Here is a 71,072-nt window from a genome sequence, read left to right as displayed (position 1 = left end):
AGAGGTGAACAAATGGTTATGGGCCTGAGACCAATCCTTAGCCTGTCCCAAAAAGGACTGGTTACTCCTGAATATCATTGTGTCTTGAGTATTTTACTAAAGACTACACCTGTAAACAAACCGAATGTTTAGTGAACAGTTCATGAACCGTTTGACGGAAAGTTCGTTAATAACATGAACAATAATTGTTAATTTAGTTAAATGTACGAACATGAACACATGTCTTGTTCGCTCATTAATGTACGTGAACGTTTGTTTACTTCGTTCATGTACGTTTGTTAGTATATTAATCTAAAGTTTTTTGGCCATTACAAGTTAGTCTAGTTTTAATAACTTTTTAAGCCCAACACGTTATTCACATTACTTTAACTGGTTTTAGCTCAATTATGTTTGTTCATCTATGTTCAGTTATACAGTTAACGAATGAGCACAAACATGCTCATTTTCTTAACGAACACAAACATAGGTATTTTGAGTTAATTTGCATCTTTACTTTTCATTTTCAGTGCTCCGATAGACCGATGCCATTTGTCAACATCTGATTGCATGCCTAATTGTATAGTTAAGATGAAAAGAATACCAAAATTTCCATCTCTCATTGTTGGTCACAGTGCATTTGGCGATTTTTGCTTGTGGTAAGCATCTTCTAAACTTGTTATTTCATATTATCGTTAACTTATACAGAGGGGCATTTTTGTCATTTCTGAACTTTGTAATATTGTACAGGGATTTAACAAGAAGAACACTTGTATCCAAATTTTCAGCTCCAACAACTTCATTTCTTCCTTTTGTTCCAATCAGTTTATATAGGCATCCTAGTCAACCTTTATCCGCCTCAGATGCTTGTAGGAAGAAACAAGTGGAAGACATCATGGAAGAAACACAAAGGTGGTGTTTAGAACACGACAACCATGATTCTGTTCCAGTAAACGAAGGACGCCTGTCACTTGTTCTTCTTGTCTCATCTGCCTCAAATCATGATCCTTTTGATAAATATTCACATAAAGATTTGGAAGTCGGTTCAACTGGATCGTGGAGGCTAGCATTGTTGGCAGAAAATAAACTGTTTGCCGAATTACCTTTGGATCCACGGTAGATGTTTATCAATGATTTCTTATTAGCTAGAAATTAATCCTATAATTTCATATATGTCCTTAAAAAGTTGAAAATTTATTATATACATATACGCCCTTACAAAGTGATTAAAGTATCAAATATACCCAATGCATTAGAAACATTGTAATAATTGACCATTTTACCCTTTTCTTCTAAAACTTCAAAGTTACATATACTATTTCTAACTTCAAATTCTTTTATTTATACATTTTTATCTTAAATTTCTTATATCCGATTTTAATTTTTATTCATAAACAATAGTTTTCTCAAATAATTAGATTGCTTATCGTTCTGTTATCATGCTATTATACCTAGTTTGGTTATCTGATTAGAACACACATATTCCATTGTTCGACTATCTATTGTCGAGAGAACAAAAGACGAGAGACGGCAGTTTGGTTCGCTTGCTTAGTTTCGATGTCGATCAAAATCCAAATAAAAATTAGAATTTAAAAAAATATAATGGAAAGGGGTTGAATGGCCAATAAGTAAAAATTCATTAAAGGTTCGATATATATGATATTTTTAGTTTTGATCGGGTATATTTGAAAATTTTCAGTTTTGTAAGGTTATATATGAAATTAATCCCGTTAAGTAAATCCTTCTTGAATACAGATGCTTCTTTTTGTGTATTACTATTAACCGAGATATAATTCTGTTCTATGCAGTGCCACGGTAGTTGGTGCATCATCAGGTTATGGAATCATAGGTACATGTGACGGTTCTCTTTACGTTTGGGAATTATCTACTGGTACCAAGCTCGGTTATCTCACCCATTGCACAGGTATGCTTATAAGTGCCAGTATTACAGAAACTATGAAATATATTCTTAATAAAAATGGATTTTTTTTCTAATTCCTTTTTTTGGTGTTATGTTTGTGAAACCAGGAGCCATGGTGTCATGTTTAGCAGCTGACGACTCAGACTCCGGTGCGTTTGCAGTGGCTGTTGATGGTAACCAGCTGCAGTTATATGCTTCTAAAAAATTGGCAAATAGAAAAACATAAGTAGACTAGGTATTAACCGTATTATGTTACCTTAGAATCATATTCTGTATAGTTTCTATTTGAAATACTAATATTTTGTCTGTACCTTTTCTCTCACGGTAAACTGCTAACAATCACACACGAGAGAAAAATATCAACATTGTTTACCTGATATGTCTTAGAGTGGTTAAATGAACGGGTTGTGTTAACGGGAACGAGTAATTTTATTATAGGGTACACGTCGGGTCAGGTTGACTTGCCAACATTTTCTGTGTCCATTATTCTGATTTTCATAAATAATTAGTTTAGTAATACAATTATATAATATTATAATTACATCTAGGTAGTTAAAGCGCAGCTCGCAAGCGCAAAATAAATAAACTCACTTGCAAAAAGTAAACTGCAATAATAAAAAAGTGTTTGGCTAGTTGGATATAGTATATGACATGGACCAACTAAGTGACCGGTCGATCTATTTGACCACTTTTTATATTTTTTTCTTAAAATTTTATTTGTTTGACCGGTTGGATATAATATATGGCCAACCGTTTATGAATAAACGGTTGAAGTTGTCATGTCTAGATATTAACAAGCACTAAAGTGTATATTATGCGCGTATAAATTGTAACTATATTATGTATAAAAGATTTTTAAGTACACTATATTAGAAGTATTTTATAAATTATATAAATTTGTTAACTAAGAAACCCTTGTGAGCTTTGAAGCAGCTTCAACATCTAAAAACCACACCAACTTTCCTACACAAGGTTGAATCATCCTAGCTGGCAAAACCGGGCATTCGGGGCCCACGTCATCGATTGCCATGTGCACAGCCTCTGCTTTTACGTCACCAGTTGCTACCACCACCACGTTGGCTGCAGAGTTGATTACCGGCAGTGTGAATGTGATTCTTTCAGGTGGCGGTTTTGTGGAGTTAGTGATAAACGTCACCCATTCGTTTTTTTCTTCAAGGGCCGGGTGGTTAGGGAACAGAGACGCCACATGGCCGTCTGGGCCCACCTCGAGAAGGATCAGGTCAAACTTTGGGCAGTCGTTGATGTCAGAAACGTTGACCACTCGTGTTTTGACTAGCTGGCGAATGACAAACTCGTACTTGTGGGCAGCTTCTTCTGCGGTCAGAGAATCGTTGATGGAATGCACATGGCTTGGAACAATAGGTAGCTGCAAATGCCAGTTAGTTACATAATATTCTTCAAACCATGAACTTCAAACCCAAACTAGGGATGTCAATCGACTCGTTTTACATGTTGGCGGGTCAAATCCAACACGAATACCAAAACCATTGCGGGTCAAATCTTGGACACCTCTATTTAGAACCAAAACTTGTACAAATATATTACCTTTGACAAAAGATTATCCTTGGCAAGCTTATAGTTGCTATCGACATGATTCTTGGCCACAACACGTTCATCCGCCCAAAATACATACCATTTTGACCAATCCACCGTCTTGTTATAGGGAGCTTCGGTGAGTTTCCTGTTTTCATTCAATACAACATCATAATACTCGTAAGTGTTTGAAGTAGGAGTGTTTATAGTCCGATTCAGTATGTGTTATGGCAACTTTAGCTGAACCGCTAACCAAGGCTTTAGTAAACAAGCAAAACCGGCAGAGTTGGATTAGTTATTTATTCGCTCGACAATTTAACGGTTGAATTGATTTTTTTATGTTCTTCTAAATCATTAACTTATATTAAAGATTTTAAAAATGATTAAAAAGGGTGCATGATCAACTGAAATGAAATATATAAATAAAATAGGTCAAGCGTCCGGTCCTGTATACGGTCCAAGATTCAAAGCAGACCAAACTCATAACTAATGGTGGCTTGGCTCAACGTTTTTGGAGGTCTAAAATGAATTCTAATATAAAACTAGTATCAGATTTTAACTTGTATGTTTTTATATGTGCTCAAATTAGGTTTATGGTTATATTCTTATATATTATATTCATCTTTTTTTTTAAAATGAAACTAGATTATGTTGTTCTATATATATGTATGAATCTCAAACTGACCAACTTGCTTCGGTTTAACAATTTGATGGTTTTCAACAATCTTTAACATGAAAGGCATACCTCATCAAGCTAATAATCGATCCACCCGATAGAGCAGCGGCAAAAACGCCATGATCTTTGATCGATTCCTCGTATATTTGTTCTATATAATCAGCCAAATCCATGCTAAGTTCTTCCAAACTTTCATGAATCCTCACCTCCATCCTCTCTTTGATTAATACTTCAGGAGTCATATTTCAAGAAAACAAAAATGTGTGTGTAGAGAAGCTTACAAAGTAAACAAAAATGGCTAATGAAGATGATGATAGATGTAAAAATAGACCAAACAAAAAAATGCTCCAAGTTTTGGATGTTTATAATTCCATTGTCCAAAACAATTTGTTGTATTTTTCTGTCTGTGGGTTTATATCTGCTAACAAAGGGATAAGATGTCAAAGTCTTCCCTATTTAATATTTGGTATCAATATTTGTTTTATATAAAACAATACCTATAAGGCTATAAGTATATTAATAATGGGCTAAGTTATCCTAAACAGTCTCCTACATCTAAAAAGATACAAAGACTGAAAGCATAATGGATCGTTAAATATAACAAAATTCTAAACAAAACATAACACAATACACAATAATAAATAAAAAAAACACAATGATTCAAACAAAAGTTCTAAAATCTACAAGCTAGAAATTGAAAATCTAATATCGTGGAGTTCGACGAGGCGGTTCCAATGTGTTAGTTTTAGTTCAATCTGAATCCGTTTGATAGCTTTACTATGACTTTCTAGTTTTAGACGACTATATATTTGAACTCAACCCTATTAACAATAACTATGAATGTATATAAATAAAACAACTAAGTAATTACTAATTATAAACAAGTTGTGCTCAAGCTTGAAAAACTATTTTTGAGCTGAGTTTGAACTTTTAAATAATCGAGCTAAGCTCAAACTCGACTAGCTTAACTTGTAAGTTTAATAGTTTCCAATGTTGTGATTAAACATTTGAAACTTTTAAAAAAATTATAAATTTATAAATTTCATACTACAGCCTCTTCGTCCTGAGGGGACATGTCCTCAACAAATATATATTATTAAGTTGGTTGCTATTATAAATTTATACATGATATTATATTAATTATATTATTATTGTTATATCTATTACATAAAATAATAATAATTTTTATTACTTTTAAATAAATAATAAGCTCTTTAATCTCTAGATTTTATTTGAGATAGCTAGCTCGGCGTGTGAAGCTCATGCTCAAACATGTTTATAAAATGAGCTCTATTTTTAAGTTAGAGTCCAGACTCATTTCAAGCTTATCGTGTCTATTATTTACATATTACATCCATGCTTAAAAGTTATGGTAAACTTGAATAACACAAATGAAATACGCCCCTAGTTTTAAAAAACCAAGTGAAGGAAGCTAAAAGTTTTAAATAAAATAAACCCCACTTTAAGATATTGTTTGTTTTTAGAATGTATTCATAGTTCTATATCAAAAACGTGTTACATGACTTGGTAAATATACTAGATATATCATTATCATCATAAAACACTATAATAGTTAAAATCAAATCCTACAACATGACAAATCTAGACTTCTCCATTTTAGGAATGTGTCAATGTCACAAAAAGAAGATAAACATTAACCAATTGTGTAGACTTTAATGGTTTTGTTACTTTTGGGACGAACATCAATCACTCAACCATTGATTTGTCCATTATTATTATTATTATTATTATTATTATTATTATTATTATTTAAAAATAAAAACTAGACAAATTGTCAAATTCTAATGTTAGGTTCATAAGATATGCTCTAAAAACAATCTATTGATCTATTTAATTGAGACGAGATCGATCAAGTTTGTAACTTTTGCGATTTAAACCAGACCTCATCAAGTTTGAAATTTTTTGAGATTTTAGAAGTGATCATAAGGGCATTCTAAAGATAATAATAAAGATTTGTCCATTATTATTATTATTATTATTATTATTTAAAAATAAAAACTAGACAAATTGTCAAATTCTAATGTTAGGTTCATAAGATATGCTCTAAAAACAATCTATTGATCTATTTAATTGAGACGAGATCGATCAAGTTTGTAACTTTTGCGATTTAAACCAGACCTCATCAAGTTTGAAATTTTTTGAGATTTTAGAAGTGATCATAAGGGCATTCTAAAGATATGATGTTTGATTAAGGTTAATGAGATCAAAGTTGGAATGGGATAATAGAAGCCTTAATGATTCGAAAACAAGGTCAGTCGGTTATTCAATCAAGGGTAGATACAAAGTGTTCGTGAAAAAATCCTTCAGAAAATAAGAGAACCGTAACTCCTCAAAGGAAAACGAGTGAACATATCAGCTTATCAAAGGCATAGCTTTACCTTAGTAACTCAAAAAGCCAATGGCCTCGAGCAGTAGTCACGCAAGCCTAAACTGTTAAGAGACTGGAACTTTTTCTTGATGTTCGATCGTTTAAGTTGGGTAGCTCACTGTACATATGTTGGATGCATTGATTAATTTCAACATACCTGGACAAATAAATTATCATTATTTGACTAGTGTTCACATGTTCGTTTTTGTCCACTGGCGAAAAGTCAAGCATCCGTCACTACGTCTTAAATTACATCAATATCAATATGTTTTGAACGCATTGACTATGAACAAGATGAGAAGTATATAGTTACATGTCACGTTTATATGGAAGTCACTTACAATTTTGATATTTTAATAATTTCTACCTAAGCACACGCAAAAAAAAATGTAAATATCTAAAACTCATAATAAAACAATGCATACAATATTAAATGATGGGGCATGTTCAAGAGGGAATTATAAAAAAAATGGGAAACTAGAGAACTCTTCATTTTACATGTAAAAAAAATACTAAAAAAAATCATTTTTCATGTAAAAAACACATTTTTACATAATCTTTTACATATAAACACATGCAGAATCCGTTTAAAAAAAAATATTTTCAGTTAAAAAAACATAATTTTTTTATTGGAACGTCTTTTACATATATCTATAAACAAAAGTCCAAAAATTGTTATGCCAAAACTAATTTTTTTATATGTGAAATCGAGTTTTATATTATTTTTTATATATATAAAATAAAGAATTTTTTAGTTCCTCACTTTTTTTAGTTTTTCTTATTAAGTGATAAAATAAAACCAAAAATATGTAAAATGTAATATTATATACTTTTTTTTGTGTGTGTGTGTATATATATACATATATATATATTGGATTAGGATCATGAGAGAACCTTTTTGAAATTGAGAACTATGAGAACCATTTTAGACCACAAAAAACCTAAAAATAAAAAAAATAATAAAATAAAAAAAAAACACAAAAATTAAAAAAGTAAAAAAACCAAAATTCTTATTTTATAATCCCTGTTTCATAAAAAAACTCGGTTTAGCTAAATTATATACACATATGTATAATATATACATATATGTACATTTATATGTTTTTTTGTACACATGTGTATAATTTAAGATAAATGATACTGTACATATATGTATATTACGTAACCAAAGATTATATAAAATTATACATATGCGTATAATACGACGTTTTTTTATTTTTTATTTTTTTAATGAAACCGGAATGAAATATAAGAATTTTGGTTTTTTACTTTTTTAAAATTTTTATTATTTTTTGTTTTATGATTTTTTTTAAATGTGTTTTTTGTGGTCCAAAATGGTTCTCAAAGTTCTCAATTTGTAAAGGGTTCTCTTAGGATATATATATATATATATATATATATATATATATATATATAACTCTTTTCGTTTGGAATATTATATATCCACTCCAACATAGACGAATGGTTGCCATGATATCTTTACAATTTATTGATACTAAAACTCAATAATTTAGTTTAGTGTATATTTTGGTTTGTATCTTATCCCAACACGTAACATAACATCTTTATTAAGAGAATTAGATGCATGTTCTCCATGCATTAATCTAATTTGGAATCTTACTAAAATTAAAAAGAAAAAATCAATATTCCCAAATGTTAAATGTTGATAAATAGGAATCAACAGAAAAACTAATTAAAAAAAAATCCAATTATATTAACTGAAGAAACACTAACCAGACCCCGGGCAGATTACGAGTAACCTGGGGGTTAGATAGATGTTTCCCACGAGGGGTTAGACCCAGAGAAGATGGTTCTTCTGATAACCTGCAAAACAGACACCGTGAGCTTGTTACTGAGAAGGGGGGGGGGGGTTCCTCCTTGTGACCACCCTCCGGCGTGAGAATCAGACTAGATTGCTCTTTAAATATAAAAGTATATTAAGAGATTGCTAGAGCAGATATCAGGTATAATATGATGATAATATGATAAGATCTGATGGTCATACCATTTGTGGTATTTATAGCCGAAGGTAGGTTTCCAAGGAGGTGTGGCCGGCTGAATAGTATTCCTGTTCAACCAACAGTGGCCTACGCACGTGCCCTGCTGGTAGTTGGTGGGTAGGCAGCGGCTGATAGTGACCAGGCCTGCTGTGTACCATTCCTTTTTCACCAACTGCCGGCTATGCACGTGGTATGGCAGTAGTTGGTGAGTAGGCAGCGGCTAATAGTGACATACAGTACAAGAGCATGCTGCTCACCATACTGTTGTCAATAAGCTGTCGTATCTTTAGTCAGATCTTTTGCCCATACCTCGTCAGGTACAGTACAGAAGATCTTCCCGTATCGTACGGACTGGCTTATTTGGGCGGGAGTATTGTGACATCTGCCCCGATCCGACCCGACCCAGGTACCCGTTTCTCTGACCCGATCTCTTTCTTTTATGATTTAGTATTTATTTATACTTATATTTTTATTTTTAATAATAATATATATTTTCCTTCCCGCCTCTTTCTCTCTCTTTCTTTCCGCCGTCCCGTCCCTCTCCTTCTCTCTTTCCGCCTTCTTTTCCCTCTTGTCGCCGTCCCGCCCTTAAGCCTTGTTTCCCTCTTTTTTCTTCTAACTCTTTGCTTGTCCTTTGTTCCTTCCCGCCTAAGGTTGTCTGCGCAGCTCCACGCGCCAGACTCCCTTACAAGGAATCCTGCGTGAAGACCACCTGTTTCAGCGATACGCGAGACGAACTCTTCTCGCAGCGCGCTAAGAATTGTAATTCTTCTCGCAGCGCGCTAAGAACGATAGTTCTTCCCGCGACGCGCTAAGGATTTGTAGTTCTTCTCGCAGCACGCTAAGAATCGTAGTTCATCCCTCGACGCGCGAAGAATTATAGCTCTTCCCGCGGCGCGCTAGGAATTCTAGTTCCTCCCGCGGCGCGCTAAGAAATGTGATTCTTCCCGCGACGCGCTTAGAAATGTAGTTCTTTCCGCGACGCGTTAAGGTTGTTTCTGTCTGCCTTCGCGCTCGCGCTCTCTTGACCTTCTGTGTCTGCCTTCGCGCCTTAGCCTTCTCGCGCTAAACCCTTTTAGTTTTCTTCTGTTGAATCTAACCGTTTGCTTTTGTGTTGTCTTATCTTTTGAGCTGTTGACCTAATCTGCTTTATGTCTGAAAAGTTACTTTCGGCGCAGCATGCGCGCCAACCCCATTGGTTGGCAGATAAAGTGACTGACATAATCTTTTTGAGATCTGCTTTTGCCATGCTTGACCAGTACCTTTATCTGACCCGCCCATGCTTTTTACTGTTCCCTGACAGCTTTTCCTTTGCCCCCTGCAGCTGCCATATCTTTCTATATCTTTTGCTTTTGTTTTCTTATGCTTTTGATATCTTTTGCTTGATCCTGTTAAAGATCTTTTCCCCTTTTTCTGGATTTATGTCTCCTAGGGTTCCTCTATAAATAATAATAATATTTTCATAACACTACACACACAAAACACTTAATCTCTCCTGTTCTCTTGCTCCTTGCTCTCTCTGCCGCCTCCCTCTCTGCCTCCGTCTTCCTCCCTGTTCTGTCCTGCTTTTCCGGTAATATATATTATATATAATAATTTACTTATTAATTATGCTAACTTATAATCAAGACTTAAAACAGATCGTTAAAACAATAATCTTTAATTATAGGTTAACTTGTGCTTGTTTAAAGTTGGTTCTTGCTTTATCTTACACCGCATCGTTTATCAAGTGAGTAATCTCGTACCTAATCCCTTTTTATTTTTAATGTTTTGGGATGTTCATGTGTTCATACAAACTTAGAGTCTTAAACTTGTTTATGAACTTTAGTCGCGCAGTATCCCATGTGTTGAGGACGTTTACTTGGCTGTTTATTTGTATGTGTGTATCATTAACCGCTTTGTTCGGCCTATTCCGAAGTTTTCATGGATCCATTAGATGAACACGGGAGACCTATCGTTTACGGTTTTCTTTGTTTACACTTGCACAGATGTTTTCTCGTTTTTGTGCTCAATTGGGAGCACGGATTGAACTATGAACTATGAGCTATGATCTATTTAGGCTTGATCACAATCTGATTGCACCCTTGTTAAACACCAGACATACACGTGTTGCGCGCAGATTTATTGTTATCTATGTATTGTATTAAACTTGATTTCTCACCAACACGCAAGTGTTTGACGTTTATTTTAACACATGTTCAGGTTTGCAGTAGCTGTTTTGGAGCTTGTGGACACGTAGGAAGTTTTCTTTATTTTGGACCTAGATTAAAATGTATCAAGACAAGTTTTTGCTGTTCGAATATTATGATTTATAATATATTGATTTATGTTGATTTATGTTATCTTATGTTTACCTTGCGCGTGCGCGAATGAATGTATTTATTAAATATTGACACCCAATAGTGTCACGAGTAATGAAACAATATGTGGCGCCCCGATGTATAATCCGCCTTTGGTCGGGGTGTTACAGATTGGTATCAGAGCTCGTTGACTTTAGGATAGGTGGTTAGACGTAACGGCCTAGAATACCTAAGAGTCCCTTCTCGCGCATGAGAGAATTCTCATGTTTGCGCGCTTATTGTTAATTACTCGTTATTTATGAATATGCTCGCGCTTGCGCAGTATATGATTTTATGTTTTATTTCGCGATATTTCGATTTTTGTTGAATTTCGATTTTTATTGATTTTACTTACATATTCGTTTGTTGGATTTGAAAATCCGAAAAGTCATGGTGATACATGAATAGTTGATTTTCAATTTCCATTTACGATTATGTTCTGAGGTTGGAGACTTGAAAAGTCATGGTGATACATGAATTGTCGACCTCCAATACTCATTTTCTTGTATGTTTTATATTGAAGATTGAAAAGTCATGGTGATACATGAATCGTCAATCTCCAATACTCGTTTGCTCGTATATTTTAAATTGGGAATTCGGAAATCGATTCTTGATTCGAATTTGTTACCTTTATTAAGTCTGCATTTAGGGTCATTTATTTTACTTTAACTTTTGATAGTATCTAACTCCGTGAAACCAAGCTTTTCGAGGTTATACCTTGTGCTAAAACCAAGATATTAACTAAAATTAAAACTTTTATAGAATGCCTCCGCTATCTCGCCGATTTCAGAGAAGAGAAGCCTCGCGCATGCGTAGACAGCAACGTTCCCAGGAAATGGCCGCCGCGATAGCCCAAGCCTTGAGCCAAAACAATACCTCCAGTTATAACATTAAATCCTTCAACGCGGGTAACCCTCCAAAGTTCACAGGTCTTGAAGGAGCCACCGTGATGCTCCAATGGCTCGAAAAGATTGAAAACACTTTCCTCCATACCCAATGCCCCTCAGACAGACGAACCCTGTATGCTTCCAGTGTCCTGGAATCTAGAGCGCTTACATGGTGGAATGGGGTAGCTCATGCGCGTGGTGCAGAGGCTGCTTCTAGCATGACATGGGAGGAATTCAAGGAAATTCTGACGCGAGAATTCTGCCCTCCCAACGAAATTAAGCGCCTAGAGGAGGAATTCTGGAACTTGAAGCAATACAGCGGTGAAGCGCGCGAATACGCGACGCGCTTCCACGAACTAAGCTTACTGGTCCCTCACCTTGTTACCCCTTCCCGCCGAGCCATAGAGAAATTCCTTGGGGGTCTCCCCATGGAAATTCAAGATTCTGTATGGGCCAGAAACCCAGTTACCCTCTCTGACGCCATCGAGTTGGCCGCTGTGCTCAGCGACAACCATGTCAGAGCAGGAACCCTGTTCCTGCGGGGAACTGAGAAGACCAAACCCACCAAGACTGTTCCTGAACCAACAGAAACCAAACCAGAACCCTCAAACCGTAACAACCTCAAGCGCAGGCGCAAAGCCTATGCGCTTACCAACCCGCCCATTGCCCAGCAACCCATTTATCAACCTCCAGTTTACGCGCCTAACCCTCTGTCAGCCTACCCAACACCTGTAGTCCACAACTATGCCTTAACCAATCCCGCACTCCCTGCCCCGCCACCTAAGAAACCTTACACAGGAAATCAACCCTTTTGCCCAACCTGTAGACTTCACCACCCAACCCAAACCCCGTGTCGACAATGTAACCGATGTGGCCGCGTTGGTCACTCTGCCGAATACTGTAGAGTCCCTCCCGCCAACCCAATTGCGCAAACACCACCAGTCTACCCGCAGAACCCACAACCAACCTACCAAAACCCACGACCCAGATCGTGCTTTAACTGCGGTGATCCCAATCATTTCCGGAACGCATGCCCGAGACTACAAGTGCAAATCACACAAGCGAATCCGGTGAACCAGATTTCGAACCAAGTGACACGCGGACGAGCTTTTAACATAACCGCGCACCAAGCGCAAGCGAATAATGACGTAGTTAATGGTACATTTTTGCTTAACGGATTTTATGCTTCTGTACTTTTTGATACTGGCGCCGATCGAAGTTTTATTTCTTGCGCGTTTGAGCAGAAGCTTGCGCGACCGCGCGATAACTTAAAAGAAGATTTTTCAGTTGAATTGGCTAACGGTGAAACTGTTTTAATTAACTCGGTGATTAAAGACTGTACGCTTAACCTTAACGAAAACGATTTCCTGATCGACCTCATCCCCATGCCTCTTGGGAGCTTTGATGTTATTATTGGTATGGACTGGCTCTCGAATAATCGCGCCGAAGTTATTTGCGCCAAGAAGTTGATTCGCATTCCTCGAGAAAATGGTGATCTTCACATCTACGGCGAAAAACCCTCCAGTGGTCTTAAGCTTATGTCTTGCGCCGAAGCCCAAAGACTCATGCGGAAGAAGTGTGTTGCATTCTTAGCCCATGTGGTTAAACCTGCTGAAGAAAAGAAGAAGCTTCGCGATATCCCCGTTGTGCGTGATTTCCCTGAAGTTTTTCCTGATGATCTTCCTGGTATCCCTCCCGCTCGTGAAGTCGAGTTCCGTATTGATCTTGTTCCTGGTGCTTCCCCCGTAGCTAAATCTCCTTACCGTCTTGCGCCCGCTGAGATGCAAGAATTGGCAAGCCAACTTCAAGAGTTGACTGCTAAAGGATTCATTCGCCCTAGCTCTTCGCCCTGGGGTGCTCCGGTGTTGTTCGTTAAAAAGAAAGATGGATCGTTTCGCATGTGTATAGATTACCGCGAGTTGAACAAACTCACCATTAAAAACCGGTATCCCTTACCGCGTATTGACGACCTCTTTGATCAACTCCAAGGTGCCTCTTGTTTTTCCAAGATTGATCTTCGCTCTGGCTATCACCAGTTGCGCATCCGCGATGAAGATGTTCCGAAGACTGCTTTTCGAACTCGTTATGGCCATTTTGAATTCTTGGTCATGTCCTTCGGTTTAACCAACGCACCCGCCGTTTTCATGGATCTAATGAATCGGGTGTGTAGGCCTTTCTTGGATAAATTCGTGATTGTGTTTATCGATGATGTTCTGGTGTATTCTAAGACCAAGGCCGAGCATGAGCAACATCTTCGGTTGGTGTTGCAAAAGCTTAGAGCTGAGCAACTCTATGCTAAGCTTTCCAAGTGTGAATTTTGGTCGGATGAAGTACAGTTTCTTGGCCATGTTGTGAACAAGATGGGTATTCATGTCGACCCATCCAAGATTGAAGCAATCAAGAACTGGATTACGCCATCCACTCCTTCTGAGATCCGTTCCTTTCTGGGCTTAGCTGGTTATTACCGGCGCTTCATTTCGAACTTCTCGAAGATCGCTTTGCCTTTAACAGCTCTAACGCACAAAGGTAAACCGTATATTTGGGGCTCGAAGCAAGAAGAAGCCTTTCTAACGCTCAAGCGTTTGTTGTGTGAAGCTCCTGTTCTTACGCTACCTGAGGGTAATGAAGATTTTGTCGTGTATTGCGATGCATCCAACCAAGGTCTCGGTTGTGTTCTTATGCAACGAGGCAAGGTTATCGCTTACGCATCAAGGCAACTCAAGGTTCATGAAAAGAATTATACAACTCACGACCTCGAACTTGGTGCAGTTGTTTTTGCCTTGAAGATCTGGAGACACTACCTTTATGGTACTAAGTGTATCCTCTACACTGACCATAAAAGCCTTCAGCATATCTTTGATCAGAAGGAACTCAACATGAGGCAACGCCGATGGAACGAACTCATCAGCGATTACGATTGTGAGATCCGGTATCATCCTGGTAAGGCTAATGTGGTAGCCGATGCGCTCAGCCGAAAACCCTGCCAGCTTAACTGTATTTTGCCGCGCACGCAGCTTCACTTCGCGCCGATCCAAAGCAACCTTGAATCGCGCATTCGTGACGCGCAGCGCGCATCCATCAGTAATGGTAACCTTCGCGCCGAGTTAGCGTGTGGCGCGGAAGCGCACTTTGTCCCTAATCTGAGTGGAATTCTCTGCTATCTTAATCGCATCTGGATTCCCTTTAATGAGAATCTTCGCTCTGTCATCCTGTGTGAAGCACACAAATCTCGGTATTCTATTCATCCCGGCGCTGATAAGATGTACAAGGATTTGCGCCTTTCTTATTGGTGGCCTGGTATGAAAAAGGATATTGCTGTGTTCGTAGCTAAATGCCTGACTTGTTCTAAAGTAAAAGCTGAACACCAACGCCCATCTGGTTTGCTCGAACAACCAGAAATTCCCACGTGGAAATGGGAATGTGTAGCGATGGACTTTATTACCAAGTTACCTTTGACAGCAAGCAAACATGATAGCATTTGGGTAATAGTGGATCGTTTGACTAAGTCTGCTCACTTTCTGCCCATTCGTGAAAACTACCGTGTTGAGCAACTCGCGCAGCTTTATGTCAAGGAAATTGTCTGCCGCCATGGTACTCCTTTGAGCATCATATCCGATCGCGATGGCTGTTTTATATCTCGCTTTTGGAAATCTCTCCAATCTGCGCTAGGAACTCGCTTGGACATGAGTACGGCATATCATCCTCAGACTGACGGTCAGTCTGAGCGAACTATTCAAACTCTTGAGGATATGCTCCGATCTTGTGTTCTTGATTTTGGAGGTAATTGGGATTCACACCTGCCTTTGATCGAGTTCTCTTATAATAACAGCTATCATTCCAGTATTGGTATGGCCCCATTTGAAGCACTTTACGGTCGTAAGTGCCGCTCCCCGATTTGTTGGAGCGAAGTGGGAGAAGCTCAAATCACAGGACCCGAACTTGTTCAAGAGACAACCGATAAGATCGCCAAGATCCGTGATCATCTGCTGACTGCCCGAAGCCGACAGAAGAGTTACGCAGATCGCAGGCGAAAGCCTCTCGAATTTCAAGTTGATGATCTTGTTCTCCTCAAAGTGTCGCCTTGGAAAGGTGTCGTCCGCTTTGGGAAGAAAGGTAAGCTTGCTCCTCGATATGTTGGACCATTTAAGATTCTCGCGCGTGTAGGAAAAGTTGCCTACAGACTTGACCTGCCACCCGCGCTCAGTAATGTGCATCCAACGTTCCATGTATCCAATCTCAAGAAGTGTTTAGCTGACGAGAACCTTCACATTCCACTTGATGAAGTTCAAGTTGATGAAACTATGCATTTCGTTGAGAAGCCTGTTGAGATTATGGATCGCGAGGTTAAGCAAACCAAGCGCAGTCGTATCCCTATCGTGAAAGTTCGCTGGGAGTCCAAGCGCGGAGCCGAGTTTACATGGGAAAGGGAAGATCAAATGAAGATCAAGTACCCGCACCTGTTCTCTGCGCAACCTACTTCGAGATAAATTTCGGGACGAAATTTCTTAAAGTAGGGGAGACTGTGACATCTGCCCCGATCCGACCCGACCCAGGTACCCGTTTCTCTGACCCGATCTCTTTCTTTTATGATTTAGTATTTATTTATACTTATATTTTTATTTTTAATAATAATATATATTTTCCTTCCCGCCTCTTTCTCTCTCTTTCTTTCCGCCGTCCCGTCCCTCTCCTTCTCTCTTTCCGCCTTCTTTTCCCTCTTGTCGCCGTCCCGCCCTTAAGCCTTGTTTCCCTCTTTTTTCTTCTAACTCTTTGCTTGTCCTTTGTTCCTTCCCGCCTAAGGTTGTCTGCGCAGCTCCACGCGCCAGACTCCCTTACAAGGAATCCTGCGTGAAGACCACCTGTTTCAGCGATACGCGAGACGAACTCTTCTCGCAGCGCGCTAAGAATTGTAATTCTTCTCGCAGCGCGCTAAGAACGATAGTTCTTCCCGCGACGCGCTAAGGATTTGTAGTTCTTCTCGCAGCACGCTAAGAATCGTAGTTCATCCCTCGACGCGCGAAGAATTATAGCTCTTCCCGCGGCGCGCTAGGAATTCTAGTTCCTCCCGCGGCGCGCTAAGAAATGTGATTCTTCCCGCGACGCGCTTAGAAATGTAGTTCTTTCCGCGACGCGTTAAGGTTGTTTCTGTCTGCCTTCGCGCTCGCGCTCTCTTGACCTTCTGTGTCTGCCTTCGCGCCTTAGCCTTCTCGCGCTAAACCCTTTTAGTTTTCTTCTGTTGAATCTAGCCGTTTGCTTTTGTGTTGTCTTATCTTTTGAGCTGTTGACCTAATCTGCTTTATGTCTGAAAAGTTACTTTCGGCGCAGCATGCGCGCCAACCCCATTGGTTGGCAGATAAAGTGACTGACATAATCTTTTTGAGATCTGCTTTTGCCATGCTTGACCAGTACCTTTATCTGACCCGCCCATGCTTTTTACTGTTCCCTGACAGCTTTTCCTTTGCCCCCTGCAGCTGCCATATCTTTCTATATCTTTTGCTTTTGTTTTCTTATGCTTTTGATATCTTTTGCTTGATCCTGTTAAAGATCTTTTCCCCTTTTTCTGGATTTATGTCTCCTAGGGTTCCTCTATAAATAATAATAATATTTTCATAACACTACACACACAAAACACTTAATCTCTCCTGTTCTCTTGCTCCTTGCTCTCTCTGCCGCCTCCCTCTCTGCCTCCGTCTTCCTCCCTGTTCTGTCCTGCTTTTCCGGTAATATATATTATATATAATAATTTACTTATTAATTATGCTAACTTATAATCAAGACTTAAAACAGATCGTTAAAACAATAATCTTTAATTATAGGTTAACTTGTGCTTGTTTAAAGTTGGTTCTTGCTTTATCTTACACCGCATCGTTTATCAAGTGAGTAATCTCGTACCTAATCCCTTTTTATTTTTAATGTTTTGGGATGTTCATGTGTTCATACAAACTTAGAGTCTTAAACTTGTTTATGAACTTTAGTCGCGCAGTATCCCATGTGTTGAGGACGTTTACTTGGCTGTTTATTTGTATGTGTGTATCATTAACCGCTTTGTTCGGCCTATTCCGAAGTTTTCATGGATCCATTAGATGAACACGGGAGACCTATCGTTTACGGTTTTCTTTGTTTACACTTGCACAGATGTTTTCTCGTTTTTGTGCTCAATTGGGAGCACGGATTGAACTATGAACTATGAGCTATGATCTATTTAGGCTTGATCACAATCTGATTGCACCCTTGTTAAACACCAGACATACACGTGTTGCGCGCAGATTTATTGTTATCTATGTATTGTATTAAACTTGATTTCTCACCAACACGCAAGTGTTTGACGTTTATTTTAACACATGTTCAGGTTTGCAGTAGCTGTTTTGGAGCTTGTGGACACGTAGGAAGTTTTCTTTATTTTGGACCTAGATTAAAATGTATCAAGACAAGTTTTTGCTGTTCGAATATTATGATTTATAATATATTGATTTATGTTGATTTATGTTATCTTATGTTTACCTTGCGCGTGCGCGAATGAATGTATTTATTAAATATTGACACCCAATAGTGTCACGAGTAATGAAACAATATGTGGCGCCCCGATGTATAATCCGCCTTTGGTCGGGGTGTTACAAGTATTCCCCCTCCCGCCCTTGTGCGGGATTGTTCCCGGCTTTGCTCATTCCTTCAGGTGACACTGAGTGATTGAGAGCTAAGTGCCTTGTGCGTGTAGCCTTGCTGCGCGGGTGGCCTTCCCTGATGGCTTGTATCCGAGGCTGCGGGAACAGGCGGAGTCCTTCACCATCGGGAGGCATTTCCTGCGGGAACAGCCTGCGTACTGCGCGTAAGGACGTCACGTCTCTGAGCATGGTTGGTCCTGCGGATCCAGTTGGTTTCTGCGCAGACGTCCCTCTTCAATGTGAGTCTTGCGGGTCCAACTGAGCTCTGCTGGGACCTACCTCTTCAAGTCCCCCCAGTCCAATGTTCTTCTCATGAGTGTTTAATAAAGTGAGGTGAACTTTTGGACTTAAGCAAAGGGTTTTGAAGAGGGTTTTTTAAGGTTTTCCATGGGGATTCTTCCCGCGGAAGTCCTTGTCACTTGCAGAAATTCCCGAGTTTCCTGCTTGATCTTTGGGTATGATGCGGGTAGGTCTGTAACCTCCTCGCAAGTCAGGAGCGTTGAGTCCCACTTGTGTGGATTCCCCATGAGGTTTTGGTAGTTTTGAACATAGTGATCAATTATGTTAAAACCACCAATTCCATCCTGGAGCTTCAAACAACATAGTTCTCGACGTTCCCGCTATGCGGGGATGTTATTTCCGTTTCCACAAGCATTGCCCAGAAGATCCTTCTTGGTTTCAATTCCAAGCGGAGCGCTAGGTATGTGAAGGGTTTTGCCTTAACACTGTACCCGCGCTCGTCTTACGGTTACTTTACTTCCAAGGTATTCCTGGCGTCAATTCCCTGCGGGTGCTAGGTATGTGAAGGGTTTTGCCTTAACACTGTACCCGCACCCGTCTTATAGTTACTTGGTTGCCGAGGTATACTTGGCTTCAATTCCCTGCGGGTGCTAGGAATGTGAAGGGTTTTGCCTTAACACTGTACCCACATCCGTCTTATGGTTACTTGTTTGCCAAGGTAAGGGGTATTTTCCCGCTTACTTTTGAATCTTTTTGAATTTTTGAATTTTGAAATTCGAAGAGTTGGTGGAAAGATAAGAACAGTCCAAACCTCTGAAACGTCGTGCGACGGTTTCTTCTGACTGTGTCAGGACGTGCAGGAAGTTATGGTGACGTGACAGTACATGGTCATTCCAGACGCTTTTTCAGGCGCGTAGGCGCGATTTTTCGGGCGCGTGGCCGCGAAATTAATGGTATGCGTCCTATCAACAGTTGTTCCCAGCTTGCTTTTTGCCACGTGTCATAGTTTCATTGCACATTCGTTTTCTCTCTCTTCCGCATTAATTTCATCGCATTAATTGCGATTAGTATATAAAGGGGGAGAGGGTTGTTTGTAATCCACACTTTCACTCTTCTCTTCATCTTCTAAGCGATTTCCGGCGAATACTCACTTTTTCAGGCAAGCATTCTCCCGAAATCGTTTTCTTCTTCTTTTACAAGATGTCTCGTGATCTCGAATCTACAACTGATGACAAGAGTACTGCTGGCGAGTGCCATTGTGCTCTTCCTGGCGATCTGTATCGGTACGTCGTCAGGAAGTTCATGCTCGAGTCTCTCGAGCCTGAGTTTCCTGAACCCCACCAGACGGTGTACGATGCCCCCAGAGGCAAGATCGGGGTTTATGCTGCATTCTTTGTTTATGGGAATCTTAGGTTCCCATTGACAAAGTTTGTTTACCGTGTCCTTGAGAGGCACGGTGTTCATTTGACCGAGTTGCACCCCATGGCGATCGCCAAGATTCGCCACTTCGAGTGGGTGTGTCGGATTTTGGGCATTGAGCCCTATGTTGACCGCCTGATGACCTTCTACACTTGGAGGTGCATCCAGGGGTGGTACACGTTGATAACCCGGATTAAGGGTTTGAGGATTTGCGCTACCGAGCGCAGTCTTCGCGCGTGGAAGCGGGAGTTCTTCTTCATATCCGCTCGCGCCATCCCCCTTGCCATGAAATTCAAGAACGGGCAAGCACTTCCCAGCCTTCACGCCTCCAACTACGAGGAGGCGGAATGGTTTTCGAGGATTTCCCGGGTTCAATCTCCGGTTTACCGGTTTGCGGAGTCCGGGATGGTGATGTTGGGGATGAGCCGGGTGTGGAAGGCGGCGGATGCGCAAAAAATCCCAATCGTCATCGAATACGGTTCGAACTCTGTTCCTTACGGTATGCTTTGTTTCCTTTTTTTGATTTTGAATTTCTTCTAACTTTTTTCCTGTTTATTTCAGAGGGGAACGACTTGCAGTCGCTCCTGAACCCGCGGGAGGCTGACGGTCCCGCTCGGATGGGTACTCGCGCTCTAGACGAGAACGAGTTGCCCATCCTAGAACAAACTGCGGATCGGTTCGTGGAGGTCTACCCGCTAGGCCACGAGATCCTGAGCGCCAGGCGGCCAGGTAAGGCGCTATTCAACCCTCGACCCCTCAATGTTGAAACCTCTGCTGGAATTCCTCTAATCGTATGTTCTGATGAGGAATCCGCAGATGGTCCTCCGTTGGTGCGGATGAAGAAGGCTGCCGGCGGGAAGGGGAAGGAGAAGGCCTCCACTGCCGATCCAGCGCCTCGGTCTGATTCGGAGACCGAGAGCGAAGAGGTGGCGGGGAAACCCGGTGGTGATAAGACCACTGCTCCGAAGGCTGCGACTGTCACCTCCGGATAGCCCAAGAAGACGACGGTAACCGGCGCAAAGAGGCCGGCTCCGTCGGGTTCGTCCCCGCCTCTCCGTACCTTTAGGCTCAAGAAAACCCGTAAGTACAAAATTCTTGTCTTTTAACTTCATAGCTTAATATCATTTAACACTTATCTTCTTTACGCAGGCGTGGATGTTGACGCATTCCAGGGTGGAGCGCAGAGGAGTACCTCTCCGCCAATGACGGTAGGCTTGGTCAGCCTACCTGAGGCGTCGACCCAGGCGCCTGCGCCTGCTTCCGCTGGTTCAGTTGCTCACTCCTTTGAGCCGACTGTTCCAGCTGAGATGACGTCACCGCCGGCTGTGAGTGCGATTTTTACAACATCTTTCACCGAGCCGGCGGTTACTATTGCTGCGGATGCGGCGGCGACCGCGGCGGCTGCTACCATGCCCCCGTCATCGGCAACGACGGCCGATCCATCAGGTACGCATGGGGCTTCTCGCCAATCTCTGCCACCTTCCCATCTGCCTGACCTCTTGGATGGATTTCCCTTGGGTTCAGGTGATGGGTTCGGCGGCTATCGGCCTGTTATTGACCCTACAGGTGCGTAGGGTTTTTTTTTGGCCCTTTTCATATCTTTTTATCATCTTTTCCTAACTGCTTTATGTTTTTTGCAGTGTCGGATTTCAATGAAGTGTATGTTCCACGATGGAACATTCGCCGAGGAACAACCCTTCGCACCCCTGTGGAGTGCGTGGAATGGGCTCGTCACGCTGCTCCCAGTGGTGCGTTGGGGGAAGCCATGGCTAGCTACCAGGAGGGTAGGCTAACCAATGAGCTTCGGGTTCTCCTAGCCCGGATGCAGCCGCGCGTCGAGCTGCTTTGTCGTGAAAACGACAAGTTAAAAGCAGCTCGCCTTAAAGAAGTGGCTCAGGCGCGGGCTGTCCAAGAGGAGAACCAAAGGCTTTCCGCAGTGGCTGCGGAAAAGGAGAAGGCCTTCAAGGCCCTCGAGGTTGAAGTTCAGGCTCGACTCGAGGCCCGTTCCAAGGCTGCCCAAGCTGTTAATGAACAACTTCGGCTGGCTAAGGAAACTGCGAGGAACGCAACCGAGAAAGCCACCAAGGCTGAAGCTGTTGCTGAGCCTCTACGCGTGGAGAATGAAGAGCTTAAAGCCAAATTAGAGGCTCTCCAGCAGGCTCATGATGCCTTGGCGATGGAAGACGCCAAAAAGCTCCAGGAGATCTTGGACCAGAGGGGGGTGCTTGACCATACTGAGCGGAAGCTAAAGGGCGTCGAAGAGGCTGCCGCTAAAGAAGTGTTGCTTGCCAACCTCAACAAGAGTGAAGCCGAACGCGCCCGTAACGAAGCTCAAGCTGCCCTCCAAGAAGCTCTGGTTGCCAAGGAATGGCTTCTTCGAGAAGCGTTGTCTCAGGTATGTTTTCATGTCTTCACGCTTTTCTTTGTAGATAGAAAAGGTTCTGATACTTGTATTTTTTTTGTAGGTTGTGCATCGGGTCTTCTCAGAGACATCTTATGACGATGCTATGAGCGCAGCCCTCAACGCTTCTCACGAGGATGGGGAAAAGGTCGGCTTTCTGCTTGGTCTAGGGTTCGTTGAGAAAGGCATCCCGCCTTCCAACTTCCCTTTGTACAATGTTGATACTGAAGCTGTTTACGACCAAGCAGTGAATCAGTACGCCGCCTTCCCGCATCCGGTGGTGGAGAATGTGAATGAAGTTGCTGCTGCTGATGATGGGCTAGCTATCCTTAAGGCTTTCCTTGAACTGCCACGCTCTACTGACGGTGCTGGTCCAAGTGGAAGTGGCCCTGAAGCCTGATCCTGAAGATCCCTTCCCACTGCTAGGATAGATTTAGCTTGTATAGATTTATTTTCTTGTAGGCGGGTAGTTACCCGGCCATTCTTGTAATGAATATTTATGAAATATAAATCTTTGTGCGGGTAAGACCGCTACTTTCTCTGGATTCCTTGCTTTATAAACGTTATATGACTTGCATACTTTAGTTTAAATTAGCAATTTTCCAAGTGTAGAATAAGTTAACCTTTGAACGTGGTAGATAATAGATTGAAGTTTTGCTTCCTCTTTCGTGATTGTGCGGGTAGGACCGTCACTTGCACTTAGTAGGATGGCTAAACTTTACCTACGTCTGACCTGCGTGTAGGTTTTCCTCATCTTTTCTGAGGATAAGTTAACCTTTGAACGTGGTAGATAATAGGTGTGAAGTTTTGCTTCCTCTTTCGTGATTGTGCGGGTAGGACCGTCACTTGCACTTAGTAGGATGGCTAAACTTTACCTATATCTGACCTGCGTGTAGGTTTTCCTCATCCTTTTTTGAAATTTCTAACTGTTTAGGATAAGTTAACCTTTGAACGTGGTAGATAATAGGTTGAAGTTTTGCTTCCTCTTTCGTGATTGTGCGGGTAGGACCGTCACTTGCACTTAGTAGGATGGCTAAACTTTAACCTATATCCGACCTGCGTGTAGGTTTTCCTCATCCTTTTTTGAAATTTCTAAGTGTTTAGGATAAGTTAACCTTTGAACGTGGTAGATAATAGGTTGAAGTTTTGCTTCCTCTTTCGTGATTGTGCGGGTAGGACCGTCACTTGCACTTAGTAGGATGGCTAAACTTTAACCTATATCCGACCTGCGTGTAGGTTTTCCTCATCCTTTTGTTAGAAATTCTGTTTTGAATAACCGTTCGACGCACGGTTGTTAATAGGTTAGTGTTCAGTATCCTCTCATGATTCATGCGGATAGACCGGCACTTTCATTTAGTGGGATAACTAAACTTTTCCCCTTCAACTGACCTGCGTGAAGGTTTGTCGTTTTTTGGGTTTATGCGGGTTTTGCCGCCTTCCCCATGCAACGACTTTCCACGTAATTATGCGGTGAAAACCGGCATATTAGTGTTGAATAAATTAACCGTTCGACGCGCGGTTGTTAATAGGTTAGTGTTCAGTTTCCTCTTATCATGATTCATGCGGATAGACCGGCACTTTCATTTATTGGGATGACTGAACTTTTCCCCTTTAACTGACCTGCGTGAAGGTTTGTCGTTTTTTGGGTTTATGCGGGTTTTGCCGCCTTCCCCATGCAACGACTTTCCACGTAATTATGCGGTGAAAACCGGCATATCCGTGTTGATAGTTCATAAAAGTATAAATGAAAAATCATCAGCGTCGATGTTTTAAGGAGAATCATTTCCATTAGAAGTGGCTCTTGGCCTTTTCTTTACAAATTTGGAATTGATTTACATGCAAACTGTGTAAATGAGCTCCCTTCCATGTTGTTGGGATGGGAGTGCCATCGAGCCGATACGCACCTGGTTCGGGATCTCGTTCTTTACGCAGCATGTAGTCTCCACATTGAAGCTGGAATTTTATTCGTGTTTTCCCCAGCTGGGGTTCTACACGCATCAGCCTGCTCAGCGTTCATTGCGTCCCATCTCTGACAAATGCTTCGACCATGTCTTTTACGTCTATGCATTCTTCGGTGTTGTGGCCTTTTGTCCTGTGAAAGTCACAGTATTTGCTCCGATCAGCATTGTGACGATGTCGGATTATTTGAGGCTTTGGCCATGGGAGCTCCTCGGTGGCGAATATCTCGGTGACGCTTTTGGTGAGCGGCGTCCATCTGGAGTTCTGGTTCGACCGTACGTTATCCCTTCCGCCTAACCGATGTTGCAAGCCGGATGAGGTGTCAAAGTTTACCCTTGACTGCCAAATGCCTAGCTTTCGCTTTTTGTTTAATCGGGCGGTAAGGACGTTGTCTTCCCTTGTTTTCTGGGTGTAGAGGTTTGTGCTCTGAGGGAGATCTCTACCCAGTTGCTTCTCCGTTTCCGCAAAGCGTTTAGCTGCTGTCATGATGGCATCCCATGTGGATGGCATGCCATCTTTACCCGTTAAGGTGCGGATGAGCTCCGGGTCGTTCGCGCCCTGGATGAAAGCAGCGCGAACAAGATCTTCGCTAATGTTGCCCAGACTTAGCTTCTTCGAGTTGAAGCGAGTGATGAAGTCTAGCAAAGATTCATCTTCCTCTCGAATGCATTTGAGGATTGTTCATTGCTCCTCGGTATATTTTCTTTGCTGGCTGAAGTGTTGGCTAAACTTCTGTTGGAAGTCTGCCCAGTCGTAGATGTGGTTGACCGGTAGACGATCGAACCACGCTCTAGCAGCCCCAACAAGCGTCATTTGGAACATGTAACACCACGTAGGTTCCGTCCAACTACTGACGGTTGCCCCCGCTATGAACCTGTTCAAATGATCGTCTGGATCAGATATACCATCATATGTGCCTATGCTGGACATTTGTTTGGCACTTTTTGGGGCAATTGCTTCCGCAATGTCCCTTGCAAATTTGGACGTTCCCGCATTTGTAACGTTTGGTCTGAATGTTTTGGAGAAGTCACGTGGACTTCCACCTGTGTTTTTTGGTTTGAAGGCTTCTCCAAAATGCCTTCTCGGTTGTGAGTCCGTTTCCTTACGCTTCCCTTTCGCCCTATGGCGAGGGTTCGCGTCGGAGTCGGATTCCTCCGAGTCATCGTCCAAGTATTCTTCGAATTCGTCGGCCTGTTGGACGGAACGCAAGCGTTCGTCCAACTCAGCTTGGAATTCCTTCTGACGTGCCTCCGCCCATGCCTTAACTTCATCGAGTGTTTGGCGGGGGAGCCTTCGTTTCTCTAACTGGGTATCGGTGAATCCCAGTGAGCGATTATTTACTGCACTTGCCCCAGCTTTGGTAACTGGGGTAGTGTTTGTAAAATTTACTTCACTTGCCCCGGCTTGGGTAACCGGGGTAGTGTTTGTAAAGACTGTGTAGCCGGTATTCCCCCCAGTAGCTGGGGTTGTGGTTACCGGAGTTTCTTTAACCATCTTAGAAGTTTGGAAAAACTGGAGAAAAATGTTCTAGCTTTATGCACGGATGGCGCCAATGAAGAAACACTAACCAGACCCCGGGCAGATTACGAGTAACCTGGGGGTTAGATAGATGTTTCCCACGAGGGGTTAAACCCAGAGAAGATGGTTCTTCTGATAACCTGCAAAACAGACACCGTGAGCTTGTCACTGAGAAGGGGGGGTTCCTCCTTGTGACCACCCTCCGGCGTGAGAATCAGACTAGATTGCTCTTTAAATATAAAAGTATATTAAGAGATTGCTAGAGTAGATATCAGGTATAATATGATGATAATATGATAAGATCTGATGGTCATACCATTTGTGGTATTTATAGCCGAAGGTAGGTTTCCAAGGAGGTGTGGCCGGCTGAATAGTATTCCTGTTCAACCAACAGTGGCCTACGCACGTGCCCTGCTGGTAGTTGGTGGGTAGGCAGCGGCTGATAGTGACCAGGCCTGCTGTGTACCATTCCTTTTTCACCAACTGCGGACTATGCACGTGGTATGGCAGTAGTTGGTGAGTAGGCAGCGGCTAATAGTGACATACAGTACAGGAGCATGCTGCTCGCCATGCTGTTGTCAATAAGCTGTCGTATCTTTAGTCAGATCTTTTGCCCATACCTCGTCAGGTACAGTACAGAAGATCTTCCCGTATCGTACGGACTGGCTTATTTGGGCGGGAGTATTCCCCCTCCCGCCCTTGTGCGGGATTGTTCCCGGCTTTGCTCATTCCTTCAGGTGACACTGAGTGATTGAGAGCTAAGTGCCTTGTGCGTGTAGCCTTGCTGCGCGGGTGGCCTTCCCTGATGGCTTGTATCCGAGGCTGCGGGAACAGGCGGAGTCCTTCACCATCGGGAGGCATTTCCTGCGGGAACAGCCTGCGTACTGCGCGTAAGGACGTCACGTCTCTGAGCATGGTTGGTCCTGCGGATCCAGTTGGTTTCTGCGCAGACGTCCCTCTTCAAGGTGAGTCTTGCGGGTCCAACTGAGCTCTGCTGGGACCTACCTCTTCATTAACCAATTAAGTCAGTAATTCACTTATGATTTTTTATATAATTTGGTTATAGTTGCTATATGTGTATAATTAACCAAATAAACTAAAATAAACCAAAATTTATATTCTTTTTAAATATTTAATACATTATATGCCAAAAAGTTTTGGGTCTACTTGTTTTAATTTCTAAAACACATTCCTAGTTATATAAGTTAACGGATAAATATGATATTGATGGTGACATACTGATCTCATATATTATTCCACACAGAAATATATAAGCAGTTTTTATAAAAATAAATAAAAAATTAAAGGCTTTAAAGGGATTTGAACCCGACGTGAATCGAACACGCAACCTTCTGATCTGGAGTCAGACGCGCTACCATTGGGCCACGGATCCTTGTTCTGTGTTGTACGACTCAAGTTATTAATATTATTGTAATACGTTAATTGCTCAAATGACAATATTACGACATGTGTTATGTATATATATTAAATATATATTTTATTACTGAAAAATAGTATTTAATAAAAAAAATCTTTTGTTCTTTGTGTTATTCTTCGGTCATCTCATATAAAAAAAATGTGGGCCGTATCAAGTCTAGTGGGCCAAAGTTGTTTATAGCTGTGAAGCCCAGTTTTAAGCGGAGGTGTAAAAAAACTGGTCCGCAAACCGAACCGAACCGGTTTGTGTTTAAAACCGGTTTCACCCAAACCGGTTCCCAAGCAGACCCAAACCGCCAGTTCAAGACTGATTCCCCTTAAAATCTACCAAACTGGTTTTAAAACCGAACCTATTTGAGAAAAACCGGTTTAAAACCGAAAAAAAAAGGTTTTAAACCGGTAAAACCAGTTTATAAACCGGGCCGAACCAACTTGACCAGACCGACCTACCTTGCTTCTAAGCCGGTTTATAAACTGAACCGGTTTGAGTCAAACCGGTCGTTTTTGTTTAACACCGGTTTTGTACACCTCTAGTTCTAAGTCCATTCCAAGGATAACTTATTAATTATCAATTTAATCATCTATTTACCAAACAAACTAGACAAACTATTAATGAATAAAACTGATGGATGGCTTAAAGATTATCCATTTGATTTAAGTTAAGCACACATAGTTTGAAACCGATTATATAGAAACTGGCTAACCGAACCGAAAATTGGCAAAATATGGATGTCGAGTTGCGGAACCTTCAATGGGGCTGCGTAGTGATAAACATTTGATTCCTTCTAACAGAGCTTTCACTTGATTTTGCGCTAACCCCTTCATTGGATTTGGATTTGGATTTTTTTGCTTAACATTAGCGTCTGGGTTATTTAGGTAATTTGAATATAAATACGAGCGCACGTATGTGTTATATGTATATTTCAATATTTGTTGTGTTTTTTCCAATATTAAATGATTGTTTGTTTTGGACTTGCAACAAGTTTACATGTATTTTTGTTAGAGAATGAGACCACAAAGAAGAGTATGTTTCCCCATGTATATACACGAGGCTCGAGTAAGTAAGTAAAGTAAAGTAAAGTAAAGTACGTATGTGCGTGCGTGTATGTACGTACTTATGTATGTATGCATATTAAGACATGTCATGTAACGTCACAAGTTTTGTTGAATATAATATTATGGTTTAATTGATTTATGAAAGTTAAAAGAAATAATCAAAACATGGTTTATGTCACTGGAGAAAAAGTTAAACACGAAAACCATATTTCTCAGCATCTTCGCTAACTTTTGAAGAGAGAAAGTACACAAAGAAAGACAAGATCTCATCATTTTTAATGATTTGATTCGGAATTCAAGCTCGGGATTGTAGGAGGATCATCTTAGCATCGGTGAAGACGAGCTTAAGGTAGAGATCAGCTCCCTAATCTATGTTTTATGTTCTTGAATGTCTTTGGGGCTTTTATGAAAGTTATTTTACGTGTGTTTGTGGATATAAGTCTCGAATCTAGTCTTTTGGGTGATAAACAAACGATTTGATCGTAAAAAGTTAGGATTTTGAATTAAAAATAGGCTTCTTGAGAATCCGCGTTCAAAATGTGACACTTCTAAGTGTCCTTGTATCAGTTGGTGCAACACCTGTAACTATTCCTGCAACCTTTATCAATTGGCGACGTGACACTGTCTAGCAACTTTATTAGCAAAACTCGCACTACGTAACGGGTTTCCGCATTAACTTTTATACAAATTGTGTGACATTTGTTCAAGTTTAGGCAACTTCATACATGTAGATTAAAAAGATATTGAAAGACTTGATATGAAAGCTTAAAGAAGTGACTTGTAGATTAAAAAGATATTGGAAGACTTTATATGAAAGCTTAAATATGTGACTGGTTTTTACTTAAATACCCCTCCAACATTTTATAGTTTTCTCTCTTACCTCTCTCAATTTTTTATTACGGTTTAATCTCAACCACAAAATTAAAAAACCAAAACAAAAAAAAAATTATAAACTTAGCTCGAAACGGTGATCCAAAGGGCTTGATTTTTGTTAATTGTAAGTTCGAACACTCGATTTGAAGCATTATTTCATCGTTTTAGAGCATCGTTTCGAACTAAGTTCACATAATTTAGCTCGTATCATCCTTCCGATCAAAAGCCCTAAAACATTAGTTTGAAATTCGGAAAAAAGAATAATGTCGTATTGTCGTTAAGCTCTTATTTTAACGAGGGACCACTGGGGGGCAACTTTTTAAAATTTAGAACCATCAGTGGCGATAAAATGAATAGAAATTATTATCAGTAAATATTGTTCAATAGGGATTATTAAAATCCAATAAACCTAATAAACCTTAATAAAATGAATAATTCATTTTGGTTATCAAAGCAATGAACCTTTAAAATAAACTTTAAAATCTTTCTTAATATATAAATAACCTTTAAATGAACCACTAACAAGCAATATAAACTTCAAAATCTAAACACACAAAAACTAACATATTATGTGCACTCCATTCTTCCATATGTAGGACTTTTCAACAAGTTCATATTATGACCCCTTGAACCGAAAAACACGATAACACCCACGACCCCCATCGTAACCGGAACCACCAAACCCGACAACCACTTCTTTGTATACTTAACTTTTCGCTCACCCGAATACACTAGCTGACGTTGCGGTTTCGGGGTTGTTTTTTTGTTCATATAAGATGCATATGAATCTATTTCTTGATTAGTCAAAGCCGGGTTTAACGAGCTTTTAACTGTTTCGAAATGACGGTTACGTACGACAGTGGCGGTTATTTCTTCTCTGAGGGCTACAATGCCAGCTTCTCTACATAAACCTTCTAACTCGGCTCCAGTGAAACGCTCGGTTTCTTGAGCTATTTTTTTGAGGTCAACATCGGGATCAATTTTCATACCGCGTGTATGGACACGAAGGATTTCGTATCGGGCTTCCAGGTCTGGTGGGGGCACATATAGCACCTGTAAATTTGGAAGTTAATTATATGACATAAATAAGTATATTATTATTCAGAAAAATGTTAGTAAAGAAAAGTATTACGAGATCAAATCGTCCAGGTGGCATTAGAGCAGCATCGATTGCGTGTGGTCGGTTAGTTGCAGCCAAAACAAGTATTCCCTAATAAATAAGAAAGAAAATAAAAATTAGTGCAAGAAGTTAATTCAGGTTTAATCTCTAACGGGTCAAATGGGCCGAACGGGTTGAAAGTCACAGAGTGTATATTTAGTGCATAAAACTTTCCAAATCATTTTATGTAACAAAAAGTTTTTAAACTGGAGTTTTTTTAAACATATCATCATTAACTATTCACACACATGCCTATATATGCGTGTATATACTTGTATATATGTGTGTGCGCGTGTGTGTATATACTTGTATATACTCCCGCTTGAACTGGTTCCTCTGCATATTTTACAACAAAGGTTGAAGATGAGATTTCATTTTAAAAAATTTTATTTAAAAAAAAAACTATTTTGCTGAACCCAAAATCTGTTTGATTTCATTATGTTTTGACTTGGTGACTCAAGTTATTTTTATAATAACAAATAAAACTTGAACAAATAAGTGTTTGGGTCAGCCGAAACAAAAAGGTATGCATTTTGGCTCGTTACACAACGGGCTCATTGGTGAATACTTACCGTTTAGCTGCAACATCTGCTTCATCAAAGAAGATAATGCTTGGTGCAACAAGGCGAGCTCTACAAAATGTATTACGTAATAAGGCTTCACCTTCTCCAACATACATTGAAAATAACTCTGCACCGCTGAAACATAACTCATAAATCGCATAATTCATTAACCTTATACATAACACATAATATATATAGTTTTTTGAGGTAATAAAGTAAGGTCAAACAGTCAAACCTTAAAGAAAAGAAAGAGGCTTGAGCACCATGAGCAGCTGCTTTAGCAAGAGTGGTTTTTGAGCATCCTGGTGGTCCATGAAGAAGAATTCCACGCATAGGCGACACGCCTAACCTTGAAAAGCCTTCAGAATGTTTTAAAGGCCACTCAACTGCTTGCTTCAGTTTTTTCTGCTTCATGCAACAAGTCAACATTAGTGGATGTGGTGGTAACCGTTTATTCTTAGACAGGTTGGTTTAGGTAAAAAAATGTATCTTCATGTTCATTCGTTTAACTTAACGGAACAACATGAACAATTAAATGGACCACGTTTCCTTGTTCCTGTTCATTTATGTTCATTTGTTGACAGTATAAACGAGTGGTTCACGCACATAAACAAAACGAACATAACTGAGTGAGCTATAACTAATTTAAAGTTGTGAACTTGGGCCTAAAATGTTAATTAACTAGACTCAGGGCCTAAAATATTATTAAAACTAGATTAAATTGTTATGGACCTAAAAACTAAATGAAAATAATAATGAACTTAAACAAACGTAAAGTAACGAACATAAACAAATTTAAATGAACGAACATAAACAAACAAAAAAATTTGTTCATGTTTGCTTGTTTATAAATGAACATTCGATTCGTTTTCAGGCCTAGTTGTGGCAAGATACTCATTTTGCAAACCTTTAAATTGTTTATTCCCCTGATACCACTCCCAAGGTATATTTCTAAAGCATACGACCTACAAAAGTCTAAACCAATTTTTTCAAAAAGTAGATTTTCACTGGCAAAATATATTTTTATTTTGACACAAAACATTCAAAAGTTGCCATTTTGACCCATTACAGTACCCACTCGACCCACCCATTCTGCCGCATTTAACCAATAATAAACAAAAAGATATCCATTTTGAGAAGATAATCATTTTACAGACCTTTAAATCATGTAGTCCCCCAATATCATCCCAAGAAACCTTGGGAATTTCAGCAGTAACACCTCTTGTAATACTGGGGCCCACAATGGACCTAGCAATCTTCCAATCATCCATTAATAAGCTACAAACATTAGCTTCTTCGTTTGCATTTGAACATCTTTTGGTTGCACACATTGCAGCCTCCCGACATAAAGCTTCTAAATCAGCCCCAACATAACCATTGCACAAAGCCGCTATAACTTCCAAGTTAACACTAGGATCCAGCGGAACCTTCTTTGTATATAGCTGAAGAATGTAGCATTTCGGCAACTGTTATTTAATGCTACTGAAATAATTGAAATAATTTTATTTATTACCTTGAGAATTTGAAGGCGTTCTTCCTCGTTTGGAGTTGTGACTTCGATTTCAGCATCGAATCGGCCAGATCTTCTTAGTGCAGGATCGAGTGCGTCTACTCTGGCAAGACAAGATAGCATTTATTTTAACGTGATGCTAACTTTTTGTATTTTACCCATTTTATTGTTAAAACAGATATAACCTGAATCCATTATATACATGATTTCGACTAGGGCTGTTCAAAAAGCTCGAGGCTTGAAGCTCGAGCTCGTGGCTCGCTCAATAAAAGCTCGAATAAAACTTGTTAGAAAAACTTGATTTGAAATATCCTGAGCTGAGTTGGCTCATTTTTGTAACCGAGCCAAAATCGACCCAGCCTCGACTCGATCCTGGCTCGACTCGTTGGCTCAATCTTAATCTCGTTTAACTTCAAAATCGAGCTAGAGCCTTAGTTAAGTTGCGCGGTTTAATTTTGAGCCCGAGCTCGAAACCAAACTGTCTCGACTCGGGCTCGACTCGTGAACAGCCCTAATTTGGACACTATAAATAAAAGCATCACGGTTGATCAACTAGTACTGAATTTATATTCTACTAAATACTAAACTAAAATAAGATAACCAAAGCATATCTATTATCTATTTATCTGTTTATGTTTATCATCAGGATTCAGCTTTGTGTCACATAAAGAACATAAATGGAGAGTGCAGTAGAAAGGGCTCAAGTAATTTAAAGCAGTTTGAACTTAGATATATCCAATTTGAAGTCACACTTCCTGATTACACGTTCATGTGGTTCTGACATAGTAGCATACTGAAAAATTCAAAATTCAAATGCACCGCAGTTTGAACTACTATAACCACAGTAAATCTATCACCTCGCTTATTTGTGATATGCTTATTATAAAGTGTGCTGCAGCTGTTCGTACTTCATATTAACAGAAAAACAACACGATTTCGACCCACTTTCACATAAATGCAACCACCAAAAGAAATAAAGTGAGTTGATGAAGCCTCACCTGTTGGTTGATGCCACCACCACAACTTTTGCCCCTGATGTTGATGTTGCACTTGAGTCCATAAGCATGATAAGCTGAGATGCTACACGGCTATCTTGCTGTTTCCTGTGATTTGAGACATATTTTCAGCAAATAAACAAGAAGTTAACCCAGACGCTAAACTAAATGTAGAGCAATCCTTATTTGCCTAACTTATTCAAAACAAATGAGTATCATGAATGGACAAAATGAGTACAAGATTACTATGTACCTTGAATCACGACGGTGACAGATGGCATCAATTTCATCTATAAATATAACAGAAGGTTTTCCTAAATTGATGTGTGAAGATGCTTCAGAAAAAGCATCCCGCAAAACTTTCTCACTTTCACCAGCATGGGCTCTGTGAACAGAGTGCAGACTGCAGGTAAACACAAAGTTAAATTAACTTTAATCACCAAAACTATCAAATAGCCTCAATACACAACTGTTCAACCAGAGTTTCCTTTAAAAGGCATATCAATTCATTATATAAGCAGAGTGTTGATAGACAAGAATATGAGCTTCGTCTCATAAACAATTTGTTTCAAAACTAATTTCTTCTTCTATAAAGTATAAACATCTAAGAAAACAAAATACTCAAATCAAAAATAACAAATGAATCAAAAACTCTGATTGACAGCAAATGGCATATAAAATCAAAAGGCAATACCTCATAACTATCAAGTGTGCATCACATTCACGAACAACTGCACGAACCAAGCTAGTCTAATATCAGCAAGAAACAACAACATTAATAGAATTCACAACCACAAACACAGTTTTTTTTCAAATAAACAGTTAACATCAATAATATCTGATTCCTTATTTCTCATTAATTTTGGATTTAGTAACTGAAACATCAAAAACTGAAAACAGGCAAATAGGATGCAAACGATCCGAGGCGCTAGCAAGCTACTCAAGAACGAATCGATAAAAAGCTCGAAGCGAGCCGAGCCCAAGCCCGAGCCTCAAATAAAGCTCGTCTAGTTATCGAGCCCAAGCTCAAGACTTGTATAGGAAGTTCGTTTAGGCTCGGCGAACCTTGTGTATTTAAAAGTTTTGCCTATTTTGGAGTTTTATGTATTAATTTTATACTGCAAAGCCGAGCTCGAGCTGAGCTTTGGCTTGTTTAAGGTACTACACTAGCTTGACCCAAGCCTTAGGCTTGTTAAAGGTTTTTCTCAATATATATATATATATATATATATATATATATATATATATATATATATATATATATATATATATATATATAAAAATAAATAAAAAAGTATATACATTAATTAACAAATAACAAACGATCCCGAGCTTAAAACAAGCTTGTTTAGTAAACGAGCCTCAGCTACACTTATCAAGCTCAAGCTAGCTCACGAGCCTGTTATTTACATAATTTTTATTTAATATATCCGATATATATTTATATAATAATTAATGTTATGCATAAAAGTATAATTAACAAAAGTAAATAATATATTCATTTTGTATATTAAATCACGACACACACACACACACATAGATAGATAGAGTGGGATCCGGTACAATAAAATAAACCTACTAAACACACAAATAACTAGTGTAATTACAGTTTTGAACTAGAGTAATTATGTTATAAAAAATAAAACAGTGTAATAATAACTACTCTGGTTCAAAGGTTGAGTAATAATAACTACACTACTGTTAACATAATTACTCTAGTTTTTCACTTATTTGTACACTTATCAAGTCATTTGTATTTGTATTTGTATTTGATCCATACACCATATTAATAATTATAAATATATATACATCGTAACAAGCCAGGCTCGAGGTCGGTAAGTTAAACGAGCTGAGGTCGAGCTTCCGAGACCGATTATTACAACACTATAAATAAGATAGGGCTAATCATGAATCAATTTCATCAAATACCTTTCCAGAACCAGGAGGACCGTACAGCAGCAATCCACGAGGCCACTACACAATAATAATAATAATAATAATAATAATTAAACGAACTGTAAATAAAACAAATAGAGATAATTATAGTGTATGTATGTATGTATATATATGTATACCTTTAGGCCTAGTTTTCTGGCTTGGTGAGAGTATAGAATGGGATAGGTTATGAGTTCTCGTAGAGCTTGAAGAGCTTCAGCGTTGCCAGCATTGGCGTGTTCTGCACGCCACCGTACGACGTCGTTTGTGCTGCCACTGCTGCTCTCCATTGACGGTGGTGTGGCGGAGAGTAAAGTCTGTTAATTTGACGGGGTGAGGGTTTATGGTTTGGTTTGGTTTGGTTTGGTTTATAAGGTAAGTTTGTCGGTTTTCAATTAGGTTCGGTTAATACCTACGAATGGCAATGGGCTGGGTATTAGTAACCCCATGCCCATACCCGTTTTGTAAAACTGCGCCCCATACCCATTGGGATTTTTCAAGTACATTTTTTTATCTTTACAATTCTTTTATACATTTTATTCATACAACAATTATTAAAAATAAAAATATAGTACACTTAATATATATAAGCGTTACAATAAATATATACAGGCCCGGCTCCGAGAACGGCTAAAAATTTTTGGGCCGAAGGAAAAAAAAAATTTTGGGCTTTAATAAAAAGAGGTATATTGTTGGGTTTAAACAATTTAATTTTTAAATAATCTTTAATTTTTTCGACCTTATGATTTGGTTGTGTCAAAAACTTTTTTTTTATAAAAATAGATTAAAATGTCTCAAGTGAGGTTATAACTCACAACCTCTTGGTTGAAAGTCACACATATTTGCCACTAAACCAAGCTAGTGGTTGTATAATTAAGTTTAAACACTATATATACATATTGTTTTTCATAAAAATATATAAATATTTATTTTATAAAAAAAATCCAGGTCTATCGGGATGTCGGGCCGAGGTCCGTCGACCACCCGGCCCTCCCTTATAGCCGGGCCTGAATATATATTATCATTACTATAAAATACAAAGAATTTAACAGGTATATGGTTCGGGTAAACGGGTTGCGTTTTCGGGTAATCAGCCCGTGTATCATTTGATCCCATACCCGGTCTATACTCGCGAAACTTTTTAAAACATAATCCCATACCCATAGTGTTTCGGGTATACCCGTCGGGCTCAAGCTTTTTGGCCATCCCTATAAAAAACCGAAATCAAAGTTGGGCTAAAATTTTTGCTTATAAATACATGAAATAGAGGTATAGATACATGAAATAATGTATGAAAGATAGAGTTATATGAAAATATGAATGGTTCGTTCCTAGTTTTGGTTAAATTCGATTTAGTTTGTTGGAATTTGGTTCGGTTTTGATCGACACTTCTGTTATTGCCCACCCCTTAGCAATTAATTAATTATGGCTCAAATAAAGTATAGCGAATTTAATAAACCGGGAATTATTACCTTCACAAGTTTAAACAATTCTAATACAACAATATAACATCCAGCTATAGAATATTATGTATGATTGAAAAACACGTAAATGATAAATAATAAACGAGTTGAGCCTGAACTTAAGCAAAAAAAAAAATCATGCATACTGAACAATAAGTGGTGGTGTAACTATTATAATCAATAAATACAGCTATATATATCAACACATAGTGCATACCCTCACTGGTTTTTTTTGCCTATGAGGTCATCATGATATTTCAGTAAAATTGTTATCAAAACATGGAGATCATAGTTGTGTTTAAACATTTCGAGTTACTTACATCTAAAACATCATTTTGATTTTAATTTGAATATATATTAAAACTTAAATAATATTATAAATTGAGTTGATAATTATTAAATGGAAAGTATAGAGTAGTAGACACAAAGATACATACAACTGGGCAAAACAAATGAGCATTGAAACATATTTAAAACCTCTTAAAATAGTACACAGCTACATGACATGTTCTGATGTTCAATAAGAAAGTAAACTACATATGTAGTCCCTGACTGAGTTCAAAATATTTAATAGCATAATCAAGTGACAATCTCGCCTATAAGTTACTGTCTAAACGCCGTTTCGTTTCAATGTATACAGCATCGATGAAAATCAGAGCGGATGAAAGAGTGCACTTCCAGCGGAAGCTTGGTTTGCAGCTCGATTACTTCCAAAATTCTTGCGGTTTGATTCCCTAGCGATTCTTGAACCAAACTGTAAACAGAAGTGAAAAAATAGATTCAAGTAAAGTGTCAGACGAATCAGTCATATAAAATGGGACCCAGTCTAATCCATACTATAAAGGGTGCTTGGTTCGTTAAAACTCTAGGGGTGTACGTGGTGCGGTTTTGGGCTAAAACCAAACCAAAACTTCGGGTTTTGGAATTTTTAAACTGTTCAGTTTTATGCTTTTGTAAAAACCAAACTAACGGTTCGGTTTTTGGACTGGATTTCTAGATAATTTTTTTTAGTTTTTATTAAAGTAATTTAGAAGATTTTAATAAATTTGTAACTCAAATACTTTTTGGCCAAATGTGTAATAGTCTATTAGTTAACAGCTAACAAAATTGTTTCTATCTAAAATCATTATTTTCGACAAATTTTCTTTTCGGCCTAAAATTTTCAAGCTCAAATGGCAAAAACCGAAACTAAACGAAAACCGTAAAAACCGAAACCAAATGGCTTTAAACTTCCAAAAACCGAATTTTTGGTTTTCGGTTTAGTTTTAGCTCAAAACCGCACCACGCACACCCCTAACCATATCCGTCTGAGTTCTGACCCACCCAATTTAACACCAATAATCAGAGCCAATTCGTATAATATTTGGTAATTTAAGGGAAAGAAGTATGCATGCCTGAATAGCTCTTTTAGGTAGAACCGCTGCTTCTTGCAAATGAAGCATCCTTGCAACCTTCAGAAAAAACGACAAAGTAATTGGCGGTTAGTCTAAAATGCAAAAAAAAACATAGTTTTACGCATAAGCTTTAAACTAATATTTTCATTATTATGATAAATTAAAATTTCCTACAATAAAATATGATGAGATATAGGTTTACCGTTTACTACCTCCCTAAGGGGTTCTCATGGCCACTTAATAAAAAAGTATGATGAAATAAGCAACACGTACCTCACGCAGTATCTTTTTATCTCCAACTCCACTCGGTTGACGAAGGTCTGCAATCTCCCATAGTGGAATATCCAGCAGTAGCCTTATAACATCCTCGTCTAGAAAAGGAAATCTTGCCAAAATAAAGAAATAAATGTCATTAAACTAAGTCAAAACGCCAACGAATGTCAGTTATATAGATAACAAATTTGACCCGTTTATTTGTGTATTTCTAATACTTTAAATCTCTGAAATAATATAATTTTGTTAATCATATTTGACACAAATTGCTCATAGAAAAGATATGAAGAAAGTGTTTTGGGCCAAACCCACCCGACCCGTTAACCCAACCCGACAGCCGGCTCATTTTATCACCTCACCTATAAATGTCATAAAATAACGGTGTTACCTCTTTGCCGTTATCAGCAATGCATCTATCATCTCTACCAAGGTTTCGCTTCCATATTCTCTGCATATCTAACTTCATTTCTTCGTTCAGCCCAGCCCAACTGATGACAAAAAATGAACTCATATTAGTAACCCTAATTTAATTTTTATTTTTATTTTTAGTTTTATTTTCACAATAGTAACAGGTATACAAAACTTATTACCAAAAATCGTGTTTCTAACCTGCTTTGTCTGAATTTAGTTCTATGGCGGCCATAACCAGCACACTGCTCATCTGCACCAGAACCAACCAATAAAATTCTGGAATCAGACTTGTACTTAAAATGCTGGCATTCTGAATTGTTATTATTATTATTTCCGCCAGTTTCTTCACTCACCCACCCGTCACCGCCAGCTGCCAACCACAAGGCAATTCCAATATTAAGGTCCTGTAACATTAGATATTATTATTAAAAGTAGATTTGGAATAATAAGCTAAGCAGTTAATGCGGAAAAATATCGGATATCCGTTGAGCGCCGATATTTGAGATATCGGTTATCGCGGTGAGATATCGGTGGTACATCGGTAATTTTAATATCATGCAGAATTTATATATATAGCACTTTAATACTAACAATTCAGTATACTCTCCTACTATTAACAATTTATCCTTTTGCAACTTGCAAAACACTATCAATTGTAGCAAGTAGGAACTGATTAAGACTCAAAACACTAACATTAAACACTAAAAGTTGAAATTTAAAACGTAAAACACTGATATCAGGAATATCGGTCAATATCGCCGATATTATCGGTACCGATATTCTGACCGATATTTTACATGAGCACCGATAACCGAGATACCACCGAGATTGACTGCATAGATAATAAGTGGCAAGCAGGTTGTGTTATATGTCAAAACAGGCCATTTTATTATGCATCATCAGTGATTATTGGGAAACTTGGAACATTTCAATATTATTCGATATTTATCTAATAAAATGATTTATAGATTATCTTATTGATTTAAATTAACTTCATGTATATAATAATTATAACAATAATAATAATGACAAAATTAAGATGAACAAATAAGTACCATGTATGTATTGGAGGGATTAATAAGTGACATGACATGTGGTGTCTCCAAAGTCAATTTTGACAATTCTGCGTCTATCTCTACAAGATTCCATCTGCATTCAGAACAGATAATCGAATTAAAAAAAATAAAGTATAATAATATATTTATCCTTAAAATTCCAATATGGGAAGCAAATACGTTTACGCTGATATTTACCTTCTCAAGGTGGCAATTTTTCTGAGCTCGTTCACACCTGCCCTTGCAGATATTCTATCAGGAGCTAACTGACCATCGAAACTCACATTCAACAGATCTATTTCATCTGTTGATAAAAGTGTGATAAAGTAGCGAAATAATGTCATTGAATTGGTAGTTCAGGGATCATAATAGCAAAACCTCAAGTTGAAGAAGTTTTTTTCACTTATAATCATACTAGAAAATAAAAGGATAAATCACCTACATTTTGGATCTAAGCACTGATCCAGCAATGCTGCAAGTATCATTGAATCTAACCCACCAGAAAAAAGCACTGCTACTGGAGACTTGCCCTGCAAGAAACAAGTTGGAATACATAAAATAGCAAGCAACGGTATATTTTCTATTTCATTAAATCTTAAAAAACTCAAAACACAAAAAGAGCGACAGTATTACATAGTTTTAACCAACACAGATATACATGTGTGTATGTGTATACATATAAAGATAGCTATGTGCATATATATATATATAGGGTTTGGATCAAATACAAATAAAATTAACATCTAAACATACAAAATAACTAGAGCACTAGAGTAATTATTATTACACTATTTTATTTTTTATTACATAATTACTCTAGTTTAAAACTGTAATTACTCTAGTTATTTGTATGTTTAGTATGTTAATTTTATTTGTACCGCATCCCACGCCTATATATAACCAAATTTATTTACAAACCAGATGAATTCCTGAAAATACTGCGCGTCGTCTAACAGATTCTTTAAGTGCAGCCAGAACTTCCTGATGCAAATGCCCTGTGGCAATTGAGAAAAAACGGTTGCAAAATCATATGATATAGACTAAAGTTTATAAGCATTTAAAGTGATGAAATCTACTTTTTACCTTGTTGCTCATTAGAATACGTTTTATGAACTTCAATTAAATTATTAGGTGTGGGCTCCACAAGAGTTCTATCCCACTTAATCAATTCTTGCAACAAGGGATCAAACCAGTTATGTCTTTTGACTTCACACGCCAAACTTCCATCCAGTTTTGAAGCATTCATGGACAAACTGTAAACTCCACATGGGAGCTCTTCCCAAAAGTTTGGTTCACCAGGCCCATTTTCAATTCAGAATCTGTACAGATAATTAAATTGCGTATTTTATCACACGAACTGTAAAGTAAGTTTGAATAAAAGTGTGCATACCAGAATTTTCATTAATAGTGCAAGGTGGTGATACGGAAGAAAGCATGAGTCGGGAGTCTTTTACATTTGGCCAATGAAAGAGAAGGCTTCGCCTTCCAAGTGCATCCCTACCAAACCATAATGTCTTTGAGCTCTCCTGAAATTTATAAAAGGGAATCAAGAAATACGTTTATAAACGAGAAGTCAGATTATGCTACTTCTAAAGGTGACCAAGTGATGATTTGACCAGAAAAGTTTTGTCCAAAAGCATACAACATCAAGCATCACTATGATCATAAAAAATGTAGGGCTAGACTCTAGCTCCATATACTGGTAACTGGTACTAAGCCTGTAAACAAACCGAACATTCAGTGGCCCGTTCAGCGGAAGTTCGTTTATTTAATTACCAAAGCAGCATGAACAAACTTTTCTGTTCATTTAGTTAGACGAACGACCATGAACACATGTCCAGGATCGTTTATTTATGTCTGTGAACGTTCATTTACGTTTGTTGGATTATGTTCGTTTAAGTTCGTTCGTTTAGATTTGTTAATATATTCACTTAAAATATTTAGGCACATTACAAATTAGTCTAGTTTTATGAAATTAGAATATCACATCTTACAATTTAGTCTAGTTTTATTAATTTTATAGGCTCACCAGATTGATGTTCACGTTTACTATTTATCAGTGTTCGCTCGGTTATGTTCGTCCATCTATGTTCAATTATGTACGCTCGTTTGTGTACGTTTACATTCGTCAACCGTTTGTTTATACTAATAAGTATTAAAAACGAACATAACGGAACATGAACAGACTCATTTTCTTAACGAACGAACACAAACAAGAAAACCTCGTTCTTTAATTGTTCATGTTTGATCGTTTGTTCGGTTACAGTTAAACGAACGAACACGAACATGATACATTTGTGCCTGTTCAATTCTTTTACAGGCCTACTCTACCTACATATACTGGTACCCTTCAAATGAATGGAACTTACCATTCAAAAGTTACCTGCCAGTAGATTAAAGCCCATGGCCCCTTGATTTTTGAAAGATATTCAGGAACAGAGTATTTCCCAGAAGTGCATGCGTCATCATGTTCATGAGACAGACAGTTGCAACATTTACTCAAAGACTCGATGAGAACTTCACCATCGTTGCTATCGTTACTGATCTCAATTCCTCCAAACACTTCACCTGTTAAAAACAACAATATTTATCACACTCATTCCAGTCTTATACAAGTATCAGAAAATCAAAAACATTGCCTAAAGAGGAAATTGCATGTGCTTTGTGGTAGTGACTGTGTGAAGTCAATGAATCATAAACAAATACTCGGTTTTTAAGATAACAGATTGTAACAAATAAGTAATCATACCATTATATACGAAGATATTCCCAGATTTGTCCACAAAAGGTTGTATTATTGGACATACTCCTCTTAACTGCAATGTAGCACCAAGAAACAAAAGTTTTCCATCCAAAGTGTTATTATTCAAATAAAAATCATCTTTTAAGTTGGATATATTGGTTAATTCTTCTTCCTCTGCTGAAGACCGAGTAATTTGTCCCTTGTGAACATGAAGGGATACAGACTTGCTCCCTAAACTGTCAGGGCCTCTTTTCCTCAGAGCTGCTTTGATATCATCTACAGAAAATAGTATCTGGAACTCCACGAATAAACCCAAAATAAGTTCAATTTACTTAATCTATGGCAGTATAGGTACTTAAAATCAGCACAAAATCAAGCGGTAGCAAATAAGCCTCTGTAAACGAACCAAACGTTCATATACTGTTCCGTTCAGCATGAAGTTTGTTTATGTTTGTTTATTTAATAAACGAACATTAACAAAATTATTTTGTTCATTCAATTATGTTCGTTTATTTACGATTATTTATGTGTGTTGATTTACGTACGTTTAAATTTTACTAAATACAAAAGTAGTTATATTTATCTATATAAATATAAGCATAAAACGGGCAGGTTTGTTTAAATCATATTAATTTACTTGGATGAATTGTGATGTATTAGACTTGTTCGTTTGTGCTCGTTAATGCTAACTTATGTTCATTTGTATTCATTTATGTTTGTTCAATTATGTGTGTTTATGTTCGTTTGTATTTGTTTACGCTCATGAGCTGTTCATGCAAGTTCTATCGAACAAACATGAGCACGAGCATTTTCCATTAAAGTCAAATGAACGAACACGGTTTGTTTACGTGCCTAGTTGATACTTAGCATTCTCAGTTATCCAAATCAAATAAAACATTATTTGTGTTCGTAAAACGTTCACGAACAAGTTCATTTCCTTAATAAACGAACACGAACAATAACTTCCATTCAGTTAGTTGTTCGTAAACCGTTCACTTGTCCAAAAAGCTACGAGTCTGAGTCAGTTAATATTTATTTTATAAAAGTTCAATTTACATAACCTGCAGCACTCTACGCGGTTAAAATAATAAAACTACGAGCATTTGTGTTGGCGAACCGTTCACGAACAAGTTCATTTCCTTAATAATATTATTTCGCGAACCGTTCGCTTGTCCGATACGAATCAAATAATATTATTTCATAACTAAAGTTCAATCTACATAAGCTACAGCATTCTACACGGTTAAAAATTAAAATAATAATAAAAGGAATTATAAGTAAACATATGCTTACAGTTTGAGAAGCATGAGATGTATGTGAATAAATATAATCGGTTGAATCGATACGAACACCGGAGATGATTAAGGCGATTCCGCACATAATAATATCTTCTTCTTCTTCGTGTTGTTTGTGTGTAAACTGTAAACCCTAGGGTTTTGACGGAGCGAATGGGATGGTTCTGTTGCAGAAATGAATAGATGATAAGTTTTTTTTATGTTAGGATATGAGCATGTGGCCTCAGTAGCATAGTGGTATTGTATTGCGTTCGCTTTGTAAGCGAAAGGCCGCGAGTTCGTTCCTCTCCGGGGGCTTTTACTGTTTAGTTTTTTGTTGGAAACTATCTCAGTAATTTTGTATAAATTTATATCAACTGGTTAACCGAACCGACCCAAAAATTGAACTGAAACCAAACCAGTTTAAACCGATTATGTAGAAACCGGGTATTGAAAAAACCCGATTCCGGTTTTCGGGTAATATCGGGTATAAATCGGGACCGGTTTCGGGTACGAGTTTTAGTATTGAAATGCATATCCTATCCGTACCCTATGGGTAGGGTCGGGTACGGGATCGGGCATTAAAAACCCGAGTATAAAAAAAACTGATTTCGGGTATTTTTTTTTCGGGTTCGGTTCTGTTTTTTGTGCACCTCTAGCTCTACGTGACTTAAGTTGGATTCATGCCCCCCCCCCCCACACACACACACAACATTTAGTTTCAGCGGCACCAAAGTGATGATGAGAGACTAGACGAGTATGTGACGTTCACTAATTGGATCCTTGAACTGAAGTGGTTTTATTTCACATCATTGTCTTGGGTGACGGTTTTCTCCATATTGAAATGCGAGTGTATCCCAACGTGGTAAATTTAACCAGCTGCTCACTTGCTCGGTTAGAGAATTCGTCGATCGTTCAGAAAAATAAAAACTACTCAATTCAATCACTAATCATTTTTGCTAGATTCATATATGTCGGGAAATTTTATTTTTAAGGTTTTAAGGAGAGCATTATAAAAGTATAAATATGTTTGTGTGGATGTCGAGGATGGGGTGAGTTTTATAAGGATGAGCGATTGTGTTTTAACTGTGTCTACTTGATGTATCACAACCAATCTACGTCACCTACAAACCAACATGACAATGAAGGTCATCATAGATTCATTGGGGCATGACGAGTGATATATATAAAAAGAGGGCATACTTGATTAATTCGGTTGTGAACCTCAAAATTAAGGTCGGGGTGTGTGTGGTATGGTAATCGGGACCTTCCTGCTGCCACGCGGTCCAAGAGAAAAGACGATATGATGTGGAAACAAAGAAGGAAGTGAATTCGATGAGTAGAAAGGGATTTGGGTATGATTAGACAAGCAGTTTGTTTTGAAAAGGGATTTGGGTAGGTTGGTTTTGACATAATCACAACAAACCTTTATCGGTAACAATTGAACCATAATTATTAACATTTTGTTATCTCTTCAACACACACGAGTGGTTACTTCTTTGTTCATGTTATGTTTGTCTCTCTCTCTCTTAATGATACATGGTCTCCGATTGTAGCGGCAACTCTTCATGTGAAGTTTGTATTTGCGATTTTTTCAGTAGTCACCATATTCCTCTCTTTGGTACAAAGGTGCATTGAATTGGTGTCGGTAACTTAGTTCTTCATTGTTGATTTATATTACACCGAGATTTCTTAGTTCTTCATGTTCGATTCAATGTCAGAGTCCCCACTGATTGATACTGTTGTTGAAAAATAGGATCAATAACGAATGAGGCTCATATAATATGATAACTAATGAGAATCACTCATGCCTTGGGAGACAGAGACAATATACAATACAATAGATGATTGATCTATCGGTGACTACTTTCGCTCCTATCTTTTATTCCTGATTAATAACAAGCTATATTTTAAATAATTAGCTAGACAATACAAGAAATGTATAAGAGAATGAGTAGTTAGAACTAATGAATAAAGTTGTTGAAAAAGCCAAAAAGATTACACAATCATAAATTAATTTGAAAAACTATAGTTATGGGAGAAACTAAAAATCAAACTTTAGATTTCAGCACTTTATAAATAGTAGGGGTGAGCAAATTAATTGTCATAATCGCAAACCAAACCATAACCGACATAACCGATAACTGATATAACTGATGGTTCGGTTAGAATTTTTGAAAACCGCCAAATGTGGGTCGGTTTTGGTTAATATGAATTCCAAACCCGCCATAACCGAACCGTCCCATTTATGCAACTATTAATCGAAAAATAAGGGTTTGGAAATTATTATCAGTGCATGACCAGGCAGTGGCGGAACTTGAACATTTTCATAGCGGGGGTCGAAAATCTTAGATTAATCATAAACTCAAACACAAACAAAATAAAATAAAAAAACGACTTTTGTACACGATATAAAGATCATACATCCAATAAAAAAACAGTTTCTACAAATACACGACAAAAAAAATCATATGATATTTAATAATCAAGTAAATGAATAAACAATAATACAAATTGAAAATCAAACTTTGAAGCCACTCGTTTTATCATTTTCAAGAGTGTAATAAACTTTCTAATAACTTATTATACGAGAAGTATGGGAAGGGGTTAGATGGATAATTGTGTCACTGTTTTCAATTTAAACCCATTCATTTTATCAATTTCAAGAATATAATAAGTCACTATTTTTCTTCTTGTCCTTTTCATCTCATCGTAAAAGAAAAAACCCATAAACTTCAAAATCAAGAGAACAACTAAAGCTTTAAAACTCATTTCTAAACCCAAAGTCAGGGGGGCCACAACCCTCCCTGCCCCACATATGTTCCGCCCTTATGAGCAAATATTTTTACACTTATTGCTATTTCAGAAAAAAGTTCTCCACACCTATTAGGATTTAAGCCAATAATAATAATAGCGGTTACCGTATTCATTCTAATGTTCCATAATTGTGGTTCTAAATTTCCATACAAATTGCCATTTCAAAATATGTCAATTAGAGATATATATTCTATAAATTGCAGTACAAAAAAAAATATGTTAGAATTCCACAATACAATTAGCGACTATTAAGTGTTCACAATCATACGAAAGGATTGTTTATTTTAATCACAGTTAACCGACTGGTTATAACCGTTAAAACCGGTTAACCAAAACCGCCATGACGGATCGGTTATGGTTATGGTCATCTATTTACCGCTATATCGGTTATGGTTATGGGTTTGACCAAAAACCGCCTCAAACCGATCCATGCACACCCCTAATAGATAGTTTCATTTAAATATAAACATGAACTCTTTTAAAACCACATAATCGGGTTAATAGGTTAACTCATTTATTAAACAATTTGTGTTTGCATAACCTCGTTTATTAAGCATATAGTGTTCGGGCTGATCTCTTCAATGAAACGAGTTATATTAATCTATTAATTGTTTTCGTGTCATATCAATTTTTTTTTACAGACATCAATGGAACCCATATAGTATTGGTTGAGAATATGAACTATTACAAACATCTCACATATGTGATTGTCATCTCATTGATTTTGAATATCTAAACATCTATGGCATCGTAATCAGAGGCGTTTAAGGCATCTGTATGACTGTGTTAAGTCACCGTATGTACCTATGCAATTATTTGTTTGTTGACAAATAAAAAATAAAAAAAAATACATGCGACATATTTTCGTAACACTACAACTTTCAACACTCAACTACCTTAAGTATTGATTAGATATATTTATATTTAGATGTTTGGGCAACAATAAGTTAATGTTTCAACTTAAATAAATGGTTGACTTTTGACAAAAGTTAGTTGTGTGTGAAGCTTGCAACGTGTATAATAGCTGTAGTCTTGATAAGCTTCACCGCATGTATTTTCCATATATTTTCAACAAGAGCTAAAATGAGTGACGATATAAATAAAAAAAATCATAGGTATCTTAAAAAACTTTATGAATTTATAGATATCCTAATATCTGCTTATGGTATCCGAATACATAAAATGTTAGAACCAAACCACTCAATTATTTAAACATAAATTAAATAATCAAACAAGAACTAAAATAAACGGACCCATTGAGTAACCGGTAGTTTGAAGTAGATGCAATTTAGCCAAAAGAAAGATTTACGTGAGCCTGGTGGTTTGTAGGTTATGTGGAGAAGAGGAAAAAGAATCAAGTTAGCATATCCTAGCCTTGTGTTATTTTGCCACTTTGATTTAGCAGTTCTCCAATCTTTGCTTTTCCGGTGCGAGACCTTCTTACGATGCACGAGTCTAGCAACCTTGGACATCAGAAGAAAAAGACGTTGCACGCGATTATCCTTACGGCTTGTTGTGTATTTGGAAATCAAGAAATTAAGGGCGTGTTCGTTTCAAGGATTTGTAAGGAATTCTAAGGAATGAGATTTTAAATCCCATGAATTGATATGTTCGTTTCATTAAATGAAAGAATGAGAATGGAAACTAAATCCCATCAAATCCCACATTTCATGGGATTTTAAAATCCTACCTATTTGAAATGATTATTAAGGATTTTTTGATTAACAATAAAAACCACTCAAAAAAAAATTCAAAAAAATTAATAAAAAAATCATAACTCAAAATATAAATCAAAAACGAAAAATGTAAAAAAACTAAAACGTTTCCGTCTTTTCCCTCGTTCTTAAAAAAAAACCCAACAATGAAGAAGATTCCAATTCCAATACATATTAACCAACCAAACACATGATAGGGATTCTCAAACATTCCATTCCAATTCCTATTCCAATTCCAAATCCTTTAAAAAAAGTCCGTGAAGCGAACACGCCCTAAGTCTTTGTTGTAATTCATGTTTCTCTTTATTGTTTGTTCATAACGTTTTACTATTGGTTTAATTAAAATTGTCGTTTCCCGATAAAAAAAAAGTGAGGTTAGCCCATAACCGATAACCGAGACAACTCATACTAACCACTGCATACATTAAACGGTGACCTAATTAATTAATTAATTAATTTATATTTCTTTATAAAATATGTAAACATTTTGTTACATCAATTTCTTATTTTTTAAAAAGATTGAATCCCAGCAACCAATTTTCTTATCATTTTAAAATATTGCATAATAATAATAATAATAATAATAATAATAATAATAATAATAATAGACAAAGACCCACCCTTTCCGAGGAAGATATGACTCCATCCTTGGATCACTGCAACAGTCAACATCCTTCCATTTCTTACAAAAGTCAAACCCACAGTCAACACTCATCTCACACCACGTGTCACCAATCCACAACTATCTCTGAAATCCAGACCGTCCATCTCCTAAATCGTCAAAGTCAAACCTATCCTCACCTTCATACCGTAGGGTGAACACACACCGAATCATACACTCCAACTAAAATATATATATATATAAATAAATAAATAGTGAGAATATATAGCCTTTGTGTTCGTACTCGTGGAGTCCAGTCGGCGGTGTTAGGGTTCACCGGAGAGGAGGTATATTCCGTTACGGTTATGTTAACTCCGTTAACCGATTATTATTATTATTACTAATCTACATGTTTTACTCGCTTCGTTCAATCGATGATAATAATAATTAATAACTGTTTGATTAATCGACTAATCGTAGTTCATCGGTGATTATCGTTGAATGTTAACATGCATTAGCGTTTTACGGTTCGATTTGATGTTAAGTTGTTGTATGTGAGCTCTAATCGGTGTGGACATTGTGTGAATAATTGAATATGTTAGGTTTTGGTATGCGGTTAAGCGATTGTGGACCGATTGTAACACTAGACGTTTTATGCACTTTATGGACTGATTATATGTTTATTTGCTGTAAGTAAGGTGTAAGTTAGGGATTTTATTGAAATCGGTGTGAATATGTTAGGTTTTAGTCAGTGGTTAAGTAGTCGTGTAGTAATGTGGACCGATCGAAAACTAGGGCATGTGTTGAGGTTTTATGCACTGTTTTGATGTTTGTTTGCTGTATGTTAGGGATTTGATTGGTTTTGGTGTGAAAATTGTGTGAATATGTTAGGTTTTAGTCTGTGGTTAAGTGATTGTATAGTGATGTGGGCCGATTGTTAAACTAGACGTTTTATGCACCGATTTCATGTTTATTTGCTTCATGTAAGGTGTAAGTTGGGGATTTGATTGAAATCGGTGTGAGAATTGTGTGAATATGTTAGGTTTTAGTCGTGGCTAAGTAGTCGTGTAGTGATGTGGACCGATCGATAAACTAGGGCTTGCGTTGAGGTTTTATGAACTGTTTTGATGCTCGTTTGCTGTATGTTAGGGATTTGATTGGATTGGTGTGAAAATTGTGTGAATATGTTAGGTTTTAGTCTGTGGTTAAGTGATTGTGTAGTGATGTGGGCCGATTGTTAAACTAGACGTTTTATGCACCGATTTCATGTTTATTTGCTTTATGTAAGGTGTAAGTTGGGGATTTGATTGGAATCGGTGTGAGAATTGTGTGAATATGTTAGGTTTTAGTCTGTGGTTAAGTGATTGTGTAGTGACGTGGACTGATTGTTAAACTAGGCGTTTTATGCACTTTATGCACGGATTATTTGTATATTTGATGTATGTAAGGTGTAAGTTAGGGATTTTATTGAAATTGGTGTGAGAAAGGTGTGAATATGTTAGGTTTTAGTCGTGGTTAAGTAGTCGTGTAGTGATGTGAACCGAACGTTGAACTAGGGCATGTGTTGAGGTTTTATGGACTGTTTTGATGCTCGTTTGCGGTATGTTAGAGATTTGATTGGATTTGGTGTGAAAATTGTGTGAATATGATAGGTTTTGTTTAGCGATGTGGAGGATTGTTAAGCTAGGGCTTGTGTTGACGTTTTTATGGACTGATTTGGTGCTTGTTTCCTGTATATGAGCTTTAAGTTAGGGATTTAATTGGATTTGGTGTGAATATGTTAGGTTTTAGTCGTTGGTTAAGTAATTGTGTAGTGATGTAGACCTATTGATAAACTAGGGCTTGCGTTGATGTTTTATGGACTGATATTATATTTATATGCTGTATGGAAGGTGTAAGTATGGGATTTTGTCGGATTCTGTGTGAATAGGCTAGGTTTTAGTCGGTAGTCAAGTAATCGTGTAGTGATATAGACCGATCATTAAACTAGGGCATGTGTTGACGTTTTATGAATTGATTTCATGTTTATACACTCTATGGAAGGTCAGAAGGTGTTAAATTGAGGATTTAGTCGGAATTGATGTGAGAATTATGTGAATTGGCTAGGTTTTTTTCGGTTTCAACTAATTGTATAGTGATGTAGACCGATCGTTAAACTAAGGCAAGTACTGGTGTTTGATGCTTTTGTGATGTTGATTGGATATTTTTAGAGGGGGGTTGGAGTTTGTTTGGAGCTTTGGAGTGTTTGGTTGAGGTTTTTTGTTGCTGTTTGGATGATGGTTAAACAAGGGCAAGCGCTGAGGTTTTATGCACTGATTTGATGCTTATTTGCTGTATGTGAGTTGTAAGTTAGGGATTTAGTCGGAATCGGTAGTGATGTGTAATCATGTAGTGATGTAGACCAATCGCTGAAATAGGGCTTGCAGTAGTGTTTGATGCTTTTGTGATGTTTTCAGATGGAAATTGGAGTTTGTTTGGAGTTTTGGAGTGTTTGGTTGAGGTTTTATGTTGCGGTTTGGATGTTTTGACTGTTTGGATTGTTGTTGTTGACTTAGGGATTTTGATTGGCTTAGGAATGGCTAGATGTTTTTCTTATCAGTTATGTGCAGAAGTTAAATTTTAAGTGTAATTTTAGATTTTGATGTTGGAGATAATAGTTTGATAGCAAGTCAGTTTCTTGTATATATTTATATACATGTGTTTGCTAAAAAAAAATTATATGGTTCAAGATATAAAGCTGTGGCAGTACATGTTTTGAGTCTATGGAGATTGATTAACATATATGTTCAGTGTTGGTTAATGTTACACTAGATGGATGCATTTTGGAAGCCCTATAAATTGATTATTTTTTTGAACTTATATGGTAGTAGATCAGCCAACAATGACGTATCGTATGATTTTTGTAGTTGCTTTTTCTCGTGACGTATGTACTTTTGTTACTTGACGTACACTACTGTTCTCCGTCATGCTGGGATTTCTGATTTATATTAGTTAAGAAATGACTAGAAGTTCTTAAAAAACATATACTTTACTCTTAATTTATCTATTTATTTATTTCTTTTTATTTTTTGCAGAGATGGAAAACGGTAGTTATATAGGAAGTTAATCTTTGTCCTTGAATGAATTTATATATATAATGTTGGTTCAGTAAGATTGCTAATTCTAATGTGTTTCTTTCTCCGAATTTATATAATTTGCTTCAAGTTATAAAATTCTGGTCTTACATGATTGATTATATGGAAAATGATTAACACATACGTTCAGAGTTGGGTAATGCTACACTAGATGGATGCATTTTGGAAGCCCTAGAAATTGATTACTTTTTTAACTTATATGGTAGTAGAGCAGCCGACAATGACGTATCATTATGATTCTTGTAGTTTATATGTACTTTTTCTCGTGACGTACTTACTTTCGTTATATGACGTATAGCTCTCCATCTTGTTGGGATTTCTGATTTGTTTTATTAATTAAATGACTAGAAGTTCTTAAAAATACATATACTCATATTTTAATTTACCTTCTTTTGCAGAGATGGAAAATGGTAATTTTATGGAAAATCAAACTTTGTCCTCCGAAAATGAGCATGATACTGTCGTGAATCCAAACTACTCTGCACAAGACGTTGCGGATGCCTTTGCGAAACAGTATTATAAAATTCTGCAAGAAATTCCTAAGGAGGCATATAATTTTTATAAGGATCAAAGCACGCGAGCCCATCCATGTCTTGATGGTTCAATGAAACCAGTAACAACCCTGCAGGTAAAAAAAATCTTTGCTCAACAACAGGTTTGACTTAAATATCACACACTCTAATACAGAAAGTTATTAATTATCCATTTGTGCATGATTTCATAATGTGTAACTTTTTAGTATCATTGAATATTTTGGAGCAGTGTATTGATGAAGAGATCATGGCTTCCAATATCAAGGAATGGAATCCTGATCTGGAAACCATACAGGCTCAGGATTCGATAATGAACTCAGTCGTCGTTGGAGTAACGGGCTATTTGATTGACAATGATGACGTGACAAAAAACTTTGCTCAGACTTTTCTCTTAGCCACACAAGAAGGCGGTGGCTTTTATGTCCACAACGATTTTCTTCAGCTTATGGAAATCAAGAAGGCACCAGAAGCTTCACCTTCTGTTGATGATGTGGAAGATCCTCTGCCTGCTCAACAAGCTGATGATTCAGGTACTTTTAATATCTTTGTCTTAAAGCTGATGATATGATTCCAATTGGTTGCATCTTTCAAAACGAGCTCATCATTATCAAATAATCACTTTTAAAATACATATTAAAACACACACTCATTATTACTACATATTATGATTCCAACTGATTGGATTTCTACTAATACTCTTTGTTTGTTTAGCAAAAGACTCCTCCTCGGAGACTGCACAGACTGCCATCAAGGATCAAACCGAGAAGTCAGCACCTAAAAAAGAGGGAAATGATACTAAAATGAAGTTTTCCGAGGTATTAGAAGGAAAGAAGCCACTTCCAGCTGAACCAAAGAAGAAAAGTCAACCTTCTGTTTGGCAGACACCTCCAAAAATCCAAGAAGATTCAAAAAAAGTGTCTTACGCGTCAATTGTGAGCTCATTTTTTTAGAATAATCTCTATATTGTTTGTGTTTCAAATATTATCTCCTAAAATGTTTACCATATAATCATTGCTTATAACTTTAGTTGGCAAAAGAAGGTTCTGGACCATCCACTACAGACTCACCTCCAAAAGCTGTTGCAAAAGTTTCACCAAAAACCGATAAGCCTGCAAGCACGTCTGCTGTTGTACCCAAACCATCTATGGTTCTTAACAATGGTCCTGATGCAAATATCTATGATGGTAAGATCATTAACTTGCAATCATTATCAAGGTGTTTCAGTTTTTAGTTACAAGTTATTTTTTCATAAATGTTGCAGTCAAATCGATTCGGGTCAAGGATCTGCCACCAAAAGTTACACAGGAATCAATACTGGAGGTGGTAAAGCAGTTTGGACCAGTCAAACAGAAAAACATCCAGATTAAAGAATACGCACAGGTTCGTAATCATACTTACTTCTTAATGTTAACCCGTTCACTAATGAACGGGTCGGTCGGGTTTATGATTAAATTCAAACCGGTCAAAATAGAAAACTTGGGTGAAGGTTGCTCAAAGTATATTTTAAGGGAAAATTACTAAAATAGCTATTTTGATCATTGACTTGACAAAACGGCCATTGACATTTTATTTGCTCAAATGTCATTTGATGCGCCGAATGAAACATGTCGCGCACTGGTTGATTGGTAGTCAAGACTATTTTGTTAGTTTTCTTGGTCAAAATGGCGATTTATCATATTTTAATTGCATACAAAACCGTTTTTATTGAAAGATTTTGATTATTATTTGTACATTACTGTCTTGGTAATAATAGTTCTGGTTAGTAGTTCGTTTTAGTAATTATACTTGATAGTTTCATAGTGTTGTGACTTGGTAAATATACTTATTTTAAACGGGCTAATTTGGTAACATGATAACTTGGATGACCCGTTTCAAAATTACCCGTTTTGGCAACACGGTAATTTACTAATTCTAATGATTTCTTTTCAGGACGGATACCGTTACGCTTTTGTTGAATTCGATCATGCAAAATCTGCCATTAGTGCAGTAGAGGTATAAATATGTTATATTTAATTTCTTAAAATTTATTTATTCGATCCATTTAATATTTATAAATTGATACCCTTCTTGTATTATCAAGTTCCGTTTATCATACACAATCAACACGTTTAAGCCTGCGTGTAACGAAGAAAAACATTGTTTAATTAATTATTTATAAAGTTTCTTCATCACATTGTTTCAGGCCCGTTTCATCCGACTTGATGACAAAGCATGCGAAATTCAATACAAGAAACATTCTAATCAAAGGTTAGTGAAAAGCCCGTCTTATACTAGGCCTATTAACAAATGTATCATTTTCCAACCCATGTTATAAATTTGTTCTTACTAAATTGCCATCACAGGTGGAAATAACATGGGGAGGCCACAGTTTGGTCGTAGAATTGACAATGGTTGGCGTCGTGAGGGTGAAGGAAGTAATGGTGGCAGCTGGGGAAATAAGCACGTTGACCATGAGAACTTTGGTCAACATTCTGGTCAAACTCGAGATTATAACCAGGGGCGCAACCGTTACTATCATGATCGTCGTTGAGTTTAAAGGATCCAACAAAATTGGATCAAAATCCGGTAAAAACTTTTAAAAATAGTTGAAGAGTTTTCGGTTTGGTTTTGTTTCAAAGAGTCTTTGTTCGAATGTTTTTTTTGCTTTGATAGTTTAGAGTGGTACCCTAGAAACTTGGGGTCGTCGGAATGTTTAACGATTTGATGGTGTGTTTTTAGTTGACTGTTGTTTGGTTATGGTAGTTAAAACTTTTAGTAATGTTTTCAGTACCGGACCGGGAACCATTTACATGACTGGTCTGGTTGAGTACTCCTTAGCCGCTTTATTTGGCCGGTTAATCAATGGTTGGACCGGCTTTTCAAATTTTGTTTGTCTTTTTTCTTCTAAAATCTCATTTCACTAATTCATTTACTACTTTAAACTCTATAATATGTTAAATTCAGATTTCCGATTTTTTTAAGTTAGTTTTATATATTTCTAATATTAAAATTATTTACGGTGTTATCTGGTTTTTGAAACTGATCCGACTAGCCTGACCATTGAACCGGTAGATGACTGATTTGATCGGTCTGGTCATGAAAATCTATGTCTTGGGTCTATACGTGTAAATACTTGTATTTTCAAAACGAGTTAAAAGGTAATGGGTCAAAACGTGTTGAAATATGTTAGTTTAAACATACATATTTAGTACGAGTTAAAATGGGTCGTGTTTGACAGATTTGAAACACTTATTTATTTTTTTTTTACAATTTTATAATTTTTGACATGTAATATATGCTTACAAACACGCTATCATTAAATTTTAATTTTATAGACTTTAAACATCATTGTGTTTTAGTTATTTGTATAAAAATATTTTTGAAAGCTGTGAGCATTTAAAAATAAATTTTGCTAGTCTTTTCAACACATAAAAACACTACACAAATTTTGCACAAAATAACCGAATAAGTTTTTCCCAAAAGCACGACCCTTGTTTTTATTTTAAGGTCAACTCATAATGAGCAAGAAGTTTAAATGTACAAACAAACCAACGAAAACCACAATTACAAGAAACAAACCATAAAAGAAAACCTCAAAATGAAAAACCCAACCTTTGTTGGTTTTCAGTTTCCTAGTCTTCGAAAACATGGACCCAAACATTTGTCAGTCTTACTTCTTCTTAATAGTTCCACGCTCTTACCCTCCTTCTACTCGATCCAGGAACAAGACTTAGTTGTTTCATGCTCTTGTTTTTGTAGAGACAAATGTGTGTGAACTGTGTGTAAATTATTTGTAAAAATATTGGTATTTAATTATTTTATAATAGCTTAAAAATTTATTTAAACTAATTTCTTATATGAAATTGAACCGTTGGTTGAGTGAAAAGGTAGTGGAGTGTGAGTGACGCATTTTGTTGGAATAAAATGCGATGAAAGAGAGTGAAGTGTGATATGACGTTTACGTGTCACGAAGTGAATGTTAGCATAGAGTGGTCCATATTGCATATTTTGCACAACAATCAATTAAAAATATACAATTTTTAATATGCAATCTAAATTACCTATTGATTGAACTAGAAAAGGACTTTACCTATGATTTTAACCACAACTTTTCTGCCTTTTCAAAAAATTTTTTATTGGAACAACAATGCTCCTTTGACTCCTTTCTATTTTTTCAATCTTCAACCATGAAAAAAATATCCGAACATGAAGAGAACAAGACTTGCTGTCAATCTATGATTGTTGACAGAACCTACGGGTTTCAAATCCGCTTATACGGTCGGGTTAACTATTTTGGAAGCCTAAAACAAAATAAAAATTCAGAGTCTTTTTCGAATTTTATTATTACAAAGCAAAACAACAAATTACGAATATGTTTGTCTTTTCACATAGCTTAACAGATAATTTAGTATTTTTTTTATCTAACTCTGATTTAAATTCGAGGTCCGATCTATGTGAGGACCTAAAGCTTTGACTTTAGTTTATAATATATATAATATAAATAATTGTTTCTATTAATAAAACTTAAAAAGAGAAAAAAATAAAGTTGAAAAGAAAGCAATAGGAGCAGAGAAAATGCTCAGCCTTTCCCTTCAAAGACAACATTATGTTCAATGCATTTGAAGTAAGATACTAAGATTATTCACTAATGCAAAAAGTTATTATATTATTTTAGGTTATTTTTTTCTCTATCTTTTTACACAACTCGAACTTGAACAAAAAGTTAAGTATGTTTTGAGTTGACTAGTCTAATTTGTTTAATATATCATGTTTCACTTGTTTAATAAACTAATATAAGTTTAACACCATAATCCGTTTACATGTTTATTTAAACAAGAGATGACCCCGCCCTTTTAAAGGCCTAAAGGGAATTAAAAATTTGAATATTGTTTATAATACGATAATTTTGTATTTGTAAACTTATAATCCGATTTCATTACACTTGTTTGAATGTTTGATAGATCATTTTATCAATGTCACTGTTTCAAAAACCCCAATGATGGTATTTATATCATACAGCTAAACAAATAATTTCCTTTTCTCTCCAATAAAACACCTGAAATTTAAGTCACTTGCAATGATATGGTGAACATGGAACACATAGAATGGCTTTCTTTGCTTTACGCCATAAATCTTTCAATTCACAAATGAAACATTGAAGATAGAAACTTTTACTTTTATCATATAGTGGTACCTTAAAGAATCTAAAAGTCCTGTAACTGTAGGGGTCTAAGATAATTATTCATTTTTTTCTTATACATCATGGGCACAAATGATTACTAACTTGCTAACACGTTTATAAACATGATCATTTAACTTGTTTATAACCTGATTATAATTCATGTACAACCACGTAACCGTCTACAACCGTGTTAACCCGTTGATCCTTTCAAATAACACATACGCATGAATTAGGGTCGATCTAGACCTCAATGACCATTTTAGGCATGGTTTCGGTACGATGCATAGTTTTAAAAAATAATATACATATATACAAACATTTTAAAAGATTAAAAAATGAAACTGCGTCAAAATAACTTAAAAAGAGCCTAGCTTTGCATGTCATGAATTCAAGTCACTTGCAACGATACGGTGGACATGAAACACATGGAACTGCTTTCTTTGGTTCATGTCATAAATCAAACATTGAAGATGAAAACTTTTACTTTATCATACAGTGATACCTTAAAGAATCTAAAAGTCGTGTAAATATAGAGGTCTATAAGACAAATATTCATTTTTTTCTTATACATCATTACGTATCACACATGATTACCTGTTTACAACTTGTGAACACGTTTATAAACAAGATCATTTAACTCGTTTACAACTGTAGTTTAGTCTGTTTATTTTTAACCGTGCCAAAACACTGGAAAAAAAACTTAGTAACAGCAGAAAATGAGCTAATTTTTTATATATATAAAGTTCATTTTTAAATTCGTTTTAAGCACTCGAAATCTCGAAGACAACACTGATCAAACATTCTAAATAATATTTTTTTTTAAAACAAAATATTTTAAAAATAAAATAAAAATGTTTAAAGAGGTTTCCATGAAATCCGGAATATCTTTAAAACACTTACATCATTAATTCGACAACAAGATCCATGTGTTTGATACGAACCAATGTACTTGCTGCCTTACGTGGCACCATATTAAAACTAACGCCAACATAACATTCTGACACGTGGCGGACTATTATTCCTCCTATAATATTTTGACACGTCGCATTACGTCACTGTACCTGGACAACTCTTTTTAAGGCTGAGGGGTGTGGGGGCTCTAATGGGGGCACGAGTGGGGGCTCCAGCCAATAATATTGTGACGTGTGGCAGAGAGAGAAACTGGATAAGGGGGTGTTGGAGCCCCCGTTGGAGCCCCTGGCCCTGGTGTGGAGGGGCTCCAGCAGGGGCTCCAGCGGATTTTTTTTTTATTTTTTATAAATATATTCAAAAAACGTATTATTAAAAAAACTCATAAATTATTAAAAAAAACACACATTAAAAAAAAATACATTAATATCTAAAAATAAAATAAAAATAAAAGTACTAAAAAAAACATTATTCTTATTCTTCGGCTTGGTCTTCTTCGATCAACCTCTTTCGGATACGTTCCTTTTGCTTTTCCATTAGCATTTGATCGACCGGATTTAGGTTACTGAAGTCTCTAGTAAGGAAGTCCAAATCTCTCATTCGACTTTTTTCCTTTTTGTCATTAGAGACCACCTCCATGGTTTTGTTGAATTTATTGAGGGATTCAACAAGATTGGCGATGTTTACGGCTTCCCCCTCAGCCGGTTTTTTCCCCTTGGCGTCCCGTCCCAATGGCCGCCTCCTCGGCGGTGAAGACGTTTCCTCCCCCGCAATGTTTAGGTCGAATCCAACGCGGCAATCCGACCCGGCGGAAGTGCTATACGCTCCAGACGAACTAGTTTTAGTCCGTTTCGGCCCTACTTCTGCATCAAGGTCCGGCGCCACCAGCTCAACCCACTTGGAACACCTTTTCAACCTCTCTCACAACTTTACATCGTCCCACGTCTTCACCGTCCCATACCTCCGCAAACACTCCTGCTTCCACTCTTCGACAGTGAAATTGTAAACCGCCAAATCATCACTGCCACTTGGTCTCATACGACCGCTGTTCCTGTTGAAAAGATTAGTAAACAAGCCGACAAATTTTCTGATTTCGGACCACCGACCCGAAATCATATCGGCGTTCCGCTCTGTACTCCCAACGAGCGTATAGAACGTCTCCCTAACATTTGTCCAAAAAATCTTGCTCTTTTGGTAGTCGGCTGCAAAATGAATAAATAAATTTGTAAGTCATTTAACTTTTTTATTTAACTTTTTTATTAAAAATCATTTTTAAAAACGTTAAAACAATTACCGCAACGCCGATCCTCATAAATGACTATCCAAGCCCGACACACGGCTTCCTTCTCATCCGATGACCACGGAGTGGTTTTCCGTTTCGTCCTTGGAGTCGAAGCCGGTCCCGACCCGTCCGTTGCAACTTGTTTTTTCCGGTGGACGCGTCTTCTTTGTCCCGTAGCTTCACCGTGTGATTCTTGTGTCTCCGGAACAACAAAGTTAGGAGACGGTTGTATGTTGGATGGTTGAAAGCCGGATGATTGTTGCGGCTCCGAATAAAACATCGGTTGGTCCGGTGACGACCATAAATCGTCGTCAATATAATCTGAATCTAGGTTTGGGTACCAATTTCCAGCCATGTTTTTAAAAAAAAGTTTGAAAGATGGGTTGATTTTGGGTTTTTTTTGAAGTTGTGATAATTGTTTTAGATGAAATGGGTTATATATAGGAAGAAAAAACTTTTTTTTTTATTAAATAAGAGCCCAACGGCTCATTTTTAAGCTCCAACGGCTCTTTCACGTTTTCCCATGCCCCTTTACGCCATATTCGTCCCGCGAAGGTGCTTGCGCCTGCTTTGTTTTTCGTGCTCGCGCGCCTCTCGCGCCCCGGGGGTGTGGTGCTAGCGCCTGGGGGCGCGAGCGGAGGGGCTCTAGCGCCCCCGTTGAAGCACCACACCCCTCAGCCTAATCATTAAAATATTAATATTAAACCTACGTGTCAGAAGTCAGCACTGCCCTTGTTTTGTCCTTGTCTAGGTTACTTTTGTTATAGGTTTCCAAGGGTAATTTCGTCATTTACTTCTTAACTTTGTATTGCTGTCAAACACTCCTTCAACTTTTATATATTCACAAAGTATACCATTTAACATTCAAAGGTTATGCAAAGTAAATAAAATTTTAGATTATTTTTAAAAGCCAAATTTTTTAAAAAACAAAAAACGAGACGACTTGCAAGTTGCAAGAGACCCGAACATATAATGGGAAGGAAAATTAATATATGAGTGATTTAAAAAGAAATTCAATACTAAATAACCTTTTTAATAATATCTTATACAAAATATCACAAAAAATTAAATTTTCATTTTCGCTAAAATTAAATAGTTTTAATTGAGGTCATTTAATTGATACTAGTTTAACAATAAATATGTAATTTTAATGGCTTCAAGTCATGAACCAACTATAAAAAATAAAATAAATAAACACATAAAGGGAAGATCATGAGAGAACTAATCTTATAATAACTATAGAACTCAAAATATATATATATATATATATATATATATATATAATACAATGCAATATATGTATATATAGAGTTCTCTAGCTCTCTTACAAAGAATGAGTTCACTACACATAATCATCTAAAAATTAATTTCCGTTAAATGAAACGCTTTGCCATACTCTTGAAATGCATTCAATTGCGTGAGTGAATTATATCGTCGACTAATTAAACCAAAAAACAAAACCAAATTTAAAAAAAAATCAAATTATTTCAAAATCTCAGTTACTACCTTAAACTCGATATTTTGTCGTTTTTGGTTGCATTATTTATTAGACTCGATATTTTGTCGTTTCGGCTCCATCACTTATTACCATCGTAACTCCACACTAAAAAAACACCCCCTATTTTGAATTCCTCACACACACTTACACGCTAATACAACACCACAAACTTTCCTAACCAGTACACCTAGTCAGAAACTCAGAACACATAACATTGTATCAGCAAGGAGACAGCAGAGATGCACAAAAAACCCGAAACCAGACCAAAAAAAACCCGAAACCGAGTTTTTTAATACTCAAGTTTTTACTACCCAAAACCATGCATTAGAAAAACCCGAGTACCCGACCGATAACCAATACACTTAAACTTCAAGGACCAAAGTGTAACATCTATCCTCTCCAGTCTCCACTCACTTTTCCCTTTCCATTGATTCTCTTCTTCTTCTTCTTCTTCTTCCTTCTTTCTTTTTTCTTCTTCTTCTTCTTCTTCTTCTTCTTCTTCATAATATTAATATTATAATTATTATTACTTCCTCTGCGTCAACTTCAATCAATCTCTTCTCATAATATTATAATAACCCTCAAATACCCACTTCAAATTATGCCAATTTCACCCCAATTTCACTTCAATTTACACAATTTCTAGTCTTTTTTATTAAAAAAAAACATGACCGACCCATCAAACAATGAGATGGGTCACTCCTCTTTCTCCATGAATTTGCTCCAAAAACTCACCGGGTCAAAAGACCCGACCCGACCCGACGCGGATGACGACCCGGAGCTGAACCTCGGGCTGTCACTGGGCGGGAGGTTCGGCGTGGACAAGACCCGGATAGTCAGGTCATCCTCCATTGCCGCCATTTTACCCGGGTCGGATCCGGGTCGGCCCGGTTTGGATCCGAGTCGACCCGGGTTGGCCCGACCCGGGTCGGGTTCGGGTACGGGTCTGGTGAGGACGGCGTCGTTGCCGGTGGAGACGGAGGAGGAGTGGAGGAAGAGGAAGGAGTTGCAGAGCTTGAGACGGTTGGCGGCGAAGCGACGGCGTTCGGAGAAGCAGAGTGTGAGTAGGGGTGAGAGGGAGGAGTATGTGATGGCGATGGGCCGGGTCGGGTCGTCGGTTGGGCTGGCTTTTGGATCAGGGAATTGGGAGTTTGGTGGGGGTGGGGGCGCGGATGGTGTGTCGGATGGGTCGGTCCCTGGCTCGGGTTCGGTTGATTTGCAGGGGAGTGTGGAGAGTAGGCATCTTCAAGGTATAATGTTATTCGGGTCGTATTTTCGGGTTTTGGGTCTTGGGTCCTCGGGTTTGAGAATTTAAAAATAGAATCAGAAATTCGAAACCGACCGTAATCTTTCATGGGTTTTTCAGGTTTGGATTAATCAGGTTTCGAATACTTGACGTAAAAAACTAATAAATAAATAAGTAAACAAAATAATAAATATTTGACCGAATAAATAAATAAATAATTGAAAAAAAATGGAGAATTGTTATTTGTACTTTAGTGTAGAATCCTATTTTTTTTGTTTATAATGTGTAAAATGTAGAACGCGTTTTTGAGGTTGTCCCGAAACCAATCAATTTGCTAATTTGTACCTACATTGTTGTTTGTAAGTTAGTATAGAAACCTTTTTTTTAATTTTGTTTATAAATGTTTAAAAACATAATTTAGTAGTTCAAAAAAAAAAAATTTAAACCCTAATTTCATGGAGTTATCTTTCATCGAATTTTTTACGCCGTACTTGGTCCTTACTAAGTTTATGTTCTTGTGATCACATTTGACACGATTTGTACGACTTAAAGAGGAATGCGAGATCATGTAAACAAAGAAAGTTTCGTGTTCAAGAACGCGTTAACAGAAAACTTGCAGGATAATTTTTAAAATAGTTTCATTTAAGGCTAATTTGTAAATTTCTAGAATCTTCTAACCTCGCGATACATTTTCTACGCGTGGTGTGAAGTTGACTTTGTGTAGTCAAGACGAATAATCATGTCAAAAACTTAAAGTTTGACTCTTTCGAGACTTTGTTTTGACCTTTTGAGGTCAACGCAACAATTGAATTCACATCAAGATCGACACGGGCTCTTTAAAAATGAGGTAATAGTATCATAAAGTTTCGGCTTTGTGACATGGTTTGAGCCGATGTTTGGTTTGACTTTTAAGTCAATTTTATAAACCGATGATTATCTGATCGTTGGAACACCTAGTAACAATAATCAGTTTTCGATGTTTAGATATATGTAAAATGAAATAAATTTGTAATGTGTTATATCAATCGGTAACCATTTAATGCGACAAACGTACCATCAAAAGTTTAATATTATCGTTGTTATTATTATTATTATTATTATTATTATTATTGTTTCAGGATCAGGAGGCGAAAGCGAAGCTAGCCCTGCAAGTGTACAATCTAGCCAGGAACGGACGAATAAGGATGGTGCCAATTCATCCCGGCCAATAAGACCCAAATCCGAGAGTTCAGGAAGTAATAAAGGGAAGGAAATAAGATCAAACGCACTCGACATGCCGTGTGTGTTTACGCAAGGGGACGGTCCGGGTGGGCGAAGAATTGAAGGGATTCTTTATAAATATGGTAAAGGTGAAGAAGTGAAGATAATGTGTGTTTGTCATGGGAGTTTTCTCACACCAGCTGAGTTTGTAAGGCACGCAGGCGGGACGGATGTTGTTCATCCGTTGAAGCACATAGTTGTGAACCCTAATTCATCGTCTTATTTGTAATGACGGTCGTTGTCGTGACGGTGGTAGTTGACTAGTGATGGTTGTAATGGTGGTTGGATGTGTGTGTGTAATGTCATCCTCCATTTGAGAAAGATTAAGAACCTAAACATCACTTCCATTAAAAGGGAGTTTGATTATTATCTGGTTTTTCTTTTTGTTGGTTCTTTAAAATTTTTGGTTCGGTTTTGGTAGGGGTGCAAACGAGCTGATTCGTGCCTGAGCTTGACTAGGCTCGAGCTCGGCTCATTTAATTTACACAGAGCTCGAGCTCGGTTCATGAGCAGATTTTCAAGCTCGAGCTTGACTTGTTTACTATTTATCAATTATTTTTTATATTATCTATAATTATTTATTATATATTTTTTCTATTATAATTTTATGTATAAAATAGTATATATTATTTAGTTATTTTTATTTATTTTTTCATAACATTATGTATATATATATATTAATTAATAATTATTAAATATATATTTTAACAAATTATATTAATGACAGGCTCGTTTAAGCTCATGAGCCGACTCAAGCTGATAAGTGAAGCTCGGGCTCGGGCTCGTTTATTAAACGAGCTTACTTTTAGGCTTGAGTTCGGGCTCGATCGAGCTTTTAAACAAGGCAATTTCGAGCATCTCGTCTCGTTTGCACCTAGGTTTTGGCCAAAAGTTGATGCCTATGGCGTTTATATACTTCGTGTCGGTTCAAAGAGATTGAGTTAGACGAGGATCACTCGATTCATGGTAAAAAAAGTTGATTTGAAACAATGTTCTTGTCAAATATTGTTGGCCACTCTAATAAAGTGTAGCTAACTTTATACATAATTACATATGCATAATGTTCTCATATGACCTCTTATTGTGGAGGATAAATTAAAATTTATTTACGGGTCTTACAGATGAAACTCGTGAACATTAAGAATTATAAGTACCTGTTTACACACCGTTAACCTCAATCCTCCCATTTTTTTTTCCAACTCGTCTTAATCATGGTCCCAAACAACCCGATCATCGTATCATCATCAAGCTGTCACATAACAAATTCAGGCATTTTGAGTTGTCTGATGAACAGTTTTGATATATTATAAAAATGTTAAGAAAATGCAACTAACTTTATGCATATTTTCATTATAAGACTATATATGCAAACATATAAAAAAAATTGTTTATACGGAAACGAATCTCAACGCTTGGATAAAGATTATAAGGGTTAGTGATGAGTACTCACATGAGAATAAACTACAAATAACATTCGAACTAAGACGCGTAAATGTAGTTATGTACGTGTATAATTTATATATTCACGTGTAATTACTTAAATCTTGACCCTTTTATTTATTTATTTATTTTGTATCATATTTAAGAAAATAATACAGATAATTAATATTCAAGTTTTTGTACAACCTTCATAATACTTCCTAATTTCAAAATTATGCTTAACAATTTTGGTAAGATTTAAAAAGCTAATGCTCAACCGGGCTCGAAATGGCGAAGAACGACGTATTAAATACTGAATTAAAAAGAAATGGCAGAACTGCCACCATCTTTAGACCAGGCCCCATGTGGGCCCGGTGCAAATGAAAGAATGTTATTCTCATAAGACCTTTTATTATGAAAGAACAAATTAATATTTATTTACGGGTCCTACAGATGAAACTCGTGAAAGTTTAAGAATAATAATAAGTTACCTGTTTCCACGCCATCAACCTCTATCCTCCCATACTGTTTTCCGACTCGTCTTAATCACGGTCCCAAACAGCCTGATCATCATATCATCATCATCAAGCTGCCACATTACAAATGCAGGCATTTTGACCCACCGAGGCACCGACCTCTTCAAAACGTCGAAATATAAGAAACTATTAACTTGTGATGTTCAAACGGATATTTCACCGAGACAGCAATGGCAATAACATGATGAGCATGGATTTTTGCTAGGAAAACAAGATTTAGAACAACATCCTTTTTTTGAACCCGCTTTTTGATCCAACTTCTTGAGTCCACTGCCCGAAGGTGAATTTGTTTCCTTACTGCAAACAAACCAAACTCAATATATTGCTTTTTGACTAAAACCAAACCGAAAACCAAAACTTCGGTTTTTGGCGTTTTTGAAACCGTTCGGTTTCGGTTTTTCGATTTCGGTTTTCATTTTGGTTTCGGTTCGGTTTTGGTTTTGGTTTTTTCGGTTTTTGTCATTTGAGCTTGAAAATTTTAGGCCGAAAAAAACTTTGCAAAAAATAATGAATTTTAAGTGTAAATAATTTTGTTAATTGTAAAATAACAGACTATTATACATTTGATATTGGAGTTACATATTTATTAAATTCTTATAAATTACTTAACATAAAATATTAAAAAACAAAAATTTAGGAATTCGGTTCGGTTTTTTCGGTTTTTTCGGTTTTTTTTAACATGCAAAACCAAAACCGAATCGTTAGTGTGGTTTTTACAAAAACATAAAACCAAACCGTCGGTTTTTGTTTCAGTTCTCTTTTTTCGGTTTGGATTTTTCGGTTTCTTGCACACCCCTGAATATAACTTTGCCTTTATTTCATTTGGTAAGTATATATATTTTTTTTCAGTCCATTTTGGTAATTCTAAGTCTAGGACCGGACTAATTCGGTAATTATGGCGTAAAAAGAGAATAACTAGTGCAGAACTTAGAATAATAATCTACATGTTTTAATATAAAACAATTTAGAAGGCTTTTATCACTAAAATTACACTTTAGATGATACTTTTAACCACTGTCGACCCATTACGCTTTTACCTAACTCATAGCATAAACAACCTGTTAATAAGTAAATAGATCAAAACTGCCAAACTTACGAATGTGAAGATTTTTTCGGTTTACAGTTACAACAGCGCATCCACTTTGGCACTTTACAGGACCCACAGTTGCATTTTGACCAACAAGACTTGTTTCTGCAACAAAAATAAGAGATACTTCATATCTGCAGCATACTAAAGGGTTAAAAATGGTCAACTTGTTACTTGATAAACAACTTAAAGCGGAAACGGGCTAAATGGGTCGTATTGGATAAAGTGATACAAAGCCGATTTTTAAGCATACAACCTCCTAAATTATTATAAAGAAAAGGTTTAGATGATTTACCATTTATAAACATTATTTTTGTAATTATGCGACATTAACTATACATATAACTTTTTTTGAAAAAAGACAGAAAAGCATTTGAGCCGTTACACTACCCAACCCATCGGGTCTCTCCATCTTACCGTCCAAAATTCATGAAAATTAGTAAGATTCCACAGAATGACTGTAAATGTAGGTTGACTGCAAGGTTTTTTTTATTTTTATTTTTTATTTTTTTTTTCAATATTCACAAGGATAATGATTTGTTTGCAACAACCAAATGAAAAAAATAACAAGATGGACATGTTGACAAGTCATATTATATAATTTCTTAAAAAAATTGTTCTCCTAAATAGAGAAAATGGCAAAAGACGTCCTTTATGTTTAATCGTTTTTTCAGTGGACGTCCTTTAGCAAAAGAAATGACAGAAAACATCCTCTACGTTTAAAAACTCTATCACATTATGTCCTTTGACCCTAACATAGTTAACTTTTTCCGTTAAATATGGTCATGTGCCATGCACATGGGGGTATTTTGGTCATTTCACTATTGCAAATTAAAATAATATTAACTCATTGACCTAAAGATGAATAATTTTCAAGAGTAAAATGGACCAAAATACCCTCAAGTGTCTGCACATGACCAGATTCAACGAGAAAAGTTAACTGAGTTTTTTGCTTCGTTAAATAATTTTCAAGAGTAAATAACAAGATGGACATGTTTACTATTCATATAGTCATTGCTTCGGTAGAAATAAGCAAATGCAAAGACACTTTATAAAAATAAACGAAAAAAACGCTTCATAGAATTATGCATAGAAAACTGCTAAAAGGATCACCTTTTTAGTAACGAATCTTTATCGTGTCGTCTAATAGGACTTAGTAAACATGCATAGTTGTTCAACAAGATAATAACTTCTGAATAAGTTCAAAGAGCTAACATATATAACTTACTTTGGTTCACTGGATTTATGATCTGTTAACGGAGACGATTCCAGTTGTTGACTTTGAGAGTTGACTCCTTCATCCGCAAGCCGTTCGACTTGTGTTTTCCACCTAACAACCTTTTGTGGCTCATCTAAATCCGACGCGTGAGCATCTAACTTATTCAAGCTTTCCGCATTTTGACCCGAATGTTCCACATCAGCAGCCGCTAAATGCCCTTGATCATGTTTGTAACTATTACTATGATGAATACTGAACAGTGACTCACTGGAAGCTGAACTCCATTCTGATGACGGCGATGAGGACCTACTAGAAAAGTCAAAGTCTTCGGGTCTTTCCATTACTTGAACGGGAGGTGATTGCGTGAGTGACGTGCTGTCTGAAATTGATGGTATGGGATCAGATGAACGGCTGTTAACGGTTTCGTCTTTGGTAGGGGAGGTGGGCCCGGATGGCGGTTTTGGATCCATTTGGTTTAAATTTACTCGGATTTTTTATGATGTGGAAAGGAGTGTTTATAGAATTTCTTGCTCAAAGATTCTCGTCATTCAAATCGCTGATCTGAAATTCTTCCTTTTCCACAATAACGCTTAGGATCCCGTCTAAAAACATAACAAACTATATCAAGAACACATGCATAGAATCTCATCTAGTGTAACGTCACTAGTACCGATCACAACAATAAGCCACAATGTATTCTCAAGGTTTTTTCTTGATTTCATTTTCCAATGCTTCATATACGGAAACATATATGTGTCATACTAGTCTCTGGTTTTTCATTTTTGCAAACATTAATGAGCAACATCTAGAGCCAGCAATTTTTATTTTTGGTCAAAACATGAATACATATTGAAATGGTTAAATACAATATATATGCATACAATTCAAGTCTAACTGACCAGCTTGACAAACACCCAAAGTAATTAAACGTTTCAAATGGTCGCATTTGTATGAAAATTTTCCAATATATATACATCATTATTGCATATTGATGTCAGTACCGATCACAACGGCGAAGCACGAAATGAATATGTACTAGGCAATAACACTTGTGTAGGGAAACCCATCAAGGTTTCAATTTCTGAATGTAATTTGCCGACGGGAAAATTAACAAAATAAGCATCTTTGACCAAAAAGTTTACAAAATAGGCATTGAAATGTACCCAACCAGTATAGGCATATCCTTTCAAAATGACTTGGCACGTCTCTGATAATGACATGTGTCCCGCGTAGGCAAACTAGTTGCCTAAACTTGAATAAGTAGGCTAGACAACTGCTTGACTGACATGGCTACAACGGAGCTCTGACAAGGCACCTTTCTAGCCAAGGCTAGAAAGGTGCCTTGTAAGGGCTTGCCGGGCTCCGTTGTAGCCATGTCAGTCAAGCAGTTATCTAGCCTACTTATTCAAGTTTAGGCAACTAGTTTGCCTACGCGGGACACATGCATGTCATCATCAGAGACGTGCCTAGTCATTTTGAAAGGAAGACATGAAACTTGAACAAGTAGGCTAGACATTTGCTTGACTGCAACAAGCTACAACGGAACCTTGTAAGGGCTTGTCAGGCTCCGTTGTAGCCATGTCAATCAAGACATTAATGTCTAGCCTACTTGTTCAAGTTTAGGCAACCAGGTAGCCTAACTCGAACACACGCCGTCATTTTTGAAAGCTAGACATGGCATACATTTTAGTCGTTCAAAATCAATTAACTACGGTTAGCTAGGTTATCTAATTTATCAACAATAAACATGATCATCAATACCTATAAAAACCACATATCGTAAAAACGGAACTCATTTGAACTTGATTCATAATATTAGTCGTCATTATCGATCCTAATCTTACGCGGAAACTTAAATTAACGGCAAAAAGATAATCGATTATTCGAATCGAACAATTACCTGAATTGGATGATAATCCCCCCTTTTTATTGTGCGAAAAGGGGGAATTGAAAGGTTGAGCAAAATTAATTAATTAGGGTTTTTAGGGTTTGATTAAATATATTATGAATGGAGAAGCGGTTATGTCGTTAGCTTTCTGTTTATTATTTATATTCGCGCCATCATGTTACAAACGCCAAGCTACGACGTCGTTTCTTAATATTAAATATAAATACTTTTTTACATTAAAAACAGTGATAACCAACTTGCTCTTATTATTGAGTTTGCTATTATAAGTATTTGGTATTTACTGATTTCTGATTATGAGACATTATTAGTATTTGTTGTTATGATTAGAATTTTTTACTTTTGTTGTTATTGTTATTATTTTTCCGTTGATTCTTATTAAATATGTTGTTATTAATTAGGTTTTTTTTTCTTTGTTATAAAAAAAAGTGATTATGTATGTTGGTATTGTAAATTTGTATTGTTTCTGACGTTCTCATGTTAAGATTATTTTGTACATGAACCCTCCTCATTAGACCATGCGTAGTCAAAACTTTTCACACTTAGACGTCTTACGACACGTGACGGATCAGTCAGCATTGGAGAGTTTTGTAAAAAATGGTTCAGCGGTAAAAAACCCACAACCCTCATGCAATCACTACTCTCTTTATATCTCCCTTTCTCACAA

At 37.2% G+C, this 71,072-nt stretch overlaps 6 protein-coding genes, 1 non-coding gene and 1 pseudogene across 8 annotated transcripts in view; 3 read left to right on the top strand and 5 right to left on the bottom strand.

Annotated features, from left to right (window-relative positions):
* LOC143534815 (uncharacterized) overlaps positions 1-2,123 on the top strand; it is a 3,961-nt gene extending 1,838 nt beyond the window's left edge. The window contains exons 4-7 of the mRNA XM_077029217.1: positions 507-635; positions 727-1,092; positions 1,785-1,900; positions 2,005-2,123. Of these exons, the coding sequence (XP_076885332.1) occupies positions 507-635; positions 727-1,092; positions 1,785-1,900; positions 2,005-2,123 (730 nt within the window). The remainder of the gene's footprint in view (positions 1-506; positions 636-726; positions 1,093-1,784; positions 1,901-2,004) is intronic.
* A 402-nt stretch (positions 2,124-2,525) lies between these two features.
* LOC143534795 (putative 6-phosphogluconolactonase 1) lies at positions 2,526-4,519 on the bottom strand. Its single transcript, XM_077029201.1, has 3 exons — positions 4,197-4,519; positions 3,464-3,599; positions 2,526-3,284 (listed from the first exon to the last, which is right to left on the bottom strand). The coding sequence occupies exons 1-3, from the start codon at positions 4,367-4,369 to the stop codon at positions 2,802-2,804; spliced, it is 792 nt and encodes a 263-aa protein (XP_076885316.1). The 5' UTR covers positions 4,370-4,519; the 3' UTR covers positions 2,526-2,801.
* A 22,743-nt stretch (positions 4,520-27,262) lies between these two features.
* On the bottom strand, positions 27,263-27,334 carry TRNAW-CCA (transfer RNA tryptophan (anticodon CCA)). Its single transcript has one exon. It is a non-coding gene; the product is annotated as a tRNA-Trp (tRNA).
* A 2,483-nt stretch (positions 27,335-29,817) lies between these two features.
* On the bottom strand, positions 29,818-35,764 carry LOC143534814 (cell division control protein 48 homolog B-like). The gene is made up of 12 exons (XM_077029215.1): positions 35,610-35,764; positions 35,464-35,508; positions 34,229-34,284; positions 33,788-33,937; positions 33,538-33,642; positions 32,543-32,642; positions 32,187-32,471; positions 31,265-31,434; positions 31,039-31,164; positions 30,739-30,802; positions 30,440-30,517; positions 29,818-30,360 (listed from the first exon to the last, which is right to left on the bottom strand). Exons 1-12 carry the CDS (start codon positions 35,757-35,759, stop codon positions 29,875-29,877), a joined length of 1,815 nt encoding a protein of 604 aa, XP_076885330.1. The 5' UTR covers positions 35,760-35,764; the 3' UTR covers positions 29,818-29,874.
* A 1,807-nt stretch (positions 35,765-37,571) lies between these two features.
* Positions 37,572-43,624, bottom strand: LOC143534813 (uncharacterized; annotated as a pseudogene). Its single transcript, XR_013135609.1, has 14 exons — positions 43,604-43,624; positions 42,815-43,106; positions 42,449-42,633; positions 41,452-41,591; positions 41,149-41,384; positions 40,984-41,060; positions 40,508-40,595; positions 40,264-40,369; positions 40,066-40,159; positions 39,209-39,414; positions 38,988-39,087; positions 38,600-38,743; positions 38,327-38,383; positions 37,572-37,686 (listed from the first exon to the last, which is right to left on the bottom strand). The product of XR_013135609.1 is annotated as an uncharacterized LOC143534813 (transcript).
* An 8,931-nt stretch (positions 43,625-52,555) lies between these two features.
* Positions 52,556-55,518, top strand: LOC143534794 (nuclear transport factor 2-like). Its single transcript, XM_077029200.1, has 8 exons — positions 52,556-52,977; positions 53,112-53,412; positions 53,594-53,814; positions 53,910-54,066; positions 54,144-54,262; positions 54,812-54,874; positions 55,065-55,127; positions 55,221-55,518. Exons 1-8 carry the CDS (start codon positions 52,750-52,752, stop codon positions 55,410-55,412), a joined length of 1,344 nt encoding a protein of 447 aa, XP_076885315.1. The 5' UTR covers positions 52,556-52,749; the 3' UTR covers positions 55,413-55,518.
* Positions 55,519-62,299: 6,781 nt separating this feature from the next.
* Positions 62,300-64,733, top strand: LOC143534793 (ninja-family protein AFP3-like). Its single transcript, XM_077029199.1, has 2 exons — positions 62,300-62,982; positions 64,097-64,733. The coding sequence occupies exons 1-2, from the start codon at positions 62,400-62,402 to the stop codon at positions 64,465-64,467; spliced, it is 954 nt and encodes a 317-aa protein (XP_076885314.1). The 5' UTR covers positions 62,300-62,399; the 3' UTR covers positions 64,468-64,733.
* A 1,596-nt stretch (positions 64,734-66,329) lies between these two features.
* On the bottom strand, positions 66,330-68,970 carry LOC143534792 (uncharacterized). The gene is made up of 3 exons (XM_077029198.1): positions 68,509-68,970; positions 67,290-67,385; positions 66,330-66,490 (listed from the first exon to the last, which is right to left on the bottom strand). The coding sequence occupies exons 1-3, from the start codon at positions 68,967-68,969 to the stop codon at positions 66,337-66,339; spliced, it is 711 nt and encodes a 236-aa protein (XP_076885313.1). The 5' UTR covers position 68,970; the 3' UTR covers positions 66,330-66,336.
* Between the last annotated feature and the right edge of the window lie 2,102 nt (positions 68,971-71,072).

Source organism: Bidens hawaiensis, unplaced genomic scaffold, assembly GCF_021521415.1.
Source record: "Bidens hawaiensis isolate Kalapana, Puna unplaced genomic scaffold, B.hawaiensis_p1.1 tig00010344_1, whole genome shotgun sequence".
Lineage (NCBI taxonomy): Eukaryota > Viridiplantae > Streptophyta > Magnoliopsida > Asterales > Asteraceae > Bidens > Bidens hawaiensis.
The sequence above is the reverse complement of the archived record's forward strand: the minus strand, read 5'-3'. Positions and strand labels throughout refer to the sequence as shown.

Coding starts and splice junctions, on each gene's coding strand:
- LOC143534795 (XM_077029201.1), bottom strand. CDS start 4,369: ATGACTCCTGAAGTATTAATCAAAGAGAGGATGGAGGTGAGGATTCAT. Junction 3,600..4,196: donor TCGATTATTAGCTTGATGAG/GTATGCCTTTCA, acceptor GAATGAAAACAG/GAAACTCACCGAAGCTCCCT. Junction 3,285..3,463: donor AGGATAATCTTTTGTCAAAG/GTAATATATTTG, acceptor TGGCATTTGCAG/CTACCTATTGTTCCAAGCCA.
- LOC143534814 (XM_077029215.1), bottom strand. CDS start 35,759: ATGGAGAGCAGCAGTGGCAGCACAAACGACGTCGTACGGTGGCGTGCA. Junction 32,643..33,537: donor GTGGTGGCATCAACCAACAG/GTGAGGCTTCAT, acceptor TTGTCTTGCCAG/AGTAGACGCACTCGATCCTG. Junction 31,165..31,264: donor GCCTCTTTCTTTTCTTTAAG/GTTTGACTGTTT, acceptor GTTATGTTTCAG/CGGTGCAGAGTTATTTTCAA.
- LOC143534794 (XM_077029200.1), top strand. CDS start 52,750: ATGGAAAATGGTAATTTTATGGAAAATCAAACTTTGTCCTCCGAAAAT. Junction 53,413..53,593: donor TCAACAAGCTGATGATTCAG/GTACTTTTAATA, acceptor TTGTTTGTTTAG/CAAAAGACTCCTCCTCGGAG. Junction 54,263..54,811: donor AGATTAAAGAATACGCACAG/GTTCGTAATCAT, acceptor ATTTCTTTTCAG/GACGGATACCGTTACGCTTT.
- LOC143534793 (XM_077029199.1), top strand. CDS start 62,400: ATGACCGACCCATCAAACAATGAGATGGGTCACTCCTCTTTCTCCATG. Junction 62,983..64,096: donor GGAGAGTAGGCATCTTCAAG/GTATAATGTTAT, acceptor TTATTGTTTCAG/GATCAGGAGGCGAAAGCGAA.
- LOC143534792 (XM_077029198.1), bottom strand. CDS start 68,969: ATGGATCCAAAACCGCCATCCGGGCCCACCTCCCCTACCAAAGACGAA. Junction 67,386..68,508: donor CATAAATCCAGTGAACCAAA/GTAAGTTATATA, acceptor TTTTTGTTGCAG/AAACAAGTCTTGTTGGTCAA. Junction 66,491..67,289: donor CCGAAAAAATCTTCACATTC/GTAAGTTTGGCA, acceptor GTTTGTTTGCAG/TAAGGAAACAAATTCACCTT.